Consider the following 51,365-nt stretch of genomic DNA (forward strand, 5'->3'; position numbering starts at 1 on the left):
TCGTAGCATGCAGGCAGCAAATGACTGATGTGAACATCCTGAATGGGAAACTTCTCATTGCAATCATAGTCCTGATTAAACAAAACAAAAGCTATTCAGATCTCAAAATTGTAATTATATTTCACCTCTACTTTTATTTCAGATTCAAAATGTTTTTTTTATTTTTAAACTCAGTCTAAATATCACTATTCACATATATTTGTCAAACTCCCTGTCTATTTAAAAAAAAGCAAGTTATTTGTCTCATTCATCAAAGAATTTTTTTACAGTAGTCAACGCACTCTGTTCAGGATTGAGAAACTATTTTTTTTACTTAAAAAAACTCCAGTAAATCCTTCTTGTGAAGTATGGTGATTTTATTTATAGTATTTTGTAAACAACTACACTGTCATCTGCAAACAGAATGTAATGCAGAAAGGAAGTGAATGTGTACCTTGAAAAAATTGATGCTGCATAAGAATATACATACACAAAGGAGAGATCACAGTCAAAAATCTATTAGCAGAGAAGCATATGGATCAAAAGGTTTAAGGAAAAATACTAGTCCTCCATCATGATTACTTTTGTCTTCCTTTCTCTCATGTACCTTTCAAGGGGGTTCTTCCTTCCACGAGTCAAATTAATCCTAACATTGCTCACACAGCAACATCTTCTTCTTTTAGTGAAACACCACCAGCTTTCTGATTGACAAATCACTCTTTGAGATACCCGCGACTCCATGGGGCAAAAAATATATAAATACACAGATTATGTCTACTACACCTGAGAACAAACAATATCTTGTGGAGTGATGCCTTTGAAGTGATCTAGCTTGGCCTTTGGAACTGAAAATTCATTGCAGAACTGAAAAACATATAAATTGCTATGATTATACCGCATTTAAACCACGGTACAGCATGCTGAAAAGCTTCAAAGAAATAAATTACTTTTTTTTATTGACACAGATGAAAGACTTAACATCATACACTGTCCCGACAATAATACAAAATACCTGGTATATTTCCCTTCTCCGAATACGAAGGATTAAATCTCTTGCTTTCTTGAGCTCTTGTCGGGGATCAATCAAAATTGTTTTCACTATTAAGTCATCTAACTGTACTTGAGAAGAATGTTAAGTGTTTCACACAATCAGTATAAAGAAATTTTAAATTATTTCATGCTAAACCTTCCAAAATTCAGATGGCTGTTGAATTGAGGACGAAATGTCAAGATATTGATTTGCTTCTGACAGAGCATCAACAAGCATAAGTTCTACCGCCTGAAACCAGAAATATAGTCCAACACATTGCATTACCATTCAAATGCAGATTAAAAATTTACTGACATTCATACCACCACTACATATGACAGAAAAGATAAACCAATTGAAAATAGGTACCTTACTTTTGCATGTGTATAGACTGTCCGATGTAAATCAGCACGTGTGGAAAATAATTTGTGAACAGTAAGATCTGACCAGAATATCAAATTTTGGTAATATAATACACTTACTTTTAATCAGATAAAATGTTTCAAATTATACTAACAATCCTTGGCTCGGTAACATATCTCATCACCCATGACTCGCATACTTTCCATTAACCTGCCAAATTGATTAAAAAAAGGTACAAAGATTTTATTTACAGTGCATGACAATAAAGCAAAAAGCTTGATTCCAACCTCTGGACGTTCACACACATCACGATAATTTGAACTTAAACTGAAGGATGAGCATTATCATGTATCTGCCATAAGGTTAAACCTCCAGAAGAAATTGAAACATACCTTTCAAACTGAAAATTGCAGCCAAGACCACAAGCCCGGGAATCACGTACAATGTAATCAAACCTATAAACAAATGAAGTGCAATGACTTTCTGTAGTCAAAACATGTGGATCTATCAAAATAATTATCACAAAGAGATGAGAAAAATTAGTGGCCTCACTTGTCCACATCAATTCCATTTCGACCATTTGCAACAATATCATATAAAAACTGCTTTTCCTTTGTACTCTACATACATCAAAGGATAAGAATTTAGAACTACTAGCATAAGCCAAGTTAAAAAGGTTGGACAATTAGATGACTTACCCTGTCAGAAGTATGGCTAGCAACAATCATTTCCTGTTAAGAAATCAAATATATATCAGAGTCCATATTTCTACATGCAAATTCTTATTCATGTGTGCATAGAATGCTTGGATAAAAAACCTTCAGAATCATTGTAACCAAAAGATGCTAACATGAGAGGATATCAACATTTTGACAAACATACGAAAGCATACATTGGCCATGTCTAAGGGCATGATAGCTAGGATGCAAAAATGATAAGAAAATCATTCCAAATAAGACTGTCTGCCAGCTAGGTGTTCTTGGAGCAACATGCTCGTAACATAAATATCCCAAAACATAATATAAAATTCTGCAACTTTCATCTTCTGTATCATGATGGAACTCCAATGGATAGAGGGGTGCTTATGAGTATGAGTTTATCAAGAGAAAAGTGAAAGAAGAAAATAGAAGGTTAAGTAATGTAACCTTTACTCTCTTGATGCTTTCAGAATCAATCTCAATATTGTGCTCATCAACAATGTAGTCTATCATCTTTGCAGACATGTCCTCATGAGACCTGACAATATTTAATTAGATTAATTACTCAAAAGCAATGTATTAAATCTCTAAGTACAAGGCCTATAAAAATTTCACAAGGGCAGCTCAGAAACGAAAAGAATATTATGTTTCATCAGCCTAAATAATACCACTTGATGGTAGAGAAGTGTTGCATTTTAGTATATAACACCTAGAAGAAAATCAAATTATCTTATTTCTTCTCAACCATGGAAATGTCTTTGAAAATCTTGTTAAAATATAACTACATAAATTATATCGAATACATATTGTGAAAGTAGAGAGCACTTGTATGAAAATTTGATAATTTTGTATGTCTAAGAAATATAGAGTTCTAAGATGGCATTCTAATAGATATTCAAAAAGTAGTCGTCTCAACTTACATGGTGAGAGAACAAACAGAAATATTACATGACTATTGAGGTCACCATACATTTGCTTCAATAGATATAAACAGTAATTTAAAAATGAAATCTTATTAATTAATGTAAGCTATGATTCTAAGATCTTTATTTGACGGTTGTCACCATTGTTACTTTATCCACTGACACCATTAATAGTATTAAGTTAAATCGAATTATGCTTTGGTTGTCTGTTGTGAAAGAGAACAAAACATATAATCTATTGAAGAAAGTTAATCACCAGTTGGATCCGTTAAGAACTCGGGGAAGAAACTCGCGCTCAAACGTGTGACTAAATGGTCCATGTCCAATGTCATGTAGAAGTCCTGCATAGAAAATAAACAAAAGAATAAGACAGATTCAAACTGACAACTAAAAGACAAAGAAAGTCTGCTGATGAGCACAATTCATTACCAGCAAGTTTCACAGTCTGTATATCAGCACGATCAATATCAAACTCAGAGCCCTACAAGGATGGCATGCATATAAAGAAAGATTTCCATGTGATAGGTAGAATGAGGATAACCAGACAGAAAGAGAAGTTGTTACATGGAAAGCTTTAATTGTCCAAACAGCGGCGCCGGCCAGCCAATAAACCCCTAATGAATGTTCAAATCGAGAATGTACAGCTCCAGGGTAAACCAAGTATGCTAGACCTGGACAAAAAAAACTTTTAGGTTACACATTGATTTTGAGCCCACAGGCAGAAGTGCACTTGGAAGCACCTTGTCCACATGGAGAAAATATAAAGAATATTATGAATGTAGCACTCTTCAATTGATTAGACATATTGTTACACATTTATTCAGCATGCTGAACTTAATCAGGGTCAGAGGAACTCAAAATCACTTCTATCTTGGCTGTCAAAAACTACCGTACTAACAAAGTAAAATTCTTCATATCACAATATTTAGTTATGGTAACCGTTTACAGAAGCATATAACATAAATGTACATCCCACCATATTGGAATTCACAAGTGATGAAAGATAGACCAAAGTTCACTATTCTGCCGTAAACAATGCAGGGACCAAAGCAAATTCAGTGGTCATAAGTTTGATAAACCTTTAATTTTAAAGAAATTTCGGTAAAGTATCGCAAGATCATGAGATAGAATATTCTACAATATTAAACTATTATGAGGACCTCAATACTCACCAGGTTGAACCATATTAAATGACAAATTTCTTAGTAGTTTAGTCTAGAAAACGTCATTACTCACCAAGTTGCTTTAGATCGCGAAGTCTGTAAATTATAATAAAAGATTATCAGAAGACAATCTTAACACACAATAAAAAGTAAAGACACAGAAATCCTTTCAAATCATTGGACCCTTTAAAACTTGCCTCTGAAATTGTTCAGTATCAATAAACTTCAAAGACAGCTGCATTTAGAGAAAAGTACTAATTAAGTTTAAATTAGCAACATAATTGTACAACGATGAAATGCGTGCAAGGCACTTTAAGTGACATGATACGTCACATACAGTAAACAACCACTCAGCACTTTCCAGGATTGCACGGCAACGACCATGACGAACAATTATAATTAATGTTGTGAACTGTAAATCATTGTAACGTGCTCTGGTTTTTTTTTTTTTCTCTCTTTTTTAAAGTATTTCCTCATGTTTATCATCTTCTAAGGTCATATCTCCAACTTAAATTAATAAATAAATTATGGATCCAGAAAAAGAAAGTTGAAGTCGAATTCAAATTCAGTTCTACTTGATTCAAATTTAAACTCAAATAACGCATAAATAATTCTTCTTTTTTTTGGTAAGTGCGTAAATAATTCTTCAAAGTTCTACAAAAAAAAAAAAAAAATTATGCAAATAAATTAAACGTTTCAATCAGGTAGCTACATCAAATTGCAAAAACACAAAGAAAATCATTTATAGAATCAAAATAACATATAATTCAAAAGAAGAAGAACAAAATAAATGTAGAATAGAAGCTATTACCTTATCTAGATAGATGTTGCCGTGAACATTATCATGAACATGCTTTGAGAAGCGGCGGTCACATAAAGGCTCCAAAGTGTGCAAGTACGAGAGCTGGTCATCCGCAGTAGTTCCCATTGTGAGCTCGATGAAACTCTGAACACGAAGAGTAGAAAAAAATAGAGAGAATGAACTACCGAGAAAAAAGGAAAAAAAGAGAAAGAAGTAGAGAATTGAAATTCGATACTCACAAGCTATAGCTTAGGGTTATGAAGAATGGTTAACGTGTAACGTGTGGGAAATGAGAGAGGGAAAAGGCAGTTATATAAAGGAATGCCGGGAGTTTGTGACGTGGAATGCACCAGGCGATAAGGAATAGAGCGTTAGGTGGTGGTAAATTGTTGTAAATTCTGGAGGGAGAAACGTTATGGAAGATGAATGGTTTAATATGAACATTTTATTAAGGCAGAAGCGAAAGAGAAAGTGATAGTTGAAACTTGAAAGCTTATGAAACTGCCAAAAATCAAATAAAGAAGAAAACAATGAAAAGGGACAAATATTATATTAATTTATAACTGTAAGTAGGACACATGTCTCCCTCTTCCTTTCTTCCTCTCCCTCTGTCGGTTGATGCATCAAAATGATCAATCATTACCGCAGTTATATTTAATTTTGCACAGCAATTATTATGTTTACTGTTAGAATTAATTTGAGTATTAATGATAATTAAAAAAAAAATGAAAGAAGTTTGGTCCACATGGAATGGAACGATGTACAAGGAATTTCACCACAGACTGGTGCCACCTGTTTAGATTGAGATGCTCTGTGACGTAAAGCAATCAACTCTTTACCAAAAGCAAAACAGAATCTTCTTCCACCACAAAAGAGAAAGTTAAGGCTTTAAACAAAGGAAAAACTATCTCGCCAAATGATCCACGTGACCAAGAATATATAAAAAAAAAATTAAGGCCAAAAAGGTAAAGTAAAATCTCACCCTTACACCCATTTATTTTTTAAATCTCAAATATTTATTTAAAATTGATTCAACCTTTTCAATAAAATTAAAAATAAAACTATTATCTTTTTGATAATATTAAAAAATTATAATTTTATCATATTTCTTTTTTTAATTTTTAAAAATTAACAATTTTATCTCTAATTAAACATTTCAATTTTTAAAAAATAATAATTTTTCCTCACTTAGGTTTTTCTCATCAAAACCCTCCAATCACCACACCGTCACCGACGCCACTGTCTTCCCACCCTCACCATCAAAATCATCAGGAAGGTTATTCGACGATTTCAACAGTGAGGGCAAGAAGAGATTGGCACCTATGATAGTGTGATGGTCAAAGAGTTTCAAAGAGAAAAACCTAGGAGGAAGGAATAATCATTTTTTAAAACTTAAAATATTTAGTGAAAAATAAAATTGTTAGTTTTCATAAACTACGAGAGAAATAAGATAAAATTATAATTTTTTTAATATTATTGACAAAATAACAATTTTAATCTCGACTATAACAAAAAAGTTTAATAAATTTTAAGTAACAAGTGAATTTTTGAACTTTTGAAAATTGAAAGATGTGGATTTGGGATTTCACAATACCTTGGGTGGGAATAAGTCTTTTGGCCAAAAATTTATTTCTCCGCCTCAGCTAAAATTAAAAAAAAAATACATCCATCCAATTTTAACTTAATTATATAAAATCCGAAAAAGATTTACACGTCTTCTGGTTCAAATGAAATGCTTGTGTCTCAAATTTGACATAGTCTGTCTTAGGTGATCATAAATCATAAAGATGTGTTTAAAGCCGTTTGAAATTGTTCGGGAACACGGAGTAGAGGGGCCTGTATTACACCAGGCTTTCCCAGCTGACCACATGCAGCCATCTGATCATCACCTCGACTGAGTCGCAAGAAAACAATGCACCCTGCCTCAGCAAGAACATTTCGAAACTCAATCATCTTCTCATAACTGGTTGGCCTAAACTGTGATCCAGAATGAGGATTGAATGAAATGAGGTTGATTTTACAAGGAATGCCCTGAACTAGATCAATAAGCCTCTTTGCATCATCCAAGCTGCAATATAATAGACACTGAAACTCAGTGACTCCAGATTTAAACATATTAAGTCTCTCACAAACAGATGAAAAAAGAAAATGGATCAAGGTCATGATTATAGCAGGTTAACATACAAACTACCAGCAAACTTTTTTCTACTATCAATGTGCCATAGATAATAAGAAAGGTTTATCTAACCTGTCGTTAATTCCTGCAAGCATTACATATTCAAACAAAACTTTGTAATTATGTTTATAACGTATTTCCTCCCGAAGGGTCTCAAGAAGCAACCCAAGTTTATACTTTCGATTAATTGGCATGATCCAGTTTCTGACCTGCATATTTTGTCAAAAGGAGGTCAATCCTCTCTATCTGCCAATCAAGCTATCAATTATTTGTTTCAACCAAAATAAAGCTAGACATATAATACCTCATCGGTTGTAGCATTCAAACTAACAGCCAAGGCACAATTGGACTCATGGAGAAATCGTTTCAGCTGGGGGACAAGCCCACTTGTAGAAACAGTGACCTTGCGAGGACTGAAGTGAAGGCCCTGCTCATGTACCATAATGTCGGATGCTTTTATGACATTTTCAACATTGTGAAGTGGCTCTCCCATTCCCTACATAAGAATTTTCATGCCAATAATTAGAATAGACCACATAATATAACCGGTCCATGCTAAGCAATAGAGAAGATGAAAATTTTAAAACCTCTGCTCAACAGTTTATCAGCGTGTAATGATCAAAAAATGGTACAAAGTTACGACCAATTGGAAAAAAAAGCATGATAGTAGTGAATTATAAGACTATTTTTCTCATTTCTGTGTGTGTATAAGTGTTGTGCATGTCTGTGAGAAATTGCAGTCCTCCAAAAGGATTAACAAAGTACATATTAGAAAAAGCCAGACATACAAGAAAAAAAATTTACTGAAATCTAGTAAAAAGATATGCATAAACATCTTTTGGAAAACCATGCCAAAAAAAATAAAATAAAATTATCGATCGTTGCAAACTATATCTATGTCATAAATACAAAAACTGATTTTGTTTCCTTAACAACAGTTTCTGAGGAAATCATTGGGGTTAAAATTGAATAAACAGGGTATTAGAAATCAAAGTTTGGACATCTGTACATGAAAAATAACACATAACTTTTGTTCTAATATAAAAAGGAAAAAGTCATGAAACCACATTGAGCATGTTAATAGGGTCTATTGTTACAGGACCAGGAACAAAATATCGCTCCACTTGAAAAGCCCCAGTAGACTGAAAGGTTACTTCCAAATGTGCACTTACCATAAATACAACATTAGAAATTGAACCAACTTCATTTGAGAGCAGGCGCCGTGCAAATACAGCCTGCTCTACTATCTCAGCTGTGGTCAGATGTCTCTTCAAACCCATCCTGTAAAATGAAGACATCATGTTATGAACCTTAAATAAGGGAACAAAACCAAGACCAACATATATTGTGAAGCTTAGATGCAAAACATTATACTTGCCTGCCAGTGTAGCAGAACTGACAGTTCATGGCACATCCCACCTGACTTGAAACACAGACAGTCGTTCTACCTCTATCACATGGAATGATCACTGTTTCTATCACCAATCCATCATCCAGCACAAATAAAATCTGAAACCTCCTGTGAGTTTCAAAATCAATGAGAAGATTCTCAAAGTAATGCAATGTTCTAGTCTAAATGTGAAACATCAATGTCAAATATCTGGTGCATAGACAATTACAAGGGATAGTAACTAATAAACATAACACAAACAAAAAAGATTATTTCTACCTTCTTAGTTCCATCAGATGCTGTGAAAATGTCTTTCAAAGATAATGCCTTGAATTCAGCATGTTCACTCAACATTTTCTTGAAATCCTTGTTCAAACCTACATGATGTACAATTCTTAAAACCCATATACAGGAAGGTACCCAATACAATCTCCCCACAAGAAGTTGAATAGCTGAATTTATGTGGTAAGTCTATGACAAATAAACTCCAACAACCAAATAATAGTACCTTCCATCTCGTCAATACAATGTGCCCAGATGTTGTTCCCATAAAGGCGCTTCCACAACATTAAAGCCTGACCTGATCTGAACCCATATGACTGAACCCATTGCTGTCAAAGCACACACTCATAATCATAACTTAAAAAATTGTGTATTTCATTCATCAAGCTAAAGCAAAAGATCCAAATCATCTGGTCTCATTAAAAAACACCGTTATATCACTTATAACAAGTTTAAAACTTGCAATGCAAAATAAGCTCATTAAGTGGGAAATAAATGATAAAAACTGTAAAAAGTTTATACATACTTGAAGCTCAGTGTATCTCATTCCCTTAAGAAGCACCTTCGAACCCTTCTTTTGTGGAAAAACATTCCCGTCAACACAGTTTCCTTAAGAAAAGCAAAGACTCGGTTAAATTTGACGCCATACATATGTAATAAAAGAAGAGATTACGAAAAGCTTACTGACCCGCATCCGAGCAAGACTCATCAAAGGAAATTACAGAATTCGGTGCAGAACGAGCAGAAGTAGAAAGGGGGCGACTAGTGGGAGAGAAAATGGAAAGAAAAGTAACAGGTGGAGATTTTAAGGATGGGAAAAAGGGAGGACGAAAATAATGACATGGAGTTGTGATTGTTATTTCAGCAGACGCAGAGAGCGTTGGAGGTTTCATGAGAAACATAGAGTTAGCTCCTGCTCGCATTCGCCTCATCCACATACACCCCCGTTTCTATATCGTCTATTTCTCTTAACCGAAACGAAAGAATCAAGTTGATAGAGCTTCCAGTAGAACGATTGAAACGACGGCGTTCTCTTATCAATTTAGGTTGTGCTAAATGGCTCAACGCCCACTATAATTTTGGCTAAATAACTATTTCCCACTTTAAGGTTTGGTGAAATCGATTATAACCCTTTAGTTTTTAAAAGTTATAGTGAATTTTGTTCCATGAAATAATTAAAAAAAAGATCGTTTTAATACAAACTTAAAAACATAAAACATAAAATTATCTAAACAATAAAATTATGTGTACCCACTTTAAATATACAAATATGTACACATTTATATACGTCATCATGTGATTGGATGAGTATGAATTAAAAAAAAAACAATAACCAATCATACGATGACATATATGAATGTGTATATATTTGTGTACCTAAAGTGGGTACACATAGTATTGCTCTTATCTAAAATGTATAATATTCGCCAATTCACAATTTTTTTAGAATAAAAAAACGAATTATTATTTTGGAGGCTAAATACATATTCATTTTCTCATTTTTCTAATATTATTTCTTTTTCTTCTTTTACTCAAAATATGTTAATGTAACATCCCTCCCCTCATAGTTTATAGCATGCATGCGGGTCTTATATCTTACAAATTTTACTTCCATATAAATTTATTCATAACTCACCAGACATTACTCTTGGGATTAGGGCTGGATTCGAGCCAAGCCAGCTCGAGTTCAAGCTCGGCTCGGCTCGGTTCGAGCCCGAAACGAGCCAAGCCCGAGCTGGCTCGGGTTGGCTCAGTATATTTTTTTATACAAAACGACGTCGTTTTGATCCATATATATATACAAAACAGTATCGTTTTGATATAAAAAAAGAGCCGAGCCATTACCAAGTCGAGCCGAGCCAAATTCGGCTCGAGTCGAGCTCGAGCCGAACTCGAGCCGGCCATTAAAAAGCCGAGCCGAGCCCGAGCTGGCTGCGAGCCGAGCTCGGCTCGGCTCGAATCCAACCCTACTTGGGATGACCCCTAAATCTTGAGCCCCAAATTTCTTTTCTTGCTTTTCTTTCTTTTTCTTTTCTTCTTTTCTCTTTTTCTTTCATTTCCTTTCCTTTCTTTTCTTTTCTTTTCTTTCTTCTTCCTTCTCTTTCTTTTTTTTTTTTTTCTTGCCCAGAACTACGAAACACTGTTTATAGAACAGTATTTTGCAGGGCAGCCTTCATTTTCATACAATTTAACAGCCCAAACAGTTTCTAATTCATATAAGCTATATATCATTGAAAAGAGGATTCAAAGATCTTTCCAAAAAGCTATAATAGCACTCATAATTCAATAGATAAGACAGTCAAAACGTGAGATAAACTCAGTGACAAAAACTGCCTCCTTTGTTTATTTGGTAAAACAATCCTTGTGGTTCATACAATATTTAACAATCCAAATGATTCCCAATTCATGCAAGCTTTATATCACTGAAAAGAAAATTCAAAGAGCTTTCCAACGAGATATAATAGCACTCATAATTCCATAGATAAGATAGTCAAAACGTGAGATAAACTCAATGACAAAACTACCTCCTCTGTTTATTTAGTAAACCAGTCCTTTCAGTTCATACAAATCTTTAACAGTCCAAATGATCTCTAATTTATACAAGCTATATATCATTGGAAAGAAGATTCAAAGAGCTTTCCAAAAAGATATAATAGCACTCATAATTCATCAGATAAGACAGCCAAAACATGGGACGAACTCAGTGGCAAAAACTGTAAATATCATACAACTTTCTGCCATAAACAAAATAACACACATAGACATCCCAAATGGCAAAACAACATTCCTCAACTTCAAAATCATTATTTATAACATAGATCCAAGGAACCAAAAGTCTAAAACATGCAACATATCAAGGATGATTCTCCTTACCTTGTTTCAAGTCAAATCTTTGCAAATTGACTTCCTTCTCTTTGTTTTGCTTCCTTTATCACCAAGACCACTTTAAATCAATACCAAAACACACTAATATATTCACATAACATGCATATAAACATAGATAAAAGGGAAAGGAAGGAGATCTTTGGTTACCAAAGCTTCCAAGTGCTTCATTTTTTTTTTCCTTCCTTATTTATCTTCCAAAAGCCTTCCAAATCACCAACTTTTCTTCAAATACACAGCAAAGAAAGGAAGAAATTGCCTCCTCTGGAAGAGACGGGAAAATGATCAAAAAAGCAAAGGTAAAGTTTCTTTCTTTCTTTCTTCTTTCTTTTATTGACTTTTGGAACATATATATTAACTTTTCTTTCTTTCTTATATATATATATAACACATATAATTGGAAATGTCTCCAAACAGGGTTAAAAGATGTAATTATCCTTGAAACATGCCTGAAGGTATTACAGTCAATCTCTTTCTCCCACTCATTTCTCATTACCTCTTCATCCTCTTCTCTCACTCATTTATTTTTAATAAAAATATCAAACTTTTTTTTTTCTTTTTCTCACTAATATTTCATTATTGTCTCTTCTCTCTTATTCTCTCACTCATTTATTTTTTATAAAATGTAAATTTATTTTGTCGTCTTCTTTGTCCCACTCATTTCTCATTATCCTCTCTTCCTTTTTATTCTCTCCTTAATTTATTTAAAAGAAATCTCAATATATCTCTTCATCTTCTTGGTTTCACTCATTTTTTTTCAACTCAAGTAAATATTAATTTAGGGTTTTTGAAATTTGTTTCTAGGAAATCAAAATATGAAATAAATTGGTGAATATGATAGAAAGAGAAAGATGATCGGTGGCAAAAATGATTGAAGGATGTGTAATGGTTGGTTATAAAGATGATTAGAAAAGATGAAGGATGTTGGCATGGTGTTGTTAGTGAAGATAAAAGGAGAAAAAGAATGGTTGATGGTGGGTGGTGAACATGACGGTAGGAGAAGAATAAAAGAAATAAAAAATAAAGAAAAAATATTTTTTTTAAATGGGAAATAATAAATTATATATGTTTAGAGGATAAACTGATCAATTAATCTATATGCTTGCCAAGGGTAATTTTGTAAAATTAAAAATATATTAATAATTAAAGTTTGTATTAAATGATAATAACATTTTCATTGTTATATTAATAAATGATAAAACAATAATTTATACTAAAATCACATAAAATTCACTAAAAAGATGTCGAGCCTTCGCTCTAGCCTTTTGATTCATCTAATTAATCTTTTTGTTTATCTGTAACCTTTTGAAGAAAATCCATCGAGAGGAATGAAGTAGACATAGATCTTGTGAAACAAAATTCAAATATGAATCAACGATCCATTGAATTATAAACTATGGGGGATGCAGAGGGATGAAGTAATAAAAATGCTACCTATAAATACCTGAACATAATCCTCAAAGTACATATAAGCAAAGTGTTAAATTATTACATGGAGGGAGGGGTTTGGTTGATTATATTTAAAAATTATTTTATTTTTTTATTAGTAATAAAAAATTTTAGTAATATTTTATTATCAATAATGATATATCAAATAATTTAAAAGATATTTTTATTAGTATTTCCAACTTAGTATTTAAAATTATCAATGTATTATTAATTTTGTTATTACTTATTAATTTTTTAAAACAAAAATATTTTTATTTTTAATTAATATAATAAGAAAAATAAAATATATTTATAATAATTATATTCAAAGACATTTAAGTAAAATATTATACTGATATTATTTTATTACCTCAAATCAAATATAATAATAATTTATATCTATATATTTTTATTAAATTTTATCAAATATAATAAAAATAATTTATATTTAAAAATCTTATAAATAATTTATTTTTAAAATAATATTTTAATTTTAAAATAATACTACTCAAATGTTTAGGCCCATTGAAATTTATTTATGACTCAGACAGGTGGTCCAGTTGGTACTCAGTGTCCCGGGCGGGCTGTAGCTTTGTGAAAAATTGTTATGTCCTCTTGAAGTTGTGTGTGTGATGGTCTGGAGGTGTAAATGTATAGGGTGCCCATTGGGCCCTTGTACAGTTGAGTTGAAGGGACTAATTGGAATGCGTGGCTCTCGTTCACTGACAATATTGCTTCTCGGAAACCTGGAAGCAGACGTTCCCCACCGAAGGAGCTCCTAGTACCGGCATTAACACTGTCGTCCTTGAATACTCTCCCTTTTATCATCGCTGACATAGTTTCAACAGGACTGGGCCTCTCTTTTACTGGTGTACATTGATCAAAATCCAAAGGAGTTGGCTTCAGAACCATGGGAGATGAGAACCCAACAACCCCATTTTGTCCCCAGGAACCTCTTCTTTGACCTGAAACCTTTGAATCCTTTTAACAGTTAAAGAATCACCAAGAACAACGGTCAAACTCCAGATACAACCTAATAAGGATGAATTTCATGCATCATCTTTGTCGATGATGACGCCTAGGAGGGGAAGATGTCGCATGGTCGGAAAGAGGAGACGCCAGGGAGGAGAAGACATCGGTCTTCTCTGAAAAATTCAATCCGAAAGTTTGAAAACCCTAGGAGGAGAAATGTTATTTTTGAAAACTTAGGTTGAGATAAAATTGTTAATTGTTAGGGTTTAGGGGTAAAAAAAAATTAAATATAAGTTTATTTTTAATATTACAGGTAAAATGAAGATTTTGCTCTTGAATTCGTTAATTTAGTTTTTTTTTAACAACCCATAGATAGATAAATAGGCTTTTCAAAATTAATATGGAGGAAATGACAGAAAAAGCATAACTTGGGTGGGAAACAGTCGTTTGGCCGTAGAATAAACCTTCCGTGGGAATAAGTCTTTCGCCTAGTTATTTATGATGCAGTTAATTGGTGCATCAAGTTTGGGCTTTAAACATAATAATGACAAACACTCGCCATCATCAATTCAAAATTTCGAACGAAGGCAAGCGTGAATGGTAACTCAAAACTCGATAGAAAATTACAATAGCATTAAAGTCACTTCAAAGTTTTGGTTTTTGTGATTTTTCCGTAAACAAATGATATATACAAATTTCGATATTGCATAAATTAAACTATAGTAGTAATAATTAGAATTAATTAATTAATTTTATTATTTATTATATAAGAGTAATAAATAATATATACAAATTGAATAAAAAAAAATTTAACTTAGCTCAACTCATTATTTAAAAGTTTACACTTATATTTATATTATTGACAACTCTAACAAAATATTTTGACAAAGTATAAATTGAATTTAGAAGAACGATTATCCATAGAATGACTTGATATCGGAGAATTATGATAAACATGGTAATTAAAAGATTAAAAATTTAATATGGTGATTAAGAAGTATTACTTGTTAACAATATTCATTAATTTTCTTTGATTTAATGTATGTTATCGCCATTAAGTTTTCTTGCAGTGGTTCTTGTTATCCTGCAGCAGAGAAGAAAAGTTGAGTCCGAAGATTAAATGCATCCAACTAACCAAAGGCCTCAAGCCATCGAAAGTCCAAGCACTTGAGTTAATTATGTGGAAAAGATGTATGTCATTCATTGCATGGTGCAAAATGACAAGAATAACAGTTAAAATATGTTACAAAGTAACTAAACATGTTCTCAGTTGAAAAAGAACAGCTGTCTCAATTTTTGGTAGGAATAATTAATCTTAAATACATCAAAATTGTCCTGATCGTGTGTCCAAGTTTTTTCAAATACTGAAAAGGATTTTAGTAGGTGTCGGTACCTGCATGAGTTTCACGGCTCCGCTACAGATAAAAGAATCTCAGAGGATAAATCAGAGAGACATTCCATTACCATGTAGTTTAATATAACTTCCATCTTTCCTGCATGTATATTCTGTTCCAGTCAAGATTGGCAGCCGCCACTCCATTAATATTCTTCAAGACTTCATCATCCCATGTTTTTTTTCGCCGTATAATCTTGATTATAGTGGAAGAAGAAAAAGTATAGATCCTGACAATAACAAGACAAGCCGACGAGAGTGGTGGGTTTGGTGGTTATTATAGTTTACTACAAAGGCAGGCATATCTAAGAGAACGAAGGTGACAGCTAGCGGTAAACGGCTTCTTTCACATGGCGCCGGCGGCCAAAGTCCAAACCAACAATAAATTCATTTCGGACATAAGAGTGAATTATGGAAGCCATTCAATTCATTATATTAAGGGGCATTTCGTTCAAGGGTTAGGAAGATTACTCAGTTAGTTTATTTTTTATTAATTATATTATATTATTTAATAAATAAATAATAAAAAAATATAATAATCTTCTATTATCAATGGTGATGAGATATATAATATAAGAGGTATTTTGATTATCACATTCACTTTAAGTATTAAATATTACCAATGTAATCTTAATTTTATAAAAACTATATTTTTATTTGTTAATTTTGTAGGGTAAAAGTAATCTCATTTTCAATTAATACAATAAATAACATAAAAAATATTTTAGAATAATTTAACTTAAGAGCATTTAAGTAAAATAATATATTAATATTTTTTTATTACCTCTAACCAAACACAATAATTATTTATACTTACTCATTTTTTAAAATTTTATTAAATGTAATAATAATTTATACCTAATAATCTTCAAGGTAATTTATCTTCAAAATAATCTTCTAATTTTAATAATAAAATATTCTCTAAACCAAACACCCCTTAAGAGTGGATGAAATTTTTTAAATAAGTAATGTTATAAGTATTGATAGATGATATTGATTTAGTGCATAGACTAATGTGGGAGGTGACATTTTATCTATCACATCAGTCAGAATATCAAAAAAATTATGAATCAAATATTTTATTCATATCAGTTGGTGCAGTGTATCAGTATCATTTATCGATATTTATATTATTATTTTTTAAATAAGCTTATACGATCTTTTTCTAATTTATAATAGACAAAATAACTTGTTCCCACTCAAGGTTTGATGAAATGGTAGTTACCTTTCTTTAAATTTGAAAAAATTATTTTTTTCACCCCTTTGGTAATTTAATTATTAAAATCTGTTTAATTTTTTTTCATAAAATTATTGAAAAGATTAAAAACTCTCAAGCTAAATAATGTTTTGCCTCCTAAATTTTATTAAATAATTTTTGTACATCTAATTTATATTATATTTTTTAAATTAAAAATAATAAAAAATATAAGTATAAATAAAGGTGTTAATAACATATAATAGTATGAGAGTGAACATAATTTTTGAAAATATTAGGTGTATTAATATAAATTTTAAGAGGTTTTCATAAATTCAATGAAGGCTATAAACAAATCACCACAAATTTGCAAAATATATAAGGGTGGATTTGACTTTGCCTACTAAATAAAACAAAAGTTTTGTAAAATATTAAAAACCCTTTAACTTAAATATAATTAAAGAAAACATTTAAGAAAATAATAATAAAAATAAAAATAAATCAAGACTTAATTAGAAAGTTTTCCTCCATAGATGCATGCATACAGCTAGGGGCGAATCGAGGTGGGGTCAAGAGAGGTTGACACCTCTTAAATTTTAAAAAAATTTAATTTGATGCATACAAAATGTTATTGATTTCCTTAGATTTTGAAAAAAAAAAAAATTTGTTTTATATATATAAAATATTAATATAATTATTAAAAATTTACATTAATTTTTAAAATTTATTTACTAATTTTAATATATTTTATTTGTGATTCACCACGGTATGCAGTGACGACAAAGGAATAAATCTGAGATTAAATAAGCTGGGAAAAGGTAACTAATATTATTGCTGATGGTTCATCTCTTTCAAATGTAGCAACTTAGTTAGCAGCCACATAGCTAGCTAAGCTAAGCTAACAATGACTTTCATTGTTGTTTAAATAGATATAATACCGATGAAAAATCTCATCAGGCTTTTCATTGCACGTAATAATGATTCCAACAAATGGTGGCATTGGTAGGCGAATTCAAAGTAATATCTTATAATATATAAGATAATAAAAATAATATATATAATATAAAATATATAATAATTAATATGATATGATAGATATATTATATAATATAATATATATTTTATAATACATATATATTATCAATATATTTTTTAGTAAAAATAATGATATAATAAAAGTGTATATATTTTTTTTTTTGATCTTTTTTAAAATAATAATATATTAATTATATTTTTTATTATTTTATTTTTAAAAAATTTTATGGTATAATATAAAACGGTCTTCAATATAAAATACGATACACGGTTTTAAAAAACAAGCCCACAGAGACGTAAGTTGATTGGACAAAATTTCGTATATTAATGCACCATGCAAAACATCTCCGTCACGTTGATTTGAATACACATGCCATAATTTCACGGGTTTAAGAATATTTGTTTCCACATTGACGGAAGAGCAAATTCAATCAGTTTTCCTCGTTGAGTGATGCTAGAAATATTCCGGTTCGTTGAAAAAAATTTAGAATACTAGGGGTCATATTTATACATTTGTATTTTATTTTATTTTATTTTATTCTTTTTTCTGTCATATATTTTTCTATTAAATATGATTACAAGTTATTGAATATAATAGCAACATAGCGATGCCAGTGTCTCAAGACAATAACTGTATTAATAATTATTGCTATATAATTATTAATATTATTTAATTTATTTATCTATTTCTATAACACTTTTTAATCTCATCTGTCTCCATTTCACATGGTTCTTCTCTTATTATTATTATTTTACAAGCTTAGAAAATTACATCAATAACGTCTTTTTTAATCAAGCAAGGAATAAAATTATATAATTATGTAAAAATTTTGTTGTTCTACTAATATCAGAGGAACCAATTTCAAAAAAAAAAATATATATATATATATATATATATATATATATATATATATATATATATATATATATATATATATATACATATAGGGTTGGCAATTTTTTATTCGACTCATTTATAAGATACAATACGAAGTTATGCAAATTAGGGTTGATGCTTGAAAAGATAATTTACAATCCAAAAAAAAAAACGTTAGATCCGATTAAACACATGATAACCTGTTTAATTAAATGGGTTAACACATTAACCTAAATCTATTTAACCCGATTATATATAAAATGACCCATTTAACGGATTTAATATTTTTAAAAAAACTAATTCATAATAATTATATTGTTAAAAAAGAAAACTGTAACATTGTGTGATATTGTGATTCAAAGTTTTAGTGCTTCATTATAAGTATACAATATAGTTAGCTTTATCTTTTTGGGTGGGTAAACTAGCTTCACTAATAAAATTTAGAAGTAATAATAATATTAAAAGAGACCTAAGTGTTAATTAGTAATGATATTTTAAGGATTTTTGGTTCAAAGATCATAAAGGTAATCTATATTGAAAAGATTAAAATAGTTCATTAAGGCAATATCTTTCTAATGTAAAATGAAATTATTTTAATCCATTAACATGACATGATTTATATATCTAGTGAAAACCAGTTAACGTAAACAATTATAATACATCAACTGTATCGTATTAATTATAATACATCTTATTATACGTATCATTTTTCATCTGTATCGTATAATATATTGTGTATCGTATAATTTTGATAGTTAACAGCAAAATTACCTAAAAAGACATTTGGAAAGAGAAAAGAACAATATCTACACAATAAATAATAAAACTATGTAGACATATTTTTAAGCATACAAATAATGAGTCATCCTATAATTAAATTATTTTAAATTAAAGATAAAATAATATTTAATTATTTGATAACAAATCATCTATATATTCAAAAGTGTATATGTATAACATTATTTTATAATAAAACTATGTTTATTCAGTTTAAGTATTCAATTAGATATTCAAATAATGTGTCTTCATCGGATTGAATGATTTTAAATTAAAGATAAATTATATTTAATCATGTAATAACACATCATTTGAACATACAGTTAAGTATTCAAAATTATGTACATGTAACACTGTTCAAATGCATTCCTCAAAATGAATTTTAAATAAATAAATCATATTAGTAATAAATTTCATCAATATATTTTATAAATATAATTAAAAGAAATACAAAAATATAAACAACCATTATTGAAAATAAATTTTGAAAAAAGGAAAAGAGTAGTTAAGACTCAAGAAATAGATAATATTTTGTCATAAATCATATTTTCATACAAAAATATTGATTCGTATGGTATATATTAATCATATTTTTTGGTAAATATAACTACATTGTAAACATTTTCTTAACTTAATTTTAAAGAATTTCAATTTCATAAATATATTATATTTAAAACATTTTTCTTTTACCATATATAAAATAATTTTTTTTTATTTGATAATTTTAGGGATATTTTATAAACTAAAGATATGTAACAATCATGTTGTGTTTTTAAACCATATGACCTGTCACATAATTAGAATAATTTACATTAATGCAAAAATTTTTAGGTCTGATTAAAGCTGAAAAATTTTAATATAATTCTATTTTAAATCATGTTGTGATTGAAGGTTTTAGACTCAAAACCCGAACTCATATGATCGAATGATATAAATTATCATGTTAGAAAGTTATTTATTTATGTATTTAAATCTAGGTATAAGCTGTAAATAAGTTAAACTAACTATTCCTACGTAAATTAATGTTTTAAGTAAGAATATAAAAATAATTAATATTACTATGGTTATAATAAGCAGAAGAAGAAGCACTGTGCTGTTATGAAAGGATTGCTAAGCCGAAGAAGAAGATGCCATGAAAGGTCTGAAATACTTCAACTTCTTGTGCATGTTCTACATAGTTGAACGCATCATCCGCGAACTCACACAACATACATTTATTCTAAATTAAAACCAAGTTTATTTATCAACAGGCACCTAGTAATATCACTTTACAACTGATTATTTAGATTACAGAACACCAAGGAGCGGCAGGGTTCATCTTCTTTAAGACTTTTTGTTCCACAACTTCTGGCCTGATACATATCAGAAACATAGATCCTTTATTCTCTGACGAATTCTTGTAGTTTCCACTCCAATCCTTGGACTGATGGCCTGAAAATATGGAGATATATAGACAAAGCATTGAAACTTACATGAATATACTTTCATGGTAACTCATTTTCCTTTCTGGTAAACGGTGCATTTGACAAAACGCAACGTTTTGCTACTGAAGATATTTTAGATTGGGTTATTGAGTAAACCCTACCAGACTTGTCTTCTTCAGACAAGACACATCTCGGTCTTTCGTTTTCATTTTTCTTCTCCTTCTCTATCTCACAGTCAAGACTGGTTTTTTCATATCACTTTTCCAGTTATGGAAGGCTGATTTTGTGTGAAGATTCGACGTTTGTAGTAGGTGAAATTTGATATTTTATGTTAACAACTGCAGACAGTCTATCATTTTTTGATCTTGTAACCTAAATCATTCTTTAATGAAAATAGAGGTATCATACAGAAATCTCTCTTAGTTTTATGGTCTTTCAATCATTATTATGTAAATTATTTAAAGTTACAGAGATAAAACAAAGCACTAGGAAGCAAAATTAGCTAGTAATGACAACTCTTCACTTTATAATCTTATGAAAAAAAAAATGAGTTGAAGGAGATATGCATGACATTTAAAAAGCTGGTAAAGAAAGAGATGAATATATATACCTGGGATTTAACTACGTATATGACTCTATCGCCTGTATTATACTGAGTAGAGCTGATGACTTCGGCTCCTTCTTGCTGAAGAATACTGATAATGTCATGCAACATGAAGTTCTTCTCCAACCCACATATCAGATTTATTTCCAAACTAGAATCTGAACAACTTATGTTGAGCACAGGTATTCTTGATCCGCTTGCCTTCTTATTTTCATCACCACTAATCTCTTTCAGTAGTAATGCTCTTCGGCGCCTTCGCTCCTCAAGTCTTTCTTGCAGTTGCTTTATATGATTGGTGGCGTTCTCTAACAACTCAGTTGCTGAAACCTAAAATACAAAACACAGATATCTTCATAACTTCATGGGAAAGTAAAGAAACTAGAAATTAATTAAGGATACACACCTTAGAGGATTGTAGAGGAGTCAAGAAAGCAAGCTCGGAGAGAAGCTCCTTCATATGCTTTCTTCTGACTCTTTCCTTCATGTTTCGCTGAAGTCTAGATGCCCCTGATCCATTTCCATTGCCCCGTTCCATATATATTACTCTTTTCAAGCTTTCTCTGCCAAGCGATTCACACACACAAACAAGGACGCAAATGAGCCACGTCGAAACGAATAAATATATACCAGCTCCTCGACTAGTTATACCCAGAGAAATAAATTCTTCATAGATATTTTAGAATCATTGATAAAGACAGGTTACTGTGATAATTACTGCAAGAGAGAGAGAATTTCCTTTGAAAGAAGTTAGCTACCATTGTGCTCATGTGCTACATGATTTTAGCATAGACTATACTATAACTACCAACATGAACAATCCCTGACTCCATACACAAACACAAAGTCTTCTCCTTTATGTTCAGATGGAAACAAACAGTATATATATAAGGGTAAGTTTAACATTATTTTCTCTCCAGAATTTACAGGGATCCTGTTATGATGCAAATGCATGCATAACAAACTGTGAGTGATTTGACAAAGATTTACATCCAAAGAACGAAAGTTAAAGACAGAAAATTTTATTAATCAACAAAAAAGCTAGAAATTTATGATGTTTTCTAGTTCAAATTCCAGAAAACCTCGCAAATAAAGTATTATTATCATCACCTGACCTCGTTCCTCGCTTTTAAATAGTGAAAAATAGTGGGAATGATAATAAATAAATTATACATAAATGGAAACCTGATAACTACCCCCCAAAATATTAAATACTCTACTATATGGAAAAATAATAATGAGAGAATATTAAGAATGGTAATAAGAAAAGATCGGATAAGACAAATATATCTTTATCTTTGACTCATTTTTTATTAAAGAGATTTTTTTTGTTTTTATTTTTATTTTTATCAGAAAATTTTTTCTTTGTAAAAATCGAAAAAATTTATAATCTCTAAATTCATTAGATCAAAATTATCATAATAAAACTTTTGATTTGATAAATGTTAAACCACTGAAATATTCTGTGGTGACAATGGATAGCAGACATATGGGCCTCGGTTTTAAACCGAAAATGAGAGAGAGAAAGAGAGATTCAAATGAATTAGTTGGGTCCTTGACACTGACCACTATCCAACTTCATGCCAATTGCAAGTCAAGAGTCAATATAAAAGATTGGCGACAGCACGCTTAACCAGTGCTCGCTGGGACCAGAACCGAGAAAAACACCCTAACGTGGCAACTGTTTTCAGATATTTTATACCAAAATGTTAAAACAAAATAAATATGTTATTATAAGTTCCGTGTCTGAATGATCCTTCTGGTTTAAGTTCTTTCATGGGAAGCATATCACACATGTTTTTACTAGGTTTATTTGGATGTTTCCCTTGACAAACAAGCCACAAGTCAGATTTCTTTTCGAATAATTTTTGCAAAATAGCAGACAGATTGTTGCATAAAATAGTTGGAGTTAATTTTGTTAAACACAAGCCCATTTGCCTTTATCATACTAGCAATATTAAATATACAAACTTTTCTTTCTTTTATATAAATAATATATTATTACGTAATTAAATATTATTTTATATTTAATTTAAAATTATTAAATTACATAATAATATATTATTTATATGATCAAATTATATATAAAAAAATTTACCTTTCCATGTTTTCTTTGATTAAACAAAAAAAAAAAAAAACAAATGACAAGATAATAAAAACCTTTGGGTGTGGATGTCATCCCTTTCTCTGACCATACAATCATCAAAAGTTTGATTTTTCACACTAAAAAATGTGTGATTGTAGGCAATAATTAATATCAACCATAAAGGGTTTGAGTGTCTAAGTCAGAAGGTAAATTTTTCCTTTTTTTTTTAAGCTAGTGTGAAGTTTGATGAGTCTTGCTTTCACTCAGAAAAACCGGTAAATTTTCCAAATTTTATCAGGTATTTGAAGTTCTGAATTCAGTTGATACTGGAGTTGTTCTAAAGATCAGATTGATTAGACCGAATAAATATTGACTAAGGATAGTCATGTTGAGACAAAATTGATTAATCATGAGCCACAAGATGGTTAATAAAATGGTGGGTTGTTTAGCTGTTGTTCAAAACAAAGAGGAGGTTTTGGTGTTTTGCATAAAAAGAGTGAGTTTCAGCTAACACTCACCGTTTCATGCTAAAAGAAGAAAAAATTTAGAAAGGGATGTATTGTGGTCCATTTCTTCTCCTCTTTCTATGGAACGATCAATGTAAATTTCTGTATACGTCTTCTCGAAGAAGTATTCTAATAAAATAACCTTTTCTCGAAGAATTTTATTATAAAAATTATAAAAAAATTCATGGCCTGAGAAATCAGAGATGTTTGTGTCATTAATTATTTTATAATGCAAAAAATCTTGTCATGTGTTTCATGGGACGGGCGCTTCTGTGCATTAATTATTATTTCTTCAAAACTCTAAATACTTGTATTTTTTATATATATAAAAAGCAAGTGAAATAATCGTGCTTTTTGGCCAAATGAAGCACAATTTCATTTCAAAAATATATTGTTTAATATGTCTATTAAATTTCTTAAATTTTTTATAAATTATTAAAAAGATAAAGAAAATTCAACTAAATAATATTTTATGTCTAATTTATATTAATTTTAATTTAAAATAAAAAAAATAAAAATAAAATTAATTATTTTTGATAACACTCACGTTATTGACTATTTTGAAGATAATTATCACTGATGACAGTGACTTTTAAATTTGTTTTAAGTAAAATGAAAATAAGAAAAAATAAATAAAAAATTTAAAGTTAGATGTTATTTGTTTATATTATTAGAAATATAAATTAATAATTAATTTTTATAAATAGATGAAAAATTAAAATTTCTCAAATTAAAAAAAAAAAGGATAAAATAGGAATTTAGCCTCCCAGACTAGTTTGATGAAGAGCTCAAGAAGTTTACTGAGAGCCAATCCAAGGCGTGTCGTGTCCACTGGGGCGAAATTCTGTTTCCTAAATCTAAGCATACGTCATTCTAGGATCACTCTTGCATTTTATATATCAAATAAATGTCTTATTTTTTATTATTATAATAAATATTATATATATATTTGCATAAAATATGAAATAAATTAGAGGAATAATTAGAGAATTATATCGTTTTTCAATTGAAAGCGGTGGCCCATGATAATGAAAAATTCCAAATGTGAATAGGCAGAACATTTCAAACATATTAAATGCGTTTTGACTAAATGGGATTAATTCAATTGCCTCATCAAGACTTTTTACATGCTATGCATAAATAATAATAATATTATTATTATAATATGCTAATTCATAAAATCATTTTGAATCGATTTAATTTACCAATGACCGGGAGACAATGATTGTTTTTTTTTTTTTCTATATCATGCAACATTTTATTTGTGATATTTGAATTAATGGCTAATTTGACCACGTTACTTAAAAAGGACTTGCTATGACCATAACTCAGAATGAGCTGTGGTTACACCAAAGGTCGAGATCAAAGCGCATCACTCCGACAAATAGGGATTTGTTAAAATTGAAACTTGTTAATAGATGGACGATTGAATGAGCATAACAATTAAAGACATAAATTTGGAAGAAGATGCATATACACTTTTCTGGTAAAAGTGAATTCTATCATATTGATTGAATAGATAAATCTAAAACATAATGATTAAACCTATAATCACTAAAATGAGATGGTTTAAATTATAAAATCAGATCGAACTACTTAAAAATTATAATTTAATTTGATTTGTAAAATCGTTTAGTTTAGATTAATAAATTCTTAAAAAATGGTTTTCAATTTTTAAACCATGTACACCCCCGGGATGAAGAGTCAATAAGATGAGGTGGAGACATGTCTACTTCTCCTCTGGCTGATTGATGGTGAAAAATGTGACAGAATGGACAGTCAATATTTTAACATGTGATCTTTCATTACTTAAGTGGGGTATTATTTATTGGAGGTGCTTGCATTATATCTTATATATATATTTTTTTATAAGAGTTTTTCACCAGAACAATTCTATATATAATATATTTGAAAACCCACCAAACATTCCCTGTTCAAGCTTAAAGAATTCTTTAACACAACTGAGCATTATTAAAATTCAACAAAATGGTAATAAATTAAATAAATAAATAAATAAACCCATATACTGACAGGGAGCAATCTGGAAGAGATGACAAGCAACTGAAGCCCTCAAACAAATGGTTTGTTTCTATGGGCTGCCTCGACACAAGAGGCCCATTTCTTCTAAAACTATATGCACCTCTTCATTTATTGGCCCGTTGTAGTCAATTATTTGGGCCTTCATAATTTCTACTACTGTTAGAAAATAGAATAAAATATGGGTCTTCGTAATACTTCATTATTTATACATAAAATTATATACATAGCATTGGAAAAATACTAATGAGGGCAGACTTGTCATTATAGTATATACTTGGTTATATCCGAATAAATCTGTTGGTTAAAACTGTACAAACACGCTCCAATACAGCTAATCTAATCAATAGCCCAAGATTATACAACATATTGCTATGCAATAACACATATTTAATTATAAGTATAGTAATTGAATCGTATATTGTATTGTATATCAAAATTCTAATTTTCTATATTATATATTATATATTGAGTATCGTATCGTATGTTATAATTTTTAAAAAATAAAATAATAAAAAAACTAATTGATATGTCATTATTTTAAAAAATATCACAAATATTTTTAAAAATTTAAAATTTTTCATTTACACTCATATTAAATCATTATTTTATTCTAAAAGTTTATCAATTTATATTAGTAATATATCTCATATTATATGATACATCTATTATATTATATTAATTTGATATATCTTATAATATATATTATTTTTTATTTGTATCATATCATATCATAAAATATTGATAAATATGATTATAAACAAATTATGTAGTCTGTATTAAAGTGATGAGATATAGAAATGCATGTACAACCATAAATTCTTTAACACGAATGGCCGCCAAGTATTTGTCGTATCTTATGAAACGTACTTTCACAGTCGTCCGGGGACCAGTCTTTTGAACACGCACAGTTGGAATGATTCAATGCCATCTTCGTCCTCAAGGAAATGACACATCCCGTGAGAATGGCAGAATCCGTAATTTCATTTTGTTTTTTCCGCTAATGATAGGCTTGGCTTGCTTTCTTTTGGTTTTTAAGATTTGTTTCAACTTTGATTTTGTTTTAAGTTCGGTGATAATTCAGACAAAATCTATTGTTACTTTTTTTTGACATAAATTTTTTTTAACATATCACAGCCTTTGTATTGTGCCCACTGACTTCAAATTCAGTTTTAGTTCATCGGTTTATTTCTTTAAGAATTTAAGATTCAAATCAATTCACCCTCTGTCCTCCTTTGGCTGCTTGGTTATTGTTGCGTTTGAATGGAGTTTAATTGCATATCAGCAAACTCTATTTTCATGAAATAGAAGAGCCAAATGAGGAGGAGCCATCATCAGCTAAGTTTATCTTAACAAACGGCTCGAACCCAGATGGCCCAGACGACTACAATATAACCCACTTTAATCAGCAGTGGTCCAAGTCATATCGTTCTCAAAAATCCAATGGCAAACCTCAATTCGACCCGGACCCGAACCCAGAGCTAAGAATGCTCCATGGGTGGGGCTCCACGCCGACGTATCCAAATGACAGATGGCAACGCCTTGGTTGATCTTTGCCTTGGAGTTGGGATCTAGGATGCCAGCTTCGTACACCCGAACTTTAGGAACAGAGTGGCAGTAATAAAGCAAATAAGGGAACAAACTCTGGTGACAAGACACTGATTTAGTAATTTTACCACCGTTGATTCCTTTGACTGATCCTATCATTATCTTCTTCTTCGATCCATTCAAGTTCTCCGTCGTTCGGACCACCAAGTTGCGGCCTAAGATTGAGGTTGCGAAGTCGATCATGTCCTCAACCGAACCCACACATCGCTTGGTCTCGCCGGAGCTGGGAGCCCTCTCGCATTCGCTCAAAGCGTCCTTAATTATCGTCTCCATGGCGGAATTATAAGTGGCGTGGAAGATATGCTTCAATTGAGAGATTTTAGAACTGGAAAATGGTAATTTCGAAACAATGGTTCGGGGCAAAAAGGACCTTTTGGGCATTTTATCTTTGATGTCCGGCATTGGCATTACAGTCCCTTTCTTCAGCATGGACTCTCTAAAGAATTTGCCTGGCTCCACCCATCTATTTACCAAACTGCCACTGGTGACTGCCATTTTAGGAGAAGTTGAAGAGCTGCCATTGTTGTACTCGGCAAAAGTCACACCAGTTTTGGCGTAATCTTTGAAAGTGTTGTTAACTCCATACGTCTTGAATCCAACCGCTTGGCCTTTAGCGCCCTTGCCATATCCTTTAAAGATGTCTGTACCTTCATTAAACGACTTGCCATAATTCGAAAATTTGACTTTTGCAGAATTTGAATTCTTGGCGTAAGATTGAAACGAATCCTCACCGACATTGGATTCGTCTCTGTAACTGGAGAAACTTTCCACTGCGGCATTGCCGCCGTCGCCATAATTGTTAAACCTATTGGTCGGAACATTGCCGTCGTCACCGTAAGAAATGAAAGTGTCATTAGCCCCATTGCCTCGCTCGCCGTAACCCGAAAAACCCGAACCCATTGCATTTGATCCTTTTCCGTAACTGGAAAATACATTGGGGGATCCGCTGGACTTCTTTCCATAAGCGGTGAAGTCCTGATTGCCTGCGTTAGAGTTGTCGGTGTATGCGGTGAACTTATTCGTCCGGCCGACTGCATCGGCTGAGTAAGTAGTGAATCGGAGATTAGGGACATTGACATCCCCTTCGTAGCTGCTAAAATCACCGCTGCTACCGGTGGCGCCGGTTCCGTAGGTGTTGAAGCTCTGGTCTGCAACATTGGCGTCCCGTGCATAACCCGAAAATCGATCCTCATGACCAGTTGAATCTCGGCTGTATCGACGGAACGAGTCGACCGGAAGATTCTCGCCATCGGAGTAGTTCTTAAAGGAGTCAACTCCACCGGGACGAAGGGTACCGTAATTGGTAAAGTTCTTGTCGGAATAAACAGCAAAGTTGGCGCCAGTGTCATGCTTCTCGAGACTGGGAGATAAATCGGGGAAACAGAAGAGTTTAGCGGCAGAGCAAAAGGACGGAAGGACGGAAGAGAGAGTGTTGTGAGCAGCTAGTTTGGCAAAATGAGAGGAGTCGACAGCATTTAAAGGAGAAGCCTTAGAGAGAAGAAAGGTAGATTTTGGTAAATTGGTGTGGATCTCTTTGTCCCAGTATCTAAGCAGATAAGCTTTCGGTGTGAAAGGATTTTGTTTGGCAATAATTTCACTGGAAGTAGCCGAGAAATTTACCTGCATTGCGAAAGAAATCAAAGTAAGAATCCATTATTAAAAAAGAGAAGAAAAATGGGAAGATTAAGTATAAGTAGCTTACATTGAAGAAGAGGAGGAGGAGGAGGAAGAGAGCAGGAGAGAAGAAGAAGAGATTAAGTTGTTTTTGTTTAAGCATTATTTATATTATTAATTTAAACACCGAGAGAATGTTGGCGAGCTTGTCTGTGGCTACATACAAGTATTTATAGACGAGAGGGAGAGCGAATGAGTTTGTGTTAAAGGTGATTAATGAGGCTTGCTGGCAACGCCAAAGCCTGAATCAAAATTTGTTTTCGAGTATGAATCAATTATCTGATGAAACCCCAAGTTTAGTCAAGTATTCGAATGATACATTTATTTATGGTATTTATTTCTGCGATTTGAGTCATTGTTTGAAGAGGGATAAAAGGAGAATTGGCAATTTGGCATGTCTTTCTTTGGTTTTGATTGACAGCCATGTCATGCAGAGGAGAGTTACGAGTTTAGGAATAATTATAGATGAATTAATTAGTAGATCCTTTTCCTGCATTGCATTCAACTTTGGTTTGGTTAGTCCTCTCTCTCTTTTCAAAATCTTACAACTCCACTACTCTTTTTTTGGTATTATTTATAATTTAATTTCATTCCAAAAATAAATTCTTGATTGATGTTTATGAAGACTAATGTAATGTATATTAATTATTATATCAACACAGGGTTGCTAATTTCCAAGGACCTTCGTCCCCTTAGGCCTTCCCGGGTGATCCGAATGCTGTAGTTATAGGTCATATAACAAAGCCTGTTCTTTGTTGTGCTCAGCCATGCCATGCCATGTATCGCCACTCTAGTTTGGATATCCCCATTCCCCATTCCCCGTGCCCTGAACCCACCCTTTGTTAGCTCACAACTTCCCCGTAAAAATTGAAAGCCCTATATTATATGATTCTCCCCCACATGTAGAATTTAACATGAGAAGTACTTCTTCAAAGCTATGAATTATCAAAACCAATGACTAGGTAACGCTTTAGCTCATCCATGTCAAACATCTGTCTAGAACTGATTATAGATAGATTTTCTAATATAAGAAAACTTCTTTTTAGCAAAGAATTTGTTCAAAATCTTCTAGATATCCTCATTAGTAACAACAATAAGAAGCTAATTTGCACCTTCCCATTCGAAATATTTTCAATATTGTAGAAATGCCTTTTAATTTAGCTAAAATAAAGATAAATCTTTAAAATCTTATTTGAATAATTATGAATTCTCTAATTATCTTAAATTGAATGTAACTTCTCCTCATCAACTCTATAAATATAAAAGACTATTCAAGGAACGAAGATCAAGAGATAATAATTAGAGAAAAAAATCTAGAGTCGAGTGTTAGCATTCTAACACTCAAACTCGTATTGTTCATTGTATTAATCATTTATAAAATATACACCAATTAACAACTATATTGTGGAAGTAAACATTTTGACCATCGTATTAAAACACGTTAAAAATCTTGTTTTAATCTATTTTTTTGAAGTCAATTCAAATTCCAAATTGTGGTTATCTTAGTTTATCTTGTTTAAAGCTCTAAATTATATATTATTGCTACCTTAATCCACCTTATTTAAAACTCTAAATTATATACTTAAATGGGTGACAAAAGATTGGATAAACACAAGAGGTATAATTAATGCACCAAATTAAGATAGGTTTACTCCTGCATCACGTGAAGGTCCTGTCATAGAAACTAAGAAATAAAAAATTGTCTCAATCAGTGAACAATTTTGGAGTGAATGCGATAAATGCATGATAATTATCGTGTGCCATTCATTTGTGCTTTCCCGCGTATTATCCAACTGTAGAATATGAAGATTTTTCTATTTTCTGGTATCTAATTTACATAGATCTACAAATTCATGCAACCAGCCAACTTCAGATGTGAATTCCAGGATTGCTCCTAATAATAACATGCTATTGCGCTGTGGTGGTTGATATGCTGCCTAACCCATTTTCGCCTCTCTTTCTATCATTGTCTTCCGTTCTTCCATCACCGACTCTGATGATTTCCAAAAAAGGAGAGATATGGTTCTTGATTCTCAATATAGTTTGAATGGAGAATAATATCCTTACATAAATTGCCATTGCTGATTCATGCTTTTTTTAAGCCATTCGACCATCTTTCATGTCTGTAAACCATGTGAAGAATAATGCAATATTAAGTAAACCGCATGCCCAATTTTTTGATAAGTTTGAGAACCGACTTAACAAAAGATGCATCTTGTTCTGATAAGATCAAAATCCCAAATCGGGTTTTTATTTCTCTGTGCAAACTCTGTTCAATTCTGATCACATCCAGAATCTTTCTAGAATGTGCAGCAAAAAGAAGCAACTTGTTTTAGTCCCCAACCATTACAAGGCACCCTAATGACATCATTATAAAGTTAATTTGTTACTTAAACTAATTGATAATCGATGGTGATTGATGATAAACATAGGTTAAATGCGAATTTGCAGCAGGATGCTGAGCTTAATCATGTGTATTTTCAACATAAGAGTCTCAATGTTACAGGATTTTTTTTATGTAAATTTTCTGGAACAAAACGCGGTAGATAGCTATTGATTTCAAACTTCAAGTGGTTTCCTATGATCATGTGCTTCCACATTTGCACAGCCATTTTTTGCAAAGGTGGTAATTAAGTTAAAAAAAAAAAATTAATTAAGATAAAATTTTAGAAAAATTCTACAAACTCCAGGAATTGTTCCCACATAAAAAATAGAAATATTTTTATTACACTTGGGTTTTCTGCAGAGTATCGCAGTGAGCTGATGTCATTTGTCAAAGGAAGGCACGTGTATGACAGACAGAAAGGGGAGGAGCCCACCCTTTTGTGTACTTTGATTCCTTCTTTCCAGGTTTCGGTTACTAGTTATAAAGCAAATATCTGGAGTTTTGTGACTGCCCATCACCAATGCGGCTTTAGCCTTCAATACAAAAGCAAAATCAGGTGCAGAAAATTTTCATGATGATGTTTTAGTGTAGGTGCCAGGAACTTTGAATTGGAATGGCCAAACTTTTTAGGTTATTTTAATCAATTTTTTTTTTATTAGGGCATTATGGATATTTGTTCTAGGCCTTTATTGATGTGTGTGCAGCCGGCAAATTTGATTTGATAGATAAGAGAAACATCAGCTTTGCAGTTGTTTTGGGGGGCTGGAAAGACTCAAAGAATTTTTGTGATTATAAACGACAGTCTTCAAGGGAGCAAAAAATGACAAGTGTAATTGAATATTGGGCGGGTACTGACAGATTCCATATCAAAATTTGAATCCAATATTTATCAGAAATCTTTAATCAGTTCAATAGAAATGATTCAAAGTGAAAGCCTCTTCACAAAAAAGTGGACATAAAATAGATAGTTTAAGTGATAATAGAACAAATTTTATTAATAAAAAAAATAGGTTAAAATCTTTTTCAAAGACATTAATTTGCCTTGGAACTTGTTATGCCATTGAAATTAACTTGATCACTTGATTTCAGAACATCTATTTATCTAAGCCTGTTCTCTGTCTTCTAGATCCTATACTAGCATCTACAGCAAATGCATGAATTAGCTGTGGTATATGACCTCGACCACATTTTCAAAACACATATTTGTAGCTTTTACATCTAAATTAATTGGGCATATTAAAATGATTCTGTCATGAATTATTTGGATTCCCATTTCACCTGATCTTCGATTTCCAGTACTATATGCATAACAGTAATGGAGAGATAAGTAGACCATAAAAATAGATAACTTAAGCAGGCCCAGACCACACTTAATTATATAAAGTACAGAAACATACATTTCATGATATAAAATCTCTTCAAGCATGAAGCAATACTGAAACTCAGTCTAACTTCCAAAAATAAATAGGTCATAAACAAGCCAAAACCAGTTCTGAAAGCTGCTTTAACTCATCAACTTACAGCCATCACCACCTGTTTGGAGATCCAACCAAAAGGTTCAACTGGATCTGCTGCAAAGTTAGAAAGCAACTTGGGTACTACCAGCTTCCAGATTTCTTCTTCCTAACAGTAAAGCGTTTTGGACATGAGATGCCATATAGACAACAGTACTATGATACGCCAGTGTTATTTATTCTTTGGTCACAAGGTAGTAAGTGATCGCTCTCCAAAAAGTCACTCTTCTACAACATTCACAAGTTCATATTCAATCAGTGAGAGGTTGTTATCTTCCTTTACAGTGAAACTAGCAGGTTCAGTAACTTCAACCCGACCCCACTTGTCCACAGCAAGCCTCATTGACCCTTTAAACATGTCAATTTTTGCATTGCGCAGTACTACAGTACTACCCTCTTTCATCAAGTCCACTAACCAACAATGAACAACATTTATAAGATTTAACAGATATTAAGGAGTCCACAACAAATACCATAGTTTTGGTGGCTACTTTCACAACATAATGAAAGCAAGATGCATAAATATTAACTACATCTAGTATCAAGTTTTAAAATCATAAATAGGCACAGTTAACACTTCAAAACACGGACCAGACAACTTCAGATGTTTCAACCATTTGCATCTTGCAAAATGCATTTAACTTAAAATCACTCTTGGACAGAGTACCTAGTATGACTCAAGGGAAGTTCAAAACACAAGTCATTAACACTATTGTTCATATCAACAAGATTCATGAACCTCATTTATATGACTGTTAAATTGTGTGGTTATCCTGTTCAATGGTTGTACTGGTATAGCATTATTCCTTCTCTCATTCTTAATTTTAGCAACCCTAAGAAAAGCTGCAATATCCAATCCGACTGGATGCACTTTTAAAAATATTATAAAGTTCTGACATGATCAATGGATTTGACTATAGTTTTCTTTTGTCATTACATAATATCCTATCTGTGCTGATAAGTAGCAAATCAACTTCAGATTTCCAAGGACATCATATATTCAATGGTCGTACTAGCATACCATTATTCCTTTTCCCAGTCCTCAGTCCTCATTTTAGCAATACTAAGATAAGAAGCACCATCCAATCAACTGGATGCACTTGTAAGAAGATTATAAAGTTCTCACATGACCAAACACATAATATCCTATTTGCACTATAGGGTAGCAAATCAACTCCAAAGTTCTGAGGAAATCTTATATTCAACGCACAAGCATGATAAGCAGAAATGTAAGCTCCCAAGTTGAAATACAATTCATGAAACAGCAAAAAATAGCAATTGCAAAATAATACACAGAGCTATTAACTAAAATAAAAAAAGTAACTATTGATTGTCCCCCGTAATATTAATATTAGTCAAATGGTCAAGATTACATGTCACATGAGTTATTCACATTGCAAATTAGTTTTCAAGTCAAATGTGTTCTCAAATGCTGAAGTTCAATTGGTCTAAAAGCTTCACAATTTGTGCATATGAACTTAACTAGAATTATCCCATTAATCTATACATACCCACACAAGTATAGGAGATACATACCTTGATCATTTCTAGCAGTGAAGATAACCATCGCAGTCTCATCTCCAACCAGGCATTCAGCAATTCTCATCTGACGTACTTGCGGACCATCAGCACGACCCTTCTGCAATACCATCTTGGTACTAACAACCTTAACAGTGAGAGTGTGCCCACTAGTGCCTGGACGAAGTTGCTCAACCTTAGTGAAAACTGGTTTCCTCAATCCTGGTTTTGATTCAGCCATGTTTAATGAAGCTATGAAACCTGTCAAATAAAAAGAATTAGTAACTAAAAAACAAATTCAAGAAGATGAACCAACAAATAACACAAGTCAGAGGGACCTAAACGGCTACACTATCTTCCATCCAATCAATGGGACACAAAACTTCAGAAATAAATAACACAAATTTAGACAAATACAAAAAATAGGGAAAGTGTAAATCTCAAAATCCTTCCAATAAATATCTCAAAAGTTCCTTAAAACAGTAAACAAAACTCGTACTTCGGACACTTGGTTATTGTGGAAAACAAAATCCTATATAGGCTTTGCAACTTTTTTCAATTTCTTTACTTTCTCAAACTCACATTCTCTCATCAAAACAGAAATTCCAAGAAGGTCGTCTTAAAATTAACTTATCCAAAAAAAGCATGAATGAAAACATATATTCATGGATCGAACATAGGGATTGTGTAAATCTCGTAATTATTTTAAGTCAACGTAGACATTGTAGATCACCATCTATTAAAAGACATAAAAATCCCTAAATTTCGTTCCATATGTTGTATATAAACTCCATATAAACAGATCAGAAGAAAGAATGATACATAAACACTCTCACACATATGTTGTATATAAACTCCATTCAAATTTCTAACAAAAATAATAAGCAACTAGCACAAAACAAGAATAGAAAATTAAAAAAAAAAAAAGCTGCGAATGAGATCGAAAAACTAGGGTTTGAAAAAACCTTTCTTTGCAGAGAAGAGACGGCTTGAAAATTGAATGTGGAGAGGGTGAGTGAGTGAGACTTTATTGATTGAGAAACGTAGCCGTCACCTGTCAGTAGGGTGTTGATGGAGACAGATTGTATTCAATATAGACCGTCGATCTTGAATTTATTAAATTAATCTACTCTGTACACGTGCGTTTCGCCTGAAAATTGCTCGGGTAAGAGATAAGTTTGCATGCTATTCGAACACGTGCTACTGGTTCTCTTAAAGTGACTCAAGAGTAATGAAACTGTTGACATTTTCTATGAACCAATCCCAGCGGGTCTAGGGTGTTCAAAACGGATAACCGAACCGGTCCCCTTTTTCTTTAACTGAATTGGAAATCGGGTTTGGAGCTGAACCGGTTTAAAATCCAATCAAATAAATTGAATAAAAGATAAGTTTTCATTCTAGTCGAACACGTGGCTGCTGCTTCAAAGGTGACACTGACACTGACACAGACTATCAAACGCTGCGTTTCGATAACTGATATTTGTGTGACACGTGGCGCTAGAAAATATGAAGTTGAAAGGCAAGACGAAGATAGCATAAGAGATAAGCTGCTACAGGCACAACTGTTAGAACCAATGGAAACCATACTAGCATCAGCACCTTCTAAATTCACAAGCTTCCACTCATTTTCTCAGAGGTTCTCCCTCGCCTTCCGGGAAAATAGAAGGAAAAACGTTGTCAACGTTAACGGAGCGTCATCGTCTTACCTTCCTCTAAGAGTTAGAGCAAATTCACAAGCTGCTCCTGCATCCACTGAGGCCACCAAGGTGAGTAGTGTACCCAGTGAAATGAAAGCGTGGGTGTATGGAGAATATGGAGGAGTCGATGTATTGAAATTTGATGAGAAAGTTTCTGTGCCTCAAGTGAAGGAAGATCAGGTGTTGATCAAGGTTGTTGCTGCGGCTCTTAATCCTGTTGATGCTAAGCGAAGACAGGGCAAGTTCAAGGCCACCGATTCTCCCCTCCCGGTGTGTTAATATTTCTTCTGTAATGCGTATTTGAAGTAATTAGAGACAGTCATAGCAATATAGAGCTTGAGAATTTGGTATTTTTCATTTGTTATGTTGTAGCAATCTAGAGCTTTATCCTGTCATGTTAAATGCTTGTTGAGTAACTGGTGCTATAACATTATGTTGTGACAGATATTCTAGTATCTTTGATAACTGATATTAAAATAGATGTTAAGTTGATAAACAAGTATAATATGCATTCAAGGGTATATTGCTATTTTGTTTGCTAATGCGGTTCTTCTTTAACTTGGTTTCTTTATAGACTGTTCCAGGGTATGATGTAGCTGGTGTGGTGGTCAAGGTTGGCAGTCAAGTGAAGGAATTTAAGGAGGGAGATGAGGTATATGGGGACATAAATGAGAAGGCACTGGAAGGGCCGAAACAATTTGGCTCCTTAGCCGAGTACACCGCAGTTGAAGAAAAGTTATTGGCACTGAAACCAAAAAATTTGGATTTTGTTCAGGCTGCTGGCCTTCCTCTTGCTATTGAGACGGCCTATGAGGGTCTAGAAAGAACTGGGTTCTCTGCTGGTAAATCTATTCTTGTTTTGAATGGTTCTGGTGGTGTTGGAAGCTTGGTGATTCAGGTAAAATATATGTTGGCTAATGCTATGTGATTACAATTGAAACTATCAAAAAAAAATTTCCTGACTGATGACAAGTAACTCATTTACATCAGTAATATCGGATAATTTCTTTGTAGTTAGATGATGTCTTCTGTCAACACCCATTTGCTCTAGATACAGGATTGAAGAGTCTCACTCATTTTACATATGATATCCTCACCATTTTATTCCTTCATGTTCATTGCTATTTATGCTACATATTAATTTCTCAGATGGGTTCGGTTTCACTTTGTTAAGTTCATCTAACAACATTCCTCCATCTCTGGTAGTTATCAAAAGTTTTGATTCTTTTCATCTTCACCTGAATCTGGCTTCCCTTAACACATTCTGGGTTAACTTTCTCCTAGTTAGAGTTTGAAAGCATAACAATTGTGATGTCTTAAGTCTTTCATGTAAACCTAATGGATGGGAGTAGCTTATTGTGATATTCCACATCCAATTGTACCTCAGATTTTAATGAAAGATTGACTTATTGTATATGTAAATGATGATGAAACAATTAGTAAACTGGGGCAGTAAATTTAATTGGTTTTGCCTACTTTAAATGAGCAGTGAAGCATTTAGTTATCAAAATTTTTGAATGCAATATGGAAACATATATCCTATACTTTTTATATACCTTATTCAACTTATAATATTTTTTCTGATTGTCCAGCTAGCAAAACAAGTATTTGGTGCTTCAAAAGTTGCCGCAACTTCAGGAACCAGAAACTTGGAACTTTTGAAGAGCTTGGGTACTGATTTGGCTATTGACTACACCAAAGAAAATATTGAAGATTTGCCAGAAAAGTTTGATGTCGTCTATGATGCTATTGGTAAGAATTTTCACAAATTGCTTCTTGTTGGTGGGCAACAGCTTTACTTCTATTGGCAAGAGATTCTCAAAGTACTTGAGTTTTGAGTTTTCCCCTTGTTCTCTCTGGTTTTCTGTTAACTAGCTTGGTCATGAAACTGTAAACAATATAACAAATATGAGAACGAAGATTATAAGTACTCAAAGAATGAAGAAAGTCATGCCACCATATTTCAAGATTTTGAATATTGAATAAAGTGAATATAGTTGAACCAGTTACGATGTTCCCATTGCTAGAGTTAACCTATTATCTTATTTTAAAGACATCAACCTAAATCAGTCCTCAAAATGTATTTGTAATCTCTGTTATACCGCATTAGATTTACTTTTGTTGTTCATCATTATATTAAGGTTTCCTTGTTGCAACAGTTGATTGAATATTTTCCTTTTATTCTAAAAAATGACAGGGCAATGTGATCGAGCAGTAAAGGTAGTGAAAGAAGGGGGTGCTGTGGTGGCCCTAACAGGTGCTGTAACACCTCCAGGCTTCAGATTTGTAGTTACTTCAAATGGAGCTGTTCTGAAAAAATTAAATGCATTTCTAGAGAGTGGAAAGGTAAAGCCTGTAATAGACCCCAAGGGGCCATTTCCTTTCAGCCAGGTTATTGAGGCTTTCTCTTACATTGAAACGAACAGAGCTACTGGAAAGGTGGTTATATACCCAATTCCTTAAAATGTCAGATAAGAAAAAAAACTCGGCCATTTTGTAATGTATATTATCCCTCATTCGAAGAGTAGAAATCTGTAAGGATAGTGTACAACATATATGAGGTTCATCAGTGTTCATCATCTTCCTTCTTTACTGTGGGAAATAGTTTACAGTTACTAGTTACCTTTTGTAATTGACTATGCTATTTTAGAACCTCGAAGAACAAATGGATGCACATACTTTCCAGTTGAGGGATGTAAAATTACTCTAACCTTCATGTTCTAGGAAATTAGCAAGGAATCAACTATCAGTTATGTGGTGAAAGGCCTATGGTTCCCCTAAATCAATGTTCCCATGTGCAGCATCTTCAGCTGAAATCATGGAGAATTGTCTAAGTTTAGAATTATGTGGTTTGCTCCAGATTGTTGCATTTACAAATGAGCAATAGTAAAACTTGCTTTCTGCTAATCTGAAGTCAGAAAGGCTTCATGTTTTGTTTGCATTCTGGAGTGTGCAGTACATGTCTCACATAAACTCAAAATCTTACCGAGTTTGGCTTCTGGGAACAGTGCCCCTGGAACTTCCTGGTTGGTAGTTTTGCAATACCACAGTATTCTTCTTCCTCTTTACGCCTGAATGAAAATTGTTTCGCCAGCAAATAGTAAGTGAAAAATCTGGGGAAATTGCTAATAATGCATAAATTGCAACACATTCAAGATTTGTGGTCTCACATGTATGCATCACAGGGATAACCATGGTCCAAATACCTTTGGTTTGTGGTCCAATTATGCATTTCTGGTCCCCTGACGGAGTCAGTCAGGGACTTTCTGTGGATTTTGCTGATGAAGCCACTTTCATATACAAAAATATTATAAGCATTTATGGTAATTAACTGGCCTGCAAACTTTGGCACAAAAGATTTGGGTTGTCGAAACTAGTAATGGTAACTAATTTTAGAAGAGGGGTGGCGAGAAACTATCACAAAAATTGTGAGGGCATTTAAAGGTTGTAATTGTAAGCATTGAAGATGTGAATGTAACAAATTTATTATTGATTTTTGTGGTAAAGGTTGCCTCTAAAATACTATGATTCATTTCTCTGAATCCTTTATAACTCAAAATACAAGCTTTTGGCTTAATGAAATAATAAAACTATACATGTTTATTTTGAGTACATAAATAAATGCGGTTATAATGTGTGTTATCATATAATTGGATGATTTTGAATTAATATATGTATACTCAAAATAAATACATATAATATTATTCTAATGGAAAATGACAATTGCTTTAGGATCACAACAAAGGGTTAGTCACTGGTTATATGTCATGCGTAAGAAATCAAGAAAATCCAGGCAGTCGTACAAAGTTGTGGGCACTATTCCACTGATAAATCACCACCATGGCGGACATGGCAGGAGAACAATGACACCATATGTCATCTAAGTCACATGCATCCTCCCGATTAGGCGAAAGGGATAAATAAAGATTAAAGAGGAGCCCATTGAATAAAGAGAATATTAGGAAAAGGCACTTGAATGTTGATGTCAATGTCAAAAAAAATTTAACTCACTTTCAGGTAACCCTTGACATCTTTCACATTAAAATCTAATTATTTGAATGGCCATTGAAAAGCAACTTTACTATTTTCCACAGCTTTAACACAGTACACATTTGATAGTTTACTGGGTTGCTCAGTTAGCTCGACGTTGAAGGCCAGTAAAAGCCAGCAAAGAAGACAGGTAGTCAGGATCGATGAGGCCGTGAGTGAATAAGGTGAAAAAAACAATGAAACAGCTTGTGTGCCATCTGTGCTGATAGCTACGCACAAGCAATAAGCCAAATTTAGAATTGAAAAGGCCAAAGGACTATGTCCCACCAAAGTATGCTGCATTCCCGTTTCCCCCTTTAACTTTGATAATTTCAAATACCCATCCATTAGCAGTTAAAATTAACGGAACTCTAACTTCTTAAAATTTTATCTCTTTTTGCCTCCCTAAACTTTAAAAACTAAAAGTTTCTTCTAACCTAAGTTTTAAAAAATGACAGTTTCCCCCTAGGGTTTCGTTTCGAGATCTCCGGTGCCATCTCCGACTCCATTGCTGGCACGTGCTTTCCTAAATCCATTTCACCGGGGTCGAGTGTTCTTTGCATGTCCTGAAGCTTCCCCTTCCTTTGACAGCCTCTCTCCACCCATTTAGACCCCTGATCGGCGTCGGAGGAGTCGTAGAAGACGAAGAACTTCTTCGAGAGAGACGAAGTTTTTCGTCCTCTCAGACGAAGACGAAGCTGTCATCTTCGTATGAGAAGACGAAGACGATTATCTTCCCAAAAGAAGACCTTTAGGAAGACGACTGTCTTCCCAGACGAAGACGACCTTGGTCTTCGTTTGGGCTTCGTCTTCCCCAACGAAGCTCTTCGCCTTTCCCAACGAAGCTCTTCGCCTTTCATGGATCTTTCAACACCAATTGGACGTCCAAATGGGAGGAGAGAGAGTAAGCTTTGGGAGGGAGAGATCGCCAGCAATGGCACCGGAGATGACGTTGGAGATCTCGAAACGAAACCTTAGGGCGAAATTGTCATTTTTTAAAACTTAGGCTAGAGGAAACTTTTAGTTTTTAAAGTTTTGGGGGGCAGAAAGAGATTATATTTTAGTTTATTTTTAATATTATAGAAAAAAAATGATAATTTTACCTTTATTATCATTAATTTTAATTACTAATGGGTGGGTATTTGAGATTATCAAAGTTAAAGAGACGAAACTTGGGAATGCAGCATACCTTAGGTGGGAAATAGTCCTTTGGCCAATTGAAAATATACTGAATGATTCAGTGCAAAATAAACAGCAGTTTTAGGAGGCAAATGAGTTGTTATTTTCACAAGGTTCACGAATTAAAAGGGAAAAATAAAAAGAATGTCCAATTTAATAGAGTAGAGAAAGGTGAGTGGTCGACAGGATTTCCACTTACAAGACGAGGATGATGCCAGGAGATCTATCTACCCAAGGGACATTGCCATAAATAATTGAGGTAGTATTCTTGTAGCTAGCTCTACAGGATAAAAAAAAATTAAGCATGCCCCAGGTGAAACTACCCAAAACTAAACAAAGAGTTAAAAAATCCCAGGGCCTTCCAAAGAGAGGAGAGCTAGTTGAGAACTCTCTGCCAGTGAAACTAAAGATGGTGGCAAGGAATGAGTATAAGAAAGGGCTATGGACAGAGGAGGAGGACAAGATTCTGCTTGAACACATAAGGCTGCATGGAAGAGGGCACTGGAATCGCATCCCTAAGCTGACTGGTAAGGAGTGTCAAGAAATGTCACATTTAATAAAGTTATGAACTTGAACTGTGTATGTTATTTAAAGTGCTGTACTATATGGAAGATATATAATCTCTGGTTTATTTTTTTTGTTGATGGATATGTTACATGGGGAGAAGGTTTGAGGAGGTGTGGGAAGAGCTGCAGGTTAAGGTGGTTGAACTATCTGAGCCCCAATGTGAAACATGGAGATTTCTCTGAAGAAGAAGAAGACCTCATTATAAGACTCCATAAGCTCCTTGGAAATAGGTTTGTTCTTTTCCTCCTTTGTTCATCCAAAGTAAATAAATTACAAGTTTATTGTGTAGCATTACAGTCTAAAATAAGCTGTTTACCGATTAATAATGCTGTTCAGGTGGTCTCTGATCGCCGGGCGGGTGCCGGGACGAACAGATAATCAAGTAAAGAACCACTGGAACACTCACCTCCGCAAGAAACTTGGCATCAAAAAGCAAGTGAGCTCCTCGAAAACAGAGTCGTTCCAGACAGAAGACACCCACAAAATTGAACATATGCAAAACACTGCTGAAATCGTGGAGAATCAAGATTCTACTGAGGCATCTAACTGGGAACCGGAAATGATGAACAACAACTGCTATAAAGAATCGCTGTTGTTTCCTACTGAGTTCTACTTAAATCTTTACAGCCCATGTTTTATGGAATTTCTAGATGAAAACCCTCTTGATCAATTTTTTCAAAACAACTAGAACTAGTTTCTTTCCAGGAACAAACTGGTTATTGTCATTAATTAATTTAATCTGATGGGTATTAGCATTTTATTTTTGTGGTTAGCATTACATATTGTTAAATTATCCTCATGGTCGCTTTCAACTATAAATAAAGACTATAAAAGTATTTCACATGCATCCTAAATTAGTCTGTATTTGGGTATTGTTTCCATTCACGTGAAACCTCAAATAATTTAAGCCAGAGTGAGACTCCAAATTTGTATTATCGTTTTCAAGGGTGGGCTGGTCAGTAACCTAGTTTCTTGATAAGAGAACTAGAAAGATGCTTGGATTTGTAAAGACCAATGCGGAAACCAGAACGTGTGTAATGAAATTCCCAAGACAGAGTACTCAATCAATGACCAGACACCCTGGTGGAATAGTTTGAATTACAAATAACAAATTTTAGTGTATAAAAGAATATAAAATTAAGTTTTTTTTAATGATATATTAAGATAAAATTTATTTATCTGATTCAATAGTTATGAATTGATTAATGAACACTAAATTTATTTTGCTCTGTTAACGCTGGCGAAAATTTTCTTACTTTCCAGTCGGCAAATTATTAAAAACAGTACAAGCAGGTAAAGACTAGAGGAAGCAGCCATGCCAAGATTTTATGTTGTCGCGAGAAGAGTATCATTAAATGGCCTTTGCTTTGCATTAAATGTCAATGACTCAAATTCATTATTTTTTGAAAGCCACCTCTCCTGCTTTGCAGAGAGAATGTGCCCTTTTGCTTCTTCTTCTTTTCATTTTCTCATGTTTCAATGGGCAAATTCATCTCTTGCTGCTGCTTTTAATTTTCTTATTTTCCAGTCGGCAAATTCATTTAATATCACCTTTACAACATGAATTTACACCAAATTATAAACCTTCCTAAAGTGAAAAAAAAGAAATTTGCCTTGTGAGAAATTTAAAAATATTGGTTCCCGTCAGGGACCAAACCCTATCTGGAACCGACCATCTCAGCTCTAAATAAAAATTTATTATAAAAAGGTTTAGTTCCAATTCTTATTTTCAAGAATTGATTGATTTTGGTTTCGATTTCTATTTTCAAGAATAGACGGATTCCGATTCCAAGTCTTGTTCCTTAGTTTTTAATTAAATATTAAGAACCGCTCACCCCTAAGTTTTACCACCCAACAACGGCTTACAAACATACATGTAGCAAAATAAATAAATAAATAAATCCAATGGGATGGAAACATGGAGAATGAAGACGTAACAGAGGTTTTTGGCACCATGTATTATACGGATTGTAATTGCGCCTTCAAACATTTAATTTCCTTTTCTTGGGACTGAAAAGGAATCTGCGAAGCAATGCGTGACACAATGTTATTATGAACTAACTTTGCATACACTCTAATTTGGCCAAAGAACCATTTTCCACACAAGGTTTAATGTAAAGACAAATATACATTTATAGGATTTTAAAAATTTAAATACTCATCTATAAAATAATTTTTGTTAAAATTTTTTATTAAAGATAAAGGTAAAATTGTTATTTTATCACTAAACCTTAAAAATTTATATTATTTCTCTCCATTAGTTTAAAAAAACTAACAATTTCTCTCATAATTAAATTTTTAAAAATTTACTTTTTTCCCTAAAATTTTTTCTTCCTTTTCTGATGACCAGATGTTGTTCTCACCATCGATCGACCTTTCCACCATCTTTTTATCTCACTATCGATCTTTCCACTAGAGTAATTTTGTCAGACCAAAATGAACTGTTTTTGTCACTCTCACATACATACTATACCATGAATTACAATTTTAGCTTATGTTCACTTCTAAAAGACTTAGAAGAAAATGGAAAATGGCAATGACGGATTCAAAAATAAATTTAGGGGTTAAGGTTGAATGATAATAATACAAAAAAGAGTTAATAAAAAATTATAAAATTTAAAATGGATTAAATAAAAATTTAAGAGTTATATTTAAAAATTTTTCAAAATCAAAGAAAATCAATTAAAAATTATTTTAAAATTTTCGAAATCAAAAAGGTCAATTGACCCCTTTGCCCTGTCGAGTTTGCCCCTCAAAATTGATACATATTCAAACAATGAATTGTATTAAAGATAGTGAATCATGGTTCCGTTTTACTTATAAGATTGAATTTCGAAGGAATAGAATGATATTAATGACAAGTGATAAAAATACTCTCAATATTAAAATATTTAATATAAATTAAAATTTATTATTGTGCATATAGTAAAAAATTATTACTATATATTTATATTCTATTTTTTAACTTTAATAATCAAAATTTAATGAGCTTTCAAAAATCTCTCTCTCCTTGTCTAAGTAAATCTTCATTCACTCGTAGAATAAACCATGTTTTAATATTGGTTAACTGCTAAAACCTCTAAGTTGAAGATGTGTCCTATGCTTATCTTAATAGAATTCTGCACATCGGAAACTGATTCATAGTTGTCCTAGTTTCTATAAGAGGTCAGATTGAAGAAAAATCAATAGAGTGACTTTAGACCCAAGAGGAATTAAAAGCAAGAAAATTGAGTGAGTTATGGGTGTCTTGTTCTCGTTCATACTCGATCTTGTTGTTTATTCTTGTGTTTCTTTTCGGACATATCTTAGTCACTAATTTAACCTTAATGGAGCCTTGTTCATACCCCTCATAATATATATAAAAAATGACTCGATTTTGACCACGAGCCTTGCAAAAAGTTGATGAATATTTATAAGAGTTTATTTACTTAACTATAGACAATGGTCGTCTAATACCGAGTATTAAATATCTAAATTTTGTATCTCTTTATCAATCTTAGTAATTACATTTGTAAATTCAAAATTAAATAATAACTTTATGAGGCATAGAAAAGTTTTCCTCATGAGACAACAAATCAATTGTATTCTCTAAATCAGGCGTATCTATTTGTAAGTTGAGACCCAAACTACTACTTCCGTAACTAGTCATTTCTCGGAAAGATACTTGGGCAATAGTTGTTTGCCGTATAACACTAGCAATTGTGAACTTGGACCAGCTCTATTACACCACCAGACATCATCTCGCTGAAAGAGCAACAAGTAGACAAAACTTGAAAGATTGCAATAAGATTTTTCTTTTTTAAAGTTGCATTTGAAAGGGGAAAAGCATGCAATTATTCAAGGCAAATACAACCCAGCCTACTATCTTTATCTTTTGCACAACATTATTCAAGACGAAATGTACAGTAACACTGTAAGCAAGCTACGAAGTAATTTAGGGCAAAGACTACAATGTTGAATGCTCACGCGGCAGTAGTTGGTGAAATTTTGATGTCAAGATCCCAAAGCTCGAAACTTCCATGGACAAAATCGTAATGTGCACCCTTCAAAGCCAGGGTCTTCTTCACCACTCTGTCTCTCACAAATGGATATGTCAACAGGTTGCCTAATGATACATTCACAGCCTCCTGCATTTTGGTGGCATTTAAGCACAACATTAACACTGTAATAAAAAGAATATGATAATGTTCAGATCAAATTCCCAACTTCATGGATCTCAAAACCAACAACTTTTTTTAATATTTTTTTGTTTTTTTAAGCAGTGAGGTACATATGCATGTGATCGTGTTTAGTGTTCCTTCTATCATGCCAAGTTGTAAATGAGATTCAGTCTTGTTCTACGTTCCACATGGCTTACTCTCAACTGCAATGTCGAGAGAAATTAAATTCAAGCCAAGTTGTCGGTAGATTATTAGCATTGAGAAACCAAAGCCCACAACTTAACTTAATTAAACTATTTTGGAACCCGCCTTCCAAGGAGGTTATACAGGGACCTAGACTAACATAAACCTAAATTCAAGATGGACAACATATGCAGTCCAGTTTATAATGCAACTTACCTTTTCACAGTTTTTGCACTGCTCCTCAAAACTCAAATCGCTGCACTCTGTTTTCACCTTAGACTTTGCAGATGAACAGATTTTGACCCAATCCTCAATGAAATCACTGAAAGTGCAACATATAGAGCAAATGTTAGTAAGTTTCTGAGCTCACGCTTAGGCTTTAGCCCCTATTTCTAGTTGAATCATTAACTTAAATTATCCTATAAAAAAGTTGGTTGACACACGTTTTCCCAATAATGGGAATTCATGTCTGCTAAACTCCATACAGCCATGTTAAGATGTTGGTATTTGAAAAGAAATTTAGGCCTTCTTTGTCATTACTCTCAGAAAAGCACTGTCATTGTTAAAAAAGATTTGGTTAGGCGAAAAATAAAAATAAAGTGGTAGGTTGGCGCACTTCCAAAATTGCTTCTAACTACTAAATTAGGTGACAAAACAAAAGGGTAACAACTAATAAATAAGTTTAAGGCATCTCTCTAATATCTACAGGGCAACCAAACACAGTACAAAATATTTTCTTAAGTCTAAACTTGTTTATTATTAAGGCCAACTCAGTACCAAAAAGAAAACTAAAAAGAAAGATTACAATTTGTCTCCTTGCTTTAATTTGCTTTCTGGATGCCCCCAAGAATATGGTACCACCATGCACGAAAAAACTGCTCTTATTCAACTTTAAACTAATGCCAAACATACTCATCAATTAATAATTAGTAGTCATGAATAAGTTGAACAACTTCACATGGGAATGCAAAAGCTTGCTCTGAAAGATCAACCTAAAATAAGAACTACTTGATTCTTTAATCCTTTGTATATTACTATCATTTATTTGCACATGAACCAATTAAGTTTGATAAGATGGAATAGAGTTGTTCTTACCTAGCAGTGGTCCCGTCATCTGGGATGGACATAAGCCCTTTTATACCACCGCAGCAACTGTGTCCAATGACCACAATATTCTCCACCTGGTGAGTACATCATACATTAATTCTCTTTTAAAACCAGTTGTAGACGGCAAAAATAAGAGAAAAAGAAAGCAGGAATATTCACAATATGTGGTCATTCTATAACTGAATGCACCATTTAGACGTTATTTTCAGCAATGAATTATCAATTTATCAATAGATAAGGTAGATATATTGACCATCAAACTATAAACAAAGAAATGAAAGTTGTTTTATATAAGTTTATCTTGATTACAAAGCCGTGTGGGGCATTCTTGATGAGTAGACATCACATTGCCTCCACCACTCACCGTCCAACTACCAAAAAGAGTCAACCCTCCTATATAAAAAAGCCAATAATGTGTAAACTTAGTTGAATACAATGGAAAATAAGTATAATATATGAACCTTCAGATGCAACACCGCATACTCAATGGCCGCCCCCACTCCTGTGTATTTTTTCTGTAACAAGAACAAATTATTCCAGTTAACCAAACAGATCAGTAGGTGTGACCGCGTGATGCATGCACATAAATTAAGTTGTTAAACCTGGTCATAAGGTGGGACCATGCTTGCAATGTTTCGAACCATAAATGCCTCCCCTGGTTCAAAATTAAGAACATGCGAGGGGCACACTCGGGAGTCTGAGCAAGCAAATACCATAAACTGTATACATATTGGAAACAAGTTAGCTCATCCATTGTCAAGGATTATAAAGTTAACCCATTATCAAAACGGGGGTTTTAAAGCAACATTTCTTTATAAAACGGCACGGACAAGTGAAAGTCTTGTCTTTCTCTATCAAAGGCAACTTTACATTGACCCACAAACCACAAAAGTGGTTGGCGTGTATGGTTTAAATTCTATGACATTTAGCTACCCCGTTAAAGCCACCAATTTTGGACCCCTCTAATGGCCAAATTATCAAACCACAAATAATTGTGATTTGCACGACGGACCATGGTCAACTTTAAGAAATGATTGGTAAATGTGAATATATGTTAGAAGACTTTCAACAGTCCGCTTGATATTAATTTTACAATTCATAAAGGAATGGCATGGGAAACGGAGACTACCTCTCCTCAACATCATTCAAAATGTGAAAAAGAATTTGTCAAACCATGGTTACCAACCTTGGGGCTCTGCCCTTTGGCAAGTTGAGCGAACAACTCGGGATTTTTCCTGTATATAGTATCACAACATCAGATTCTGAATATAAGTAGTACACGTGGCAAAATCTACATAAATTTGGTAATTATTTTATTATTTTCACCTTCTGAAAATATTTGATATGTTTAAATGATATTTACGAAATTGCTCTCATTAATGAAAACACTGATAACCATTTTGGGAACACGAAAGGGTAATTACGGTAAAAAGGTTCAAGTGAAAAAAAAGTTAAACAGCATATTCTTGGACCGGCAAAGAAGGTTCCGGATCCAGTACCAACGTATGTTACGTATCCACTTACTCATATTTCTCCTTCTTAAAGAGATTGAACCCGGTTTGAATCCTCTCATCCGGATTGAAACCATTCGAACCGACGGTCTCTAACTCCGCCGTTAACTGCTTGATTTTTGCGGCGGCGATGCCTTCGAGGTTGCTTTGTTCACTATAATTGACGAAAAATCAGAGCCGTCAGTCAACAACGATAACCAAGTAAAAAAGTCTCCACATAAGAAACGGCTGATGATCAGCTACGCCCGGAGAGGACGTAAAGGACACGAATTATTCCGAATTTCCGAAGTAACAGTATGGTACCTGAGGAGCTTGCTCAGTGCTGCAATGGCCTCATCGTACGAGTCTTTCCCCATGTCTTTTGTCTGTGATTTATTAGAGATATATTAGTTCACTTTTCAATATAAAAAAACAGTTTAGACAATTTCTTTCACCAATCGATTTCCAAAAGAACTATTCTTCGAAATTTACCAGAGATGAGATAGATAATATAGCAAAAAGTTCAGATAACAACAATAGTTACTCACACGGTTGATGAAGGTTAATTGAAAGAGAGAGGTTAACTTTAAGAAGAAGAAGAAGATTGATCGTGAATGGAAAGAAAAGGAGAAAGTGCAATATTATATATACAGAATGATCAGAATCGGGATCGACGCAAAAGGAACCTTTTTTTCTCCGAGATTCGGCTGGCTTTGAGTTGTTGCTGAGAAATAATTAACCAGTTATGGCACTCCTTTTCACGAGCCCAAACAACACTGAGTTTTGAGTGTAAAACTATGTTGCGGAACAGCCCTATTTATATTGATGAACTTGATCAGTTATGGCATGGAATGAGGACTCAATCTTCATTATTGCGGGTTGAATCCGGACAAGAGACTACTACTTCCTCAGGTTGTCTTGTGTCTAGACGTCCTAATTATATTTAATTAAAATTAAACTATAATTAATTTAAACTCGATTTAGCAATTAAGAAGGAAGTGGCCATTGGATTATGTTGTTGAGATGGGCACTCAATGTTTTAACCTCTCGGTTATTTAGGGGATTAAGTGAAGGTGTAACTGAAAATATAGAAAACAAAACAGCAGACCCCATTTATGAGTTGTTAGCGGGGATTACGGTGTGCGATGGCCACGTGTTGAGATCTAAGCGGTGGCATGTGAAGATTGGCGTTGATTATTTCACGCATGACCTCCTTACCAAACAATCTATTAATGCATAGTTTCGGCTTCTGTCTTTTCTGGCACGTACGTGTGAGAAGAGGAGCGAAATATGAACAGTAAAGTCTCTTTATGGTAAGAGTAAAATTGATGAGAATTAGATATATTTGAGATTTCGTAATCTTGCTTGACTGATAGAATTTGATGATGTCCCTAATTTATACCAAGTTTAGATGGAGTTAGTGAAATTGTTGAACAAAGGGTGAGACTAAAGATGATAATGAAGAGAGATGAGGAAAGACATATAAAGTGTAAACTGTAAAATCTTTTTATGTTAAAAATAAAATTCATAAAAAGTTGTAAGAGGTAAAAAGAAAAGATTTCAAATATAAAATAATATTATATTTATTTGAGATTTTATAATCTCGCATGATTGATAGAATTTAATTATGTCTCAATTTTTTACAAATGTTGAGATAGGGTTAGTGAAATTGTTGAGGACAAAAAATAGAAAAAAAAATTTTAAAAAAAGATAAAATATGTAGGATGAAATTATATTTATTTGTATTTATTAGAATAATAATTTATTATGGTCTATAAAGTAATAAAATAAACTTTAATTATTAAAATTACTATGGTTGAATAAATAAATACTTTTTAATTTAAAAAAAAAAAAAAAAGGAAAATGGTGATGCAGTCATTTCTTCTTTTAATAAATGAATTCGCTTAAAATATTTTCAACATTTTCTGGCAAAAAGGAAGCAATGTAGAAAAGAGTGGTGCATTTTACGCGTTTTGGCCCCAAAGACTGCTTCCGGATTAGAGAAGGTAAAAACAAGTCTCGGCAGCCAACATAGGCCGGTCAATTAAATCGGCAGTTCAGATTTTACCAGAGTTTGAGGTCCCATCCCAACCTTCACCATTCCCAATTAAAATAAAAGTGTTTTTTATATGAAAATTGTGCAATTTCTAGACATCATCAAGCAAAAAAGTCAATTAGGTCCCGCTAATACGTTTTAATTAATCATTAATTTTTTTGTTCTTATTTAAATTTC

The 51,365-nt window shown here is 32.7% G+C and overlaps 6 protein-coding genes and 1 pseudogene across 8 annotated transcripts in view; 2 read left to right on the plus strand and 5 right to left on the minus strand.

Annotated features, from left to right (window-relative positions):
* Window positions 1-7: 7 nt before the first annotated feature.
* LOC123207363 lies at window positions 8-9,816 on the minus strand (annotated as a pseudogene).
* Window positions 9,817-20,494: 10,678 nt separating this feature from the next.
* LOC123207370 (transcription factor bHLH167-like) lies at window positions 20,495-21,957 on the minus strand. Its single transcript, XM_044624755.1, has 3 exons — window positions 21,798-21,957; window positions 21,401-21,721; window positions 20,495-20,797 (listed from the first exon to the last, which is right to left on the minus strand). Exons 1-3 carry the CDS (start codon window positions 21,927-21,929, stop codon window positions 20,729-20,731), a joined length of 522 nt encoding a protein of 173 aa, XP_044480690.1. The 5' UTR covers window positions 21,930-21,957; the 3' UTR covers window positions 20,495-20,728.
* Window positions 21,958-27,182: 5,225 nt separating this feature from the next.
* Window positions 27,183-29,517, minus strand: LOC123207371 (polygalacturonase 1 beta-like protein 3). Its single transcript, XM_044624757.1, has 2 exons — window positions 29,331-29,517; window positions 27,183-29,248 (listed from the first exon to the last, which is right to left on the minus strand). Exons 1-2 carry the CDS (start codon window positions 29,403-29,405, stop codon window positions 27,422-27,424), a joined length of 1,902 nt encoding a protein of 633 aa, XP_044480692.1. The 5' UTR covers window positions 29,406-29,517; the 3' UTR covers window positions 27,183-27,421.
* Window positions 29,518-33,029: 3,512 nt separating this feature from the next.
* Window positions 33,030-35,838, minus strand: LOC123207364 (uncharacterized protein At4g28440-like). The gene is made up of 3 exons (XM_044624747.1): window positions 35,686-35,838; window positions 34,739-34,981; window positions 33,030-33,613 (listed from the first exon to the last, which is right to left on the minus strand). Exons 2-3 carry the CDS (start codon window positions 34,959-34,961, stop codon window positions 33,423-33,425), a joined length of 414 nt encoding a protein of 137 aa, XP_044480682.1. The 5' UTR covers window positions 34,962-34,981; window positions 35,686-35,838; the 3' UTR covers window positions 33,030-33,422.
* Window positions 35,839-36,264: 426 nt separating this feature from the next.
* On the plus strand, window positions 36,265-38,996 carry LOC123207383 (NADPH-dependent alkenal/one oxidoreductase, chloroplastic-like). Its single transcript, XM_044624771.1, has 4 exons — window positions 36,265-36,687; window positions 36,992-37,315; window positions 38,010-38,169; window positions 38,615-38,996. The coding sequence occupies exons 1-4, from the start codon at window positions 36,295-36,297 to the stop codon at window positions 38,878-38,880; spliced, it is 1,143 nt and encodes a 380-aa protein (XP_044480706.1). The 5' UTR covers window positions 36,265-36,294; the 3' UTR covers window positions 38,881-38,996.
* Window positions 38,997-41,759: 2,763 nt separating this feature from the next.
* On the plus strand, window positions 41,760-42,952 carry LOC123207372 (transcription factor WER-like). Its single transcript, XM_044624758.1, has 3 exons — window positions 41,760-42,152; window positions 42,293-42,422; window positions 42,529-42,952. Exons 1-3 carry the CDS (start codon window positions 41,930-41,932, stop codon window positions 42,878-42,880), a joined length of 705 nt encoding a protein of 234 aa, XP_044480693.1. The 5' UTR covers window positions 41,760-41,929; the 3' UTR covers window positions 42,881-42,952.
* Window positions 42,953-45,952: 3,000 nt separating this feature from the next.
* LOC123207375 (carbonic anhydrase 2-like) overlaps window positions 45,953-51,365 on the minus strand; it is a 5,836-nt gene continuing 423 nt past the window's right edge. Inside the window, exons 1-10 of one of the 3 annotated variants that reach the window (XM_044624762.1) lie at window positions 49,819-50,055; window positions 49,681-49,716; window positions 49,457-49,518; window positions 49,167-49,307; window positions 48,829-48,877; window positions 48,245-48,361; window positions 48,104-48,157; window positions 47,631-47,716; window positions 46,752-46,857; window positions 45,953-46,319 (exon numbers count right to left, since the gene is read on the minus strand). In XM_044624762.1, coding sequence (XP_044480697.1) covers window positions 46,155-46,319; window positions 46,752-46,857; window positions 47,631-47,716; window positions 48,104-48,157; window positions 48,245-48,361; window positions 48,829-48,877; window positions 49,167-49,307; window positions 49,457-49,509 — 771 coding nt within the window. In that variant the 5' untranslated portion in view covers window positions 49,510-49,518; window positions 49,681-49,716; window positions 49,819-50,055 and the 3' untranslated portion in view covers window positions 45,953-46,154. Of the gene's footprint in view, window positions 46,320-46,751; window positions 46,858-47,630; window positions 47,717-48,103; window positions 48,158-48,244; window positions 48,362-48,828; window positions 48,878-49,166; window positions 49,308-49,456; window positions 49,519-49,680; window positions 49,717-49,818; window positions 50,056-51,365 lie in introns of those variants that run through there. The other 2 variants (XM_044624761.1, XM_044624760.1) reach the window with 2 other exon arrangements.

Source organism: Mangifera indica, unplaced genomic scaffold (assembly GCF_011075055.1).
Source record: "Mangifera indica cultivar Alphonso unplaced genomic scaffold, CATAS_Mindica_2.1 Un_0074, whole genome shotgun sequence".
NCBI lineage: Eukaryota > Viridiplantae > Streptophyta > Magnoliopsida > Sapindales > Anacardiaceae > Mangifera > Mangifera indica.

What these genes read in the sequence shown, in the direction of transcription:
- LOC123207364 (XM_044624747.1), bottom strand. Translation starts at nt 34,961, where the DNA reads ATGGCTGAATCAAAACCAGGATTGAGGAAACCAGTTTTCACTAAGGTT. An exon ending in CACTGCTAGAAATGATCAAG is followed by an intron (nt 33,614 to 34,738) that starts GTATGTATCTCC and finishes ATTGTTGGTTAG; the next exon opens with TGGACTTGATGAAAGAGGGT.
- LOC123207383 (XM_044624771.1), top strand. Translation starts at nt 36,295, where the DNA reads ATGGAAACCATACTAGCATCAGCACCTTCTAAATTCACAAGCTTCCAC. An exon ending in CCACCGATTCTCCCCTCCCG is followed by an intron (nt 36,688 to 36,991) that starts GTGTGTTAATAT and finishes GTTTCTTTATAG; the next exon opens with ACTGTTCCAGGGTATGATGT. An exon ending in TGTCGTCTATGATGCTATTG is followed by an intron (nt 38,170 to 38,614) that starts GTAAGAATTTTC and finishes AAAAAATGACAG; the next exon opens with GGCAATGTGATCGAGCAGTA.
- LOC123207370 (XM_044624755.1), bottom strand. Translation starts at nt 21,929, where the DNA reads ATGGAACGGGGCAATGGAAATGGATCAGGGGCATCTAGACTTCAGCGA. An exon ending in CTCCTCTACAATCCTCTAAG is followed by an intron (nt 21,722 to 21,797) that starts GTGTGTATCCTT and finishes TTTGTATTTTAG; the next exon opens with GTTTCAGCAACTGAGTTGTT. An exon ending in TATACGTAGTTAAATCCCAG is followed by an intron (nt 20,798 to 21,400) that starts GTATATATATTC and finishes CCATATTTTCAG; the next exon opens with GCCATCAGTCCAAGGATTGG.
- LOC123207372 (XM_044624758.1), top strand. Translation starts at nt 41,930, where the DNA reads ATGCCCCAGGTGAAACTACCCAAAACTAAACAAAGAGTTAAAAAATCC. An exon ending in TCGCATCCCTAAGCTGACTG is followed by an intron (nt 42,153 to 42,292) that starts GTAAGGAGTGTC and finishes CATGGGGAGAAG; the next exon opens with GTTTGAGGAGGTGTGGGAAG. An exon ending in CATAAGCTCCTTGGAAATAG is followed by an intron (nt 42,423 to 42,528) that starts GTTTGTTCTTTT and finishes AATGCTGTTCAG; the next exon opens with GTGGTCTCTGATCGCCGGGC.
- LOC123207371 (XM_044624757.1), bottom strand. Translation starts at nt 29,405, where the DNA reads ATGCTTAAACAAAAACAACTTAATCTCTTCTTCTTCTCTCCTGCTCTC. An exon ending in TCCTCCTCCTCTTCTTCAAT is followed by an intron (nt 29,249 to 29,330) that starts GTAAGCTACTTA and finishes TTCGCAATGCAG; the next exon opens with GTAAATTTCTCGGCTACTTC.